At 34.7% G+C, this 72,089-nt stretch overlaps 1 long non-coding RNA gene across 1 annotated transcript; it reads right to left on the bottom strand.

Annotated features, from left to right (window-relative positions):
* Window positions 1-27,550: 27,550 nt before the first annotated feature.
* On the bottom strand, window positions 27,551-42,508 carry LOC141497318 (uncharacterized). Its single transcript, XR_012471296.1, has 3 exons — window positions 42,406-42,508; window positions 28,929-28,976; window positions 27,551-27,770 (listed from the first exon to the last, which is right to left on the bottom strand). It is a non-coding gene; the product is annotated as an uncharacterized LOC141497318 (long non-coding RNA).
* Window positions 42,509-72,089: the final 29,581 nt, after the last annotated feature.

The following is a 72,089-nucleotide window of genomic DNA, read 5'->3' as shown; positions in this document are numbered from 1 at the left end:
TAAAAGAAAAATTTACATAAATGCAATAACTTTTTTCCAATAAAAATAAAGTTCAAAACAAGGTTAGCAAAAACTAAACACAACAACTTTCTTCCAACTGTCAATGAATATAGGACAGCAACCATTTTAATGTAGTAGGTATACACAAGGTCAATCTTAAGTTGATGAGTGTCAAATCTTAATGATGTGACAGTAGTCTGCCACTGTCACCACCAATAAGCATAAGTTAATAACATTTGAATTATGCTACTTGCTACATTTAAGCATGATAAAGAAGTTAAAAGCACCATAATAGCTGTTAATATAAATCAATATCATTCATTATCATAAATAAAATATAATACGGTCTGTAAAAAAACTATAACTTTTTAAAGATTAAAGTAATTTGAGAATAGTCATAAATAATTTGAAATTTTTAACAATTAAATTAAAATGCAATTGTCTTAAAATGTTCATTAGCTCTAAGTAAAATAATGGTGATTAAGTAAAAACTGATTATTTTAAATACAGAACCAGTTTGAATAAAATAAAAATTCAGTAGGGCAACAGAAACTGTTATAACAAAGACAATAGAAAGACATATTTCATATAACAGAACTATGCAAACATAAAATTAAAGAAGCTAGATCCAGAAAACAATCCACAACATATATCATTAGAACAATAAATACCTTTATTAATGGAAAGAAAAGATTATTTCACTTTCTTATTATGGAAGCTTTAGCTATAACTAACATAGTATATAGAAATAGCATCTTGAAAGTATATATTGAGAAATGGCTAGAAAAGAGAATTTTCCCATGTCAGGTCCATATACCTGACTTGGTCATGTATTTGGTCAGTTCAGATTCAATATTGGAATGAGATGAAGTCACCAAGGAGTAGGATGTGATAGAATCACTATCTTCTAGTATTCCCTCCTCTACCTGCACTATTAATTGGGATAATTTCCCCCTAAAAATCAGCATAACTTGTCCTCGATTTGATTGACCTAGGTATCTAAGACTTATGCTGAACCTTTCTTGACACAACTTCTTGATAGACTCTAGTCATATTGTCCTGGATTCCTGATCCCCCAAGAGTCAAAAAAAAAACACAAAACCCCAAAAAACTACCCATATGGGGTAGTTTAAACTTGCTAGATGCTCTAAAACCATGGGAATTTCTACAATCTGCTCTGCTGAACAAGCATGTTTCCAGATGGAGATGAGGTAAATATTTGTCCTTCATTTTTAAAGAAGACCATGTGATCAGAGAGGTGATGCCATGTCAAGCTCATAAGTTGGATTTGAGTGAAAGGAGCTGTGCTAAGTCATCAGCCTCACTTTCTCTTCCAGAGTCAACGGGGTCCAGTGGCCAGATATAAATCAGGATAATTGGAGATGGATGGATACAAGGCAACAAGGGTTAAGTGACTTGCTCAAGGTTCACACAGCTAGTAACTGTCATATGTCTAAGGCTGCATTCAAACCCCTGTCCTCCTGACTCCAAAGTCAGTGCTCTATCCACTGCACCACATCTAAACAAACTCAGTGTTGGAGTACCCCTGTTGAATATTCTTTCTACTGTTAACATCCTTTTTAACTCTTGAATGACCTGCCCTAGCATCTAAGTTTATACTGTGTCTTTCTGCCAAATCTTTTCCTTATTTTATGTTATTTTATTTTATTTTTTCCAATTACATGCAAAGTTAGTTTTCAACATTCATTTCTCTTTAAGTTTTTGAGTTTGATATTTTTATACCCTCTCTTCCCTGCTCTCTTGCCCTTGGCAGCAAACACTCCAATATAGGCTGTATATGTACAATTGTATTTAACATATTTCCATATCAATCATGCTGTGAAAGAAGAAGCAGAACTAAAAGAGGGTAGGGAGGAATATTCAAACTCCATAGCTTTTTCTCTGTGATAATTTTTTCCTCTGGATATGGATGGCATTTTCCATCGCAGGTCTTTAAGAATTGTCTTTGATCAGGGGCGGCTAGGTGGTGCAGTGCATAGAGCACCAGCCCTTGAGTCAGGAGGACCTGAGTTCAAATCTGACCCCAGACACTTAATAATTACCTAGCTGTGTGACCTTGGGCAAGCCACTTAACCCCATCGCCTTGCAAAAAGAAGAAAAAAGAAAAAAAAGAATTGTCTTTGATCAGTGAACTGCTGAAAAGAACAAGTCCATCATAGTTGATCATCCCATGATATTGTTACTATTATGTACAAATTTCTCCTGGCTCTGCTCATTTCACTCAGCATCAGTTTACATAAGTCTTTCCAGGTTATTCTGAAGTCCAGTCATTCATGAGTTCTTACAGAACAATAGTACCACATCATATTCGTATATCATAATTTATTCAGCCATTCCCCAATTAACGCACAGTTATATTGCCCTTTGGGTATAGTTCCAAATTGCTCACCAGAATGATTGGATACTCCTTAGAGGCAGTTAGGTATCTGGATAAAATCATGGGTCAGGAGTCAGGAGGACCTGAATTCAGATTCAGCCTTCCATCTCTGGGAGATGGAAGCTAGCATCTTGAGATCAAGAAGACATTTACTAACTGTGTGACTCTGGACAAGTAACAATCTCTGTCTTAATTTCCTTAACTATAAAATAGGCATAATAATAACAAACACCAGTTTTTACTTTGTATCTCTTCTTTCCTCCTACCTGCATATACCCAATATTATTTGACTCACCCATCAAAATGTCCCAGTCCCTGAGAGTCACAATGGAGGATTCACATGAATTAAATAGATATATAGACACAGAACCTAGGATTTTAGATTAATTGGAAAATAAATGAATCTAGCTTCTATGAAAATAAATACTACATTTTGTGAACTATGATACTGAGGCAATAAATATAGCTTGCCTCTAATTAGTATTACAGTCCTTAAGATTTTCCTAAAATACATAATATTGGAAGAGCAACTTCCGTATTTTGCACAAACACCTGTGAGAGTTTAGCATTTAAATATTTCCTCATCACATTTCACATACCATGGGAGTTTTTCATATATTGACTATGACTTCAAGCTATTTCCTTAAATGATCCCAGTTCCCAGTTTTAAAAAAACTTAAAAATAGCTATCCAAGCTCTGTGCTTAAAGAAACAGTCTAAATTTGCCCAGATGATAAATAACAAGGTAAAATCCTGAAAACAACAATGCTTTGGAAATCTTTGTGGCCTCATGTTCTACCCAATAGACCATGCTACCTCCATGGGATCCGAGTCCATTTTAACCCACCAGCAATTGCCAAATATTTAACTAACAATAAAAATAGCTCTGTTTTTATCATTTGAATCAGTATTCACAGCTCTTAAGCTTTAGTTAGCCAACATGCATCACACAAGATGGTAGGCTTGTTATTTTCTTATTGTCATTGAGGCCAAGTTTGCCCTCCTCCCAAAAGCAAACCCCCTGTAGCCAGCTAAGAAATAGGGACTGACTTATCACTACCTTTGTCAATGATCCCTAACAAGTAACATACTGGACTCATTAAAGAATAGTAGAGAGGAAAACATTTTAATGGGGAAACAATGTTATTCCAGGTCTTATCATTTTTTTTAAAGTGTTCAATGCTCTCCTAACCCCACCAGTAGAGAAAGGTGAGAGTGTCTTTTTTTTTTTCAGTTAAACTGGAGGATTGCTCTTGATTTCCTCTGCCTCCTTCAGTCACTGAATTCAGGCCTTGTCTGATTAATTGAAGGGTGAAGTTTTAAGTGCTTCTATGTCATCCCACAAACCACCATTGTTCATTCACCAAAGCTGGCTCAGCTAAAACATAATTAAATGGCACATTTTTGCTTTTGCTTTTTGCATACATGCCTTTCTATGGACACCAGACTATTTTAGGTGCCTGATTTTGAGTGAAAGAAAAAAATTTGACCTTGAAATGTTTATTATTCATGCAATTTTAGAACTAAAAGATACCTTAGAGATCATCTAGTGCAGACCTAAGGAAAAATATATTTACTTGTTTTGAAAAATTAGTACTTAATAAAGATTGATGAATTAACTTGCCCAAGGTTATAGGATCAGTTAGTGATAGAGGCATAATTTAAGCTTAGGTCTACTAATACAGTTAAGTACATTTCTACCTTCGCCATGTTGCTTCTATAATAAGATCCTCTGATGACTTCTCCTAGTCATCAGGGTCACAATGTCAAAGGGGAACAACAGATAACTTGTCAAGGGAACCTCTTACTGCCTACTCTAGTGAGTAATCTTTTAAAATTACAGGTTTCTATGGTCAAAAAATATTACTGTTTATAAACTACAATATTGCTATCTCTTCCCTACCTGAGAAAGACCTTAGCTTTAAAATTCTCCCACTGTAACCAGGACCATCTCCAGTCATCCTGATCTATATCCAGATGACACTGGAGGAGAGTGAGGCTGGTGACCTTGTACAGTTCTGCATCAATTAAATTCTATTCACTTGCAAGTTAAGATATCACCTTCCTGATGTCATTGGACCTCTTCAAGAATGAAGGACAAGGGGCAGCTAGGTGGCGCAGTGGATGAAGCACCAGCCCTGGAGTCAGGAGTACCTGGGTTCAAATCCAGTCTCAGACACTTAATAATTGCCTAGCTGTGTGGCCTTGGGCAAGCCACTTAACCCCATTGCCTTGCAAAAACCTAAAAAAATAAATAAATAAAATAAAATAAATAAATAAAAGAATGAAGGACAAACAACAAAAACAGCTATAAGCTGGAAAAATTCATTTTACTTTATAGGAATATTAGTTATATTAATTATAGTATTTATTTATTTATTAAATAGCAGCAACCATAAGCACTAATGAATTGTTTTAGAAAATTGCAATTAATAAATAATAACAAGATGCCTGCAAAAATTTTTCTCTTATTTTTATTACTATTTTTATTCAAGCTATCTAAATGAGTAATAACCAAGAATATCTCTGTATTCTAAGTGTAGGGGGAGGTGTCTAAATGAAAGGATACATATTTATTTAAAATACCCTATCTTATTCTGAAAGGAATCTCAGTGGTAGATTAATCAACCAATCCCTGAGGAAGAAAGACCCATGCAACAGCAATAACATGTGGTCATCCAGACTGGATTGAGACTCCAGAGAAGAGTACACTATATCTTGAAACAGTCCATTGCACCGTTTAACATCACGCATTTTGAGAAGTTTTTCTTTACATCAAACCTAGATCTTCTCCCCTGACAAATTCTATCCATTCCTAATTCTACCCTAGGTAGCCAAATAAAATGTCTCAATTCTCATATGCATGACAATTCTTCAAATATTTGAAAATTGTTATCTTAATCCCCCCCCAAAGCTTTGTTTTTCCTTTTAAATATCTGCACTTTTTTCAAAACCAGATATCCTGTCACCATTAGCAGCACAGTGCAGAGTATATAGCAAATGCTCAAGAAATGTTTGCTGATTGATCAGAGACATATTCCAGTTCATCTATATCTGTCTTTTCTAAAATGTCTCTCAGAACCAACATTGCCCTTGACTATAATCTAACTTTGTCATCTTACAACAGAACTGTCACATCTTTCATTCTGTTCACAGTATTCTTAATGACTTTGACTTTTGTAGCTGCTTTGTTACACTAATGACTCATGCTGAACTTAAAATATACTAAGGGCCACATTTATGTTTTGAATGAATTTACATACCTGTAGTCATCCTATATCCACAATGTTGATTAATGTAAAATTAATTTAAAATTTTGCATTAATCTTTTTTAAATTTCATCTTAATTAGATTCAGCCTTTTAAGATTATTCTAGAGCCTGACTTTGCATTCCAATGTATTTTTTAATCTTAGATTTTTGGCATCTGAAAATTTGGCAAAGATGTTTCCTTTGATTCCTTCAAATCAATAAATTTAAAAAATTGATTTTTAAAAAATGTTCAACCAAACAGAATCAAGGATATATCCCTAAGATGCTTCAGTAGAGACCATCCTTCAAGATGATATCAAACCATTAGAAATTTCATTTGAAAAGTATCTGCTTCAAGTGTCTACTAAATGCTGAGCACTGATTTAGGCACTGGGAATACAAAGGCAAAAATAAAATACCTGAATGGAGGGAGCTTACATTCTACTGGCAGGAATAACAATTCTTCACATTTATATACTAATTTAATGTTTCCTATGTTTTGTTTTGTTTTTGTTTTTTTTTACATTTCTTTTCTTATTTGATTCCCACAGCTATACTATAAGATAACTGATCCTTTTTAGTCCTTTTTAATAGAGAAGAAGAAACAGACTTCATGCATTAATGATCCATTGATAAATTACTCCTTAGTTTCATTTCATTCAACTAATTTTAAATATACCTATCATCCACCCAGTAGTGTCAAACTCAAACAGAAATGGGGAACATTAATCCCCATATAAGGATTCATATGAGTCATCTATATCGACATAACTTGAAAATGTTATGTTAACTACATTTAATTGCATTTTTATTTATTTTCTTAAATACTTTCCAATACATTTTAATCTGGTTCATCTGCACTAGAGCAGTCATTTGCCACAAACTGACTGCATGCTTGAAACCTTAAATCTAGCCCACATTTCACCATTTTGTTCACAAGGAATGGAGGTAGATACTTGGTCAAAAGCTTTGCTAAAATCTAAAAACAATTTGTCTTCAGCATTCCTCTATTGTCCTACTCTAGTTATATTTTCAGCCACAGTCAGACACACTGTAATTTGTTTCTAACATAGTGACGTCATTTTGGTCTTCTTCGATAATGAAGGGAAAAAAAACAACTTACCAACTAGTTATATTCTCCAAAAAAGGAATTCAAAAGAGAGACTGATATTGCTTATCCTTCAGGGAGTCAAGACAGTTTTTAGGAATCTTTAATTCTCTTTCTAAATTCTCAATAACCAAGTCTGACCAAATTTTACCAGGAGTTTTATTCAGGTTCACTAGTCATACTTTGTTGACTTCCTAGTCTTATTACTCCCATCACTTGCTCATTTAGGACTTTATCTTGCTTTTTGAAAATGTATTCTCATGATTTCAGAAAAACCTGAGACTTAGAAAGTTGTACACAGTTGCAAAAATTCTGAACAAAGAAGAACTGTGAATGATTTTGCTATTCTCAGGAATAAAATGATCCAAGACAATCTCAGAGGACTTATGATGAAGCATACATACTATTGCCTCTGGAAAAAGAAATGATCTTACGTGAACAGACTGAAACTTGCTATTTTTCATTTTCTTTCTTTTTCTTTTATTTACTCTTCTTTTAAAAATTGGCTAATATGGAAATGCTTTACATGATTGCACGAGTATAACCTATATCTGATTGCTTTACCTTCTCAGAGAGGAGAGAGAAGATGGAGGGAGAGTTAACATTTGGAACTTAAAATTTTGTGTGCATGTGCATTTTACTGTATTTTTATTTATTTTTTCAATAAATTTATTTATTCAATTTTCCAACTACAGGCAAGGATAGTTTTCAACAATTATTTTTTGTAAAGTTTTGAGTTTCACATTTGTCTCACTCCCTTGCTTCCCTCACCTCTGCCCTGACATTGAGTGATCTAATATAGGTTATACATGTATAACTATGTTAAACATACTTCCATATTAATCATGTTGTAAAAGATGAATTACAACAAAAAGGTAGAAAAATCTTGAGGTGAAAAAAGACATAAAATACAAACAAATTTTAAAAATTGAAAATAGTATGTTTTGGTTTGCATTCAAATTCCATAGTTCCTTCTCTCAATGTGGATAGTATTTTCTATCACAAGCTTTTTAGTATTGTCTTTGATCATTGTATTCTGAGAATAGCAAGTCCAGCATAGGGAACCATTCCACAAAGTTGCCATTAGTGTGTACAATGTTTTTCTGGTTCTGCTCACTTCACTCAGCAAGTTCATGCAAGACTTTTCAGACTTTTCTGAAGTTCAGTCTTGAACTATATTTACTTGCAAAACAATAATATTCCATCATATTTATATACCAAAATTTATTTAGTCATTTCCCCAATTGAAAGGTATTCCCTCAATTTCCAAATCTTTGTCACTACAAAAAGAACTGCTATAAATATTTTTTATATGTGGGTTTTTTAATCTTTCTTATGATCTCTTTTAGATACAAACCTAGAAGTAATATTGCTGACACAATCTGTCCCTTTGGACATGGAACTCAAATCTTTTTTTTAACTTAAAAATTATTTTAACATGCAATTGGAGAAAAATATATTAATTTTTTAAATAAAAAAATTTTTAAATGTATTCTCAGTAACTTATCCTTTTTTTTTTTAGTTTTTGCAAGGCAAACGGGGTCAAGTGACTTGCCCAAGGCCACACGGCTAGGTAATTATTAAGTGTCTGAGGTTGGATTTGAACCCAGGTACTCCTGACTCCAAGGCCAGCGTTCTATTCACTGTGCCACCTAGCCGCCCCTAACTTATTCTTTCTATAGAGAAAGGAGACCTAAGAGGGATAGGAAATTTTCATGAATAAAATTCTAAACAGATAAGCAGAAATGAAGCTAAGGAGAATAAGGGAGAGCTAGCCTACACAGGGTATTCATAGAGCAACTTAGAGTTTTAAAAGATCTTTATAAAAAGTGAAAACAATATCAAGTAACAGATTAAAAAACCTTAAAGCATAACATAATCCTGTGAGAAGAATGTTAGAATGACTAAACCCAGAATTAATTTACACAGGCAATATAGTCTAAAGACTGAAATCTAAAAAATGTGGACTAGTGACCTTGTAGGAAATTCCTAGCAAAATTCACTAAAGTATAGTTAAATGAGAATTTACAAAACAGGTTACGTATGAGTTGTTCAGTGAGTATCCATTTTTGCTCAATATATTTTCCCAGGAGAAAAATATTTTTATATGATGCTATGCAAGAATTCAATAAGCCCATCATGGAACCCATCCACTCTCACTATGCCTTTTCACAGCAAAGAGATCAGGGCACAACTAATTTAGCAAAATCCAACTGCAAATATACATCTTTCACTAATGAACAGGGGCTAAACCCAAGTACCTAAAGTGTGAATACCTTTTAACCTGGCATATCTTTAAAAAGATATGTCCAAAATTATTTATAGCAGCTACTTATTGTAGTGCTAAAGAACTGAAAATTAAGTAGCATCCATCTTTTTTAAGAATAACTGAACAAATCATAGTAATGGTGTGTTTTGATGATTATGAATGTAATGGATTATTGGATCATTAGAAATGGTAAAAAAAAGACAGTTTCAGAGAAAACTTTAAAAACATGTATGAACTGACAAAATATGAAGTGATGCAAAGCAGGAGAAAAAATATATAACAATATAATGATTTTAAAAAGAAAAACAGGGGTGGCTAGATGGCACAGTGGATAAAGCACCGGCCTTGGAGTCAGGAGTACCTGGGTTCAAATCCAGTCTCAGACACTTAATAATGACCTAGCTGTGTGGCCTTGGGCAAGCCACTTAACCCCGTTTGCCTTGCAAAAACCTAAAAACACACACACACACACACACACACACACACACACACACACACACACACACACACACACACACACACACACAGAGAAAAACAAACTTTGAAAGACTTGAGAATTCTGATTGATGGATACAATGTGGAAACTTGCTTTGCTTGACTGTGAATATTTGTCACGAAGGTTTCCTTTTTGTAAAAAAATAAGAAGTTCAGTTGGGAAGGCAAGCAAGAATTTAAAAAAAAAATAAGTAGCTTTAAATAAGAAAAAGATCTAGATAGTAGTGCAGTGGAAAGCATGCCACCCTGAAGTCAGGAAGATCAGGATTCAAATCAAGCCTCAGACATTTACTAGCTGTATAACTTTGGGCAAGTTGCTTAACCCTGTTTGCTTCATTTTCCTCATCTGTAAAATGAGCTGGAGAAGAAAAACTCTAGTATCTCTGTCAAGAAAATATGAAAGGGAGTTAGAGGAGCCCGACAAACGATTAATCAGCAAAACAATTATTTCCTATTAGAACAATCAAAAGAAAAAGGCAAAGGAAGGGGGTGGGGGGGTGCTATTGCCTTGTAAAATAATGGGCAGAGATGGAGGGAAGATACAATCCTCACTAGAGGATGATCTATTGTCAAAGATACCATAGAAGGAATTCTGAATCCAAATAGTACTCTGTGACCTATGAGATCCCTTTCAACTCTGAGACTGTGATTCTGGATTTTGAGCCGCATCAGTAAATGGAGTATTCAAATCAATGAAAACTTGGATTCCCTTCAACTATTAAATTAAGAAGTGGTAGATTCCTGAATTTGTAAGCCATAGAACTATGACAGTTGTGAACATATTTCCTCCTTTCCGGGAGCCAGGGTAGCTACACATTAAATAATACTGTGCTTGAAAAATGTTCCTCCATCTCTAGAGCTCAGAAGAGACATCCATCCCTGGCACGACACTGAACCATGTGAACAGGATTTGTTCATAAATCAGGGAGTGACTGTTTAGACAGATTAGGTGAACAATAGCTACACAATCTTGTTACTTAAACTAGATACAGCCTACTCAGCAATCTGGCTGAATTAGCAGCCTGTTGTTCTAGCTGCTGGGCACATATTCCACCTCTCCTCCCCACCCCCAATCCGCCCCATTAAGTCCTGATTTGTGATCCACCACAGTCCTTTTTTCATTGACCTATAGCTGTAGACCTCAATTCCCTCTCAAAACTATCTATATCCTCTATGTCTGAGATTGATTTCAGTATTTGTGAGCACTTCAAAAACAAAGCGGAGTCACTGCAAATTAAAATGAGATCACCACAGACAAATCTCAGTACAAAGTAAAATAAGTTCAAGGTTTTACCTTATGCCAGACAAAACAGTAAAGCTGCTCAAAGAAAACTAAGAAAAAAGTTAATATTAAAGGGGCATTGAACAAAAAGCAGACTAATGCACTGTTGGTGAAACTGACTTCATTCAACCACTCTAGGAAGTAATTTGGAAGTATGTGAGAATAATGACTAAACTGTCCATACCCTTTTAATTCAATTATCCCACCCCTGGATATACATTCCCATGAAAGTCAAAGAGAGAAAGAAAAGTCCACTTAAATACTGAAGTATTCATGACAAAATTCACCTTTTGTTGTTAGTAAAGTAATGGAAACAAAGTGACTGCCCATCAATTGGAGAATGGTTGAAACATGAATTTAACAGTCTATAATTGTGCAGTAAGAGATGACGAATTTGAGGAATTCAGAGTAATGTTAGTTATGCTTACTTAACTATTTTTCTCTATTGTAATGAGAGGATTCATCTCTGGAGTGAAGAAAAATAGAAATGCAGAAATAATTGTGACACAAAAACCAAAGGACTTTTTGCTGTTGTTTTTAATACCTCTAAAAAATATTTTAAAAAATTTCATGTCAAACCAACTTATCTCCTCATATAAGTTTATTAAGTAGACTTCCACTGAAGTCTTATTCCAATGTTTTGTTGTAGTGTGAAGATGACATTGAATTTTTTAAATTTATAGAAGAGGAATGTAAATTCTGATAAGCCCTATCAAACTGCACAGGTTCTGCATGTAAGCCTCAGCCCTGTATCTCCAATTCTCCATGAAATTCCTACCTGGCTGTTTTATGGACATGTCAAACAACATATCTAAGATAGAACTTAAATTTCTCACTAAATCTACTGCTCTTCCTAATTTTGGTGTTTCTTTCAAAGATAATGCCATTCTTCCTTTTATCCAGGTTCAAAAGATAGTAGTCGCCCTTGATTCTTCATTGTTCTCACCTACCAAAGAGAAACAGTTGCAGATTTTCTGTGATATTACTACTATCTACCTACGTTAGTTTCCCTGAACCTTCTCCCATTTACAGTGGGGCTGTATGGATTACTTTTTTCTTAAGAACAACAAAGCTGTCCCCAAAACCTGATTTGTTCCAATTTCCTTTGCCTCAGTTTCATAGTAGCATTTGGTTATAATGGCTTGGCTTCCTGATCATTTAAAACAGGAAAAAAATCCATTTTAATAAATATTTTAATTTCATAAATGTGGAATCTAAGACCATACAAATTAGTTCATAACATCATGCCTGCCTTGATGAACAAGAATGGGAAGGAGAAACTATTGATAGAAGTTAAGGACCATAGTCTCCTTAGCACACCACCTTGAATCTAGTCCAATCTACCTTCACACAACTGCCCAATTAAAATCATGGACTTCTGATTAAAATGACAATTTGAAGGTTATACAAATGTGGTCAGTATCAGAAAAGAGAATCCAGCATATGGAAGAAATGTTTGAAAGGTAAAATTAGTAGAAAGAGAAGTCAAGCATGATATCTGATTTGTGAGCTGGGATGATGGGGGGAGGAAGGAGAAGTTATAAAGAGAGAAAAAAATTGGGGAGCTGGAGAGGGAAGAAATAGAATGAGTTCATTTTGGGCATGTTGAGTGGAACATTCAGACTGAAATATATAACAGGCAATTGGAAATGCAACATCAGGAAAGAGGTTAGGGTTGGACAAGTAGATCTGAAAGTCAAATGAATAGATATGATATTTGAATCCACAGGAACTAACAAGATCACCAAGTGAAATTATATTTAATTTGCTTTATCTACCTAGGTCCTAAGCTCTATGCAAGAGAACTAGTAAACTAATAAACAAAACATAGTTCATAGGCTTCTGAGATTGGATTTAGGAAGAATTCGAGCTTGAAAACTGCTTCAGACATTTTTACTAGACAATGTGACATTGGGCAAGTCACTTATCTTCTCATTGTCTCAATTTACTAATCCATATAATAAATATGATATTGGTACTACATCAAAACTGAGATAATACAGATAAAGAACTTTGCAAACCTTGAAATATATTTATTCTTGTTGTTATTATTAGGGTAGGAACTGTCAATTAAACTTTTTATACCTCTCTGTGTCTAGATGAGTGCCCTGCATTTGAAAAATAATAAATACTTTTAGAAATACTTGTGCTAAGATTACAAATAGACATATTTCAGTTTGTTAATGTTCATAACAATTAGGGCAATCCAGAAGTGAAATGATTAGTCTCTAGAAGTAGTGATTTCCCCATCTTTAACAGTTTCCAAGCCAAACCAAGGAGATTACCACTTGTAGAGATTCCTGAATGGTAAAGACTGAACTACTTGACCTCTGAGATTCCATCTAATGTTAAGATTTTATTACTCTATCCTACCATAAATATTTCCCAGCAACCCTTTATGAGTTATCTTTTCTTCAGACACTTTTTGTCTATCTAGACAAATTCTCCTAACAGATATTTCCTCCTTTTAAATCACAGAACCATCAGACAACCAAACAACTATCCTTTATTAATATTTGCTCTCTGGAATTAATAAAATGATTACTTAACCAGAATATACTTCTTGAACTTTTTATATGCCATACTAAGACATCAAGATACAAATAAAGGAGAAAGGATCTCAAGGATCTCACAGTCTAGGGGGAGTGAATGACATGTAAATAACTGTGTACAAACAAGATAATGTTTATCCTTCATTCTTGAATAAGACCACGACATCAGGAGTGATGCCAAGACAAGCATATGAAGTGGATTTGAGTGAAGGGTGTTGTGCTAAGACACCAATATCACTTTTTCCTCCAGAGACATCTGAATCCAGTAGACAGATATGAATCAGGATGACTGGGGGATGATCTTGGATGTGAAGTAATCAGGGTTAAATGACTTGCCCAAGGTCACATAGCTAGGAAGTGGGAACTCTGCCAACAGGCACTAGTTTCCCTCCTAATTTTGATCCTCACATCAAAGGAAGCTCATACCTGTAGGAAGCTGGTGATATAAAGATGGAACACTGTGCCTGAATTGGGGAGGACATGAGTTCCAATCTGACCTCAGATACTTCCTAGCTTTGTGACTCTGGGCAAGTCTCTTAACCTCAGTCTACCTCAATTTTCTTAGTTGCAAAATAGAAAAAATAGTTTCTACCTCCCAAATAGTAGTAAAAAGTGCTTAGAACTGGGCTTAGCATACAGAGGGCTATATTAACAAATATATGTATATTTTATGTTAATATATATGTTAATGTGCTATATTAACAAATATATAAATGATGTGTATATATTATATATATAGTCTACAGTTTAAAAAATAATTGTGAAACATTTATGATCTTCTTTGTTGATTCTGAAACAGGTAATAAACTGAATCAGGTAGACTGTATGGTATAGTAGGAAAAATTAGTCTCACTGCATTCAAATTGGAAGACCTGGTTTGAGATAATAGATCTACTTACTAGAAGGGTGATCTTGGGCAATTCTCTTCAGTTCTACATCTTGGGCTCCTAATGTGGAAAAGACTTGAGTTTGCTTCTTTTTCAGGTTTCTTGCAGCTCTATAAACTGTGATCTTTTAAACAAGGGCTTCTGAGAATTACTGAGGAGGGGGACAGCAAAGTTGACAGATATGATGTTCTCAATTTTTTTTTTTTTGCAAGACACTGGAAATAGGTGACACAAGGTCACACAACTAAGTAATTGTTAAGTGCCTGAGGTTGGATTTCAACACGGGTCCTCCTGACTCCAGGGCTGGTGCTGTATCCACTGCACTGCCTAGTTGCCCCTGATGTTCTCAATCTCACAGATACTGTGATTGTTTGAGGGTTACAGTGATGAGCAAGAAAAGCAGATACTTTTGCTTTTGAGATTATTTGCCTGTCATGAAATATAGCTTACACTCAGTTAATATCCTTTAGAAAAACTAAGCGAATAGTAGATACTAATCTTATGTCTTAAACGGAAAAGGAAACCTTTACAAAACTACCTTGTAGTCTTCTAATGCCTTTGATAAAGTTTAAAAAACCAAACAAACCCTAAATAAGCATCTAGGAAACTAGTTTCACTCGATTTATTGTTCATTCCTGAACTACCTTTAGAAAATATATTTTTTAAAACACCATTTCATGGGGCGGCTAGGTGGCACAGTGGATAGAGCACCAGCCCTTGAGTCAGGGGTAGCTGAGTTCAGATCTGGCCTCAGACACTTAATAATTGCCTAGCTGTGTGGCCTTGGGCAAGGCACTTAACCCCATTTGCCTTGCAAAAACCTAAAAAAAAAAAAAATACCATTTCAATTATCTTTAATAAGATCAACTTATTATCTGTCTGATACAGATGCAATATGAGAGGCAGGAAAAAAGCACTTGCACAATCAAATGAGATGCTTCCTAAAGCTTTTGTGGTATATTTTCTTAAAGTGACTTCAGGGTGCCAACTACCATTTCCACTTCTCTATATTTTCCTATGTACAAATACTTTTTTTTTGGAATTTTGATACCATGTAAAGGAGTTTACTTTTGTATTGTGAAAAGAGTGCACGATTTGGAGTCAGGAAGGCATGGGTTTGAATAAATACTTCTTAGTTGTTTGGTTCTGGAAAGGAAGGAAAGGAGAAAGGAGAAAGGATGGTAAGAAGGGAGGGAGAGGGGAAATTAAGGAATTGACTTGTCTGTGGTGCAAAATGATTGAAAAACAATATCTCCTTAAAAAGGGGGTACAGTAAAGAGATGGGAGGATGGAGGATATTGAATGGGGTAAATCACATTGCATAAAGAGGTACAAAGGACCTACTGCAATAGAGGAAAGAAGGGAGGAGGTGAAAACCGCCTAAATCTTACTTTCATTATATTTGGCTCAAAGGATTAACATACACACACACTCAGTTAAGTTAAGAAACTTATTTACCTTTCAAATATTAAAAGGGGAAAGGGGAAGGGGAAGGAAAATGGGAACTCACAGAAGGAAGGGAAGGAAGAAGGGGCAAAGAGAAAGGGGAAAGGGGGTGGATATAAGGGCAAATACAGAAGTAAAATACTAGGGAATATGGATAAGGGAAAAATACAAACAGAGGGAAGATAACATGGACGGCAAAAAAGAGTTAGTAATTATAATTCTGAATGTGAAAAACATAAGCAAACAGCAGAGTGTATTAAAAACTAGATTCCTACAATATGCTGCTTACAAGAAACTCATTAGAAACAGTGAGATACATATACAGTAAAGGTAAAAGGTTGGAGCAGAATATATTTTGAAGTGAAAAAGGTAGGGGTAGCAATCCTTATCTCAGACAAAGCAACTGCTAAAATAGATCTCATTAAAAAAGATAAGGAAGGAAACTATATCACCCTAAAAGGTACCATAGATAATGAAGCAATTTCAATATTAAATATATATGCACCAAATGATATAGCATCCAAATTATTAGAGGAGAAGTTGAATGAGTTACAGGAAGACACAAACAGCAAAACTCGACTGGTGGGAGATCTCAACCTCCCTCTCTCAAATTTAGATAAATCCAGCCATAAAATAAACAAGAAGGAAGTTAAGAAGGCAAAAAGGAAACCTAGACTTGATAGACCTTTGGAGAAGATTGAATGGGGATAGAAAGGAATATACTTTTTTCTGCAGTACATGACACATACATGAAAATTGACCATGTATTAGGGTATAAAAACCTTATAATCAAATACAGAAAGGCAAAAATAGTGAATACTTCCTTCTGAGATCATAATACAATAAAAATCATGTGCAATAATGGACCATAGAGAGACAGACCTAAAATTAATTGGAAACTAAATAATCTCATTTTAAAGAATCAAACAACAAATTATAGAGAGAATTAATGATTTCATTATTGATAATGATAATAATGAAACAACATACCAAAACTTATGGAATATAGCCAAGACAGTTATTAGGGGATATATTATATCTTTAACTGCTTACATGAATAAAACAGAGAAAGAGGAAATTAATGAACTAAGCATGAAACTAAAAAAAATTAGAGAAAGAACAAATCAAAAACTCCCAAATAAATACCAAATTAAAAATTCTAAAAATTAAAGGAGAAATTTACAAAATTGAAAACAAGAAAACTATTGAACCAATAAATAAATCCAAGAGTTGGTTTTATAAAAAAATAAAAATTATAAACCTTTGATTAATTTGATAAAAAAAGAAAACCAAATTATTAGTGTCATAAATGAAAAAGGTGAACTCAACACCAATGAGGAGGAAATTAAAATAATAATTTGCAATTTTTTACCCAACTGTATGCAAATACATTTGCTAATCTAAGTGAAATGAATGAATATTTACAAAAATATAAATTGCTCAGGTTAAATGAAGAGGAAATTAAATACCTAAATATACCTATCTCAGAAAAAGAAATTCAACAAGTTATCATTGAACTCCCTAAGAAAAAATCTCCAGGACCAAATGGATTCACAAGTGAATTCTATCAAGCATTTAAGAAACAATTGTTTCCAATTCTATATAAACTCTTTGAAAAAATAGGTAAACACAGAACTCTGCCTAAACTCCTTCTATGACATCATTATAGTGCTGATACCTAAACCAGGAAGAGTCAAAACAGAGAAAGAAAATGATAGACCAATTTCTCTAATAAATATGGATGCAAAAATCTTAAATAAAATCTTAGTAAAGCAATTACAGAGGTTATCACTAGGAGAATACACTTTGGCCAAATGGGATTTATCCCAGAAATTCAGAGTTGGTTCAATATTAGGAAAACCGTTAATATAATTGACTATATCAATAGCAAACTTAACAGAAATCATATCTTTATCTCAATAGATACTGAAAAAGACTTTGACAAAATACAGCACCCATTTCTACTAAAAACACTAGAGAGTATAGGAATAAATTGCTTGTTCCTTAGAATAATAAGCAATGGAGGCGGAGCCAAGATGGCAGGATGAAGGTATCATTTCCCAGTAACTCTTTCCCCAAAAAACTCCAAAAGCCATCAAATTATGACTCTAGACAAAATTTAGAGGGGTAGAACCAACAGAAAGACTGAGTGATACAATTTCCCAGTCCAAGATAACTTAGAAGTTTCACAGGAAAGGTCTGTTTCACTGGGTTTGGGGAAAAAACTGCAGTCGTGCAGTGCAGCCCAGGGATCATAGGAAACAGCTTCAAGGGGCAGTGAGAGAACTCTGCTGCACCAGAATGAGTGAAGAATGAGAACCACCAGCCTCAGAACAGCCTTGTGGTGAGAACTTGCAGAGGGAATCAGAAACCAGCCTGCACCTCCAGAGCACAGCCCACAGACAGTGAGGGGGTAGGGGGAGACTGCAGAAATCCTCTCTTCTCTCCCTGGGGCAGGACTCTGCTGTTTTCCTACACTCAGATACAGGTTGCAGTTTGAGCCTCCATACTAAGATAGGTGATCAGGGACCCTTCCTCCTCACAGCTCCAGGGCAGAGGGGAGTGCCTGTGGTCATCTATATGTCAAAGCACAAGCAAGAGAGCATAAGACCTTGGAGGAAAAAAAGGTCCCAGTGGGATGTCTGGAAAAACCCCCAAAGCCTTGGAAGTACAATAAATTAGTCTTGGGCTGAGAAAATGAGCAAACAAAAGAAAAAGAAGAATCTGACCATAGAAAATTACTTTGGCCTCATAGAAGTTTAAGAAGATGACAAATTCAAAGCTTCTGTATCCAAAGCCTCTAAGAGAAATAGAATATGGGCTCAGGCTATGGATGAGCTCAAAAAAGACTTTGAAAATCAATTAAGGAAGGTGGAAGAAAAATTGGGAGGAGAAATGATAGTGATGCAGTTGAATCATGTAAACCAAATCAGCCGCTTGGTAAAGAAATACAAAAAATACTGAAAAAATAATATGTTAAAAGTCAGTTTAGGTCAAATGGAAAAAGTAAAACAAAAGGTAAATGAGGAGAAGAATGTCTTAAAAAGAAGAATTGGCCAGCTGGAAAAGGAGATTTTAAAAAAAAATCTCTCTGAAGAAAATAACTCCTTCAAATGCAGAATAGAACTAAAGGAAGCTGATGAGTTTGTAAGAAATTGGGAAAAAATAAAACTCTTCCCAAAAAAGCCAAAATATTAGAAGAAAATGTGAAATATCTCATTGGAAAATCAACTGAACTTGAAAACAGATGCAGACAAAATAATTTAAATATTATTGGGCTACCTGAAAATCATAACCAGGAAAAGAGCCTAGACTTCATTTTTCAAGAAATAATGCAGCAAAATTGTCCTGAGATCCTAGAAGCAGAGGGTAAAATAGAAATTGAGGGAATCCACCAGTCCCCTCTTGAAAGAGATGCCAAAAGAAAAATGTCAAAAAAAAAAAAAAGAAAAAAGAAAAGAAAAAGAAAAATGTCCAGGAATATTATAGACAAATTCAAATCAAAGAGAAAATACTAAAAGCTGCCAGAAACCAACAATTCAACTACTGTGGCTCTAGTCAGGATTACACAGGATCTGGTAGCATCTACATTAAGGGCTCATAGGGATTGGAATAAAATATTCCAGAAGGCAAAAGATCTTGGTTTACAACTGAGAATCAACTACCCAGCAAAACTGAACATTCTCTTTCAGAGGAAAAGATGGACTTTTAATGAAACAGGGGACTTTCAAACTTTCTTTTTAAAACAATCAGAGCTGAACAGAAAGTTTAATCTTCAAGTACAGGACTCTGGTGAACCATGGAGGGGGGTGCACAAGAAGGAGACTAACTATGAGGAACTTAATGATGTTGAACTGTCTATATTCCTGCATGGGAAGAAGATACTGATAACTCATATGAATTTTCTCATTTGTGAGAGCTGTTAGAAGGAGCATATATAAACAGGGCACAAGAAAGAGTGGAATATAATAGTATAATATAGTAAAAAGATGGAGTCAATGGGGGATAAAAGAAAGTACTGGGAGGAAGAGAAAGGAGAGGAAGAAGGGGCTAAGATATTTCATATGAGTCAAACAAAAAGCTTTTTCAATGGAGTGGAATGGGGGAAGGCAAGGGGGAATAAGTGAGCCTTCATTCTTATCAGAAATGACTCAGAGAGGAAATAACATATACACTTAATAGGGTATAGAAATCTTTCTTACCCTAGAGAAAAATGAGAAGAAATGGATGGGATAAGGGGGAATGGGGGTAGGGAAAGGGAAAGGGGAATAGGTGATAGAAGACAGGGAAGATTGTGGGAGAGGGTACTCAGATACAACACACTTTTGGACAGGGACAGAATGAAAGAAGAGAGAGAATAGAATAAATGAGGGTGGGGAGCAATAGAGTGGAAGGAAATACAGATAAAAGAAGGCAACTCATCCAAGAGACAGAGCCATTGGAATCTAAACACAGACTGAAGTACATTTTTTCCTCTCTCACTATTCTTGAGGTTTTTCATCTTCTTGAGGAGGGAGGGGTTTATGTTTACTCTTTTAACAAGATTATTGCATTAATATAAAATAAATGAGCTAAAAAAAAGACTTTAAAAAAGAATAATAAGCAGTATCTATCTGAAACCATCAACAAGCATTATATACAATGGGGAATAGGCTAGAGGCATTCCCAATAAGATCAGGGCCGAAACAGGGATGCCATTATCATTACTACTATTCAATATTGTATTAGAAATGTTAGCTGCAGCAATATCAGAAAAAAAAAGAATTGAAGGAATTAGAACTGGGAAAGAAGACACAAAATTCTCACTTTTTGCAGATGACATGATGGTATACCTAGAAAATCCTAAAAAAATCATCTAAAAAACTACTAGAAAAATAGTAACTTTAACAAAGTTGCAGGATATAAAATAAACTCTCATAAATACTCAGCATTTATATATATGTATGTATATATATATATATATACATATATATTAATAGCAAGATAGAGCAGCAAGAACTAGAAAGAGAAATTCCATTTAAAGTAACTTCAGACAATATAAAATACTTGGTAGTATACCTGCCAAGGCAGACTCAGAAACTATGAAAACAACTATAAAACACTCTTCACACAAATAAAATCAGATTTAAATAACTGGGCAAATATCAGCTGCTCATGGCTAGGCCAAGTTAATATAATAAAAATGACAATTCTACCTAAATTAATCTACTTATATAGTGCCTTAACAATCAAACTTCCAGAAAATTACTTTAATGAGCTAGAATAAATTTTAACTTAATTCAAATGGAGAAACAAAAAGTCAAGAATATCCAGGATTTAAGGGGAAAAAGTGCAGGGGGGTGCAGCTAGGTGGCATAGTGGACAGACAACTGGGCCTGGAGTCAGGAGGACCTGAGTTCAAATCTAGCCTCAGACATTTAACTGCCTAGCTGTGTGACCTTGAACAAGTCACTTAATCCCATTGCCCCTTAAATTAAAAAAGAAAAAAGTACATAAGAAGGTGGCTTAGCCTTATCAGATCTAAAATTATATTATAAAGCATTAGTCTTCAAAATAGTCTGGTATTGGCTAAGAAATAGAGTGGTGGATCAGTGGAATAGATTAGGTGCAAAAGAGACAGCAGGAGACAATTATAGTAATCTGATGTTTGATAAACCCAAAGAGTCCAACTTCTGGAATAAGAACTCTCTCTTTGATAAAAACTGTTGGAAAAATTTAAAGTTAGTTTGGCAGAAATTTGGATTAGATCGACATCTAATACCCTATACCAAGATAAGATCAAAACGGGTACAAGATTTAGACATAAAGGACAATATTATAAGCAAACTAGGAGATCAAGGAAAAGTTTACTTGTCAAATCTATGGAAAGGGAAGTAGTTGATGACAAAGGAAGAGATGGAGAACATCCTTAAAAACAAATTAGATAATTTTGATTGCATTAAATTAAAAAGGCTTTTGCACAAATAAAATCACTGTAACCAAGATCAAAAGAAATGTAGTATATTGGGAAGCAATTTTTACAGCTAGTATTTTTGACAAAGGACTAATTTCTAAAATATATAGAGAACTGAGTCAAATTTATAAAAAAGCAAGTCATTCCCCAATTGACAAATGGTCAAAGGATATGCAAAAGCAATTTACAGATGAGAAAATCAAAGCTATCCACAGTTATATGAAAAATCATTACTGATTAGAGAAATTCAAATTAAAGCATCTTCTTACACCTATCAGATTGGCCAATATGACCAGAAAGGAAAATGTTCGATGTTGGAAGGGATGTGGGAAATCTGGGTCTTTAATACATTATTGGTAGAGTTGTGAACTCATCTAACCTCTCTGGAGGGCAATCTGGAATAATGCCCAAAAGGCAATAAAATTGTGCATACCCTTTAATCCAGCAATACTACTACTAGGACTGGGTCTACACCCTGAAGAGATCATGCAAAAAGCTAAAAGTATCACTTGTACAAAAATATTCATAGCAGCCCTGTTTGTGGTTAGCAAAGAACTGGAAATCAAGTGAATGTCCATCTGTTGGAGAATGAACAAACTGTGGTATATACATGTTATGGACTAATTTCTTACAAATTATTCCTCCACCCTAACTCACCCACACATAAATATCTTTGATCTTGTCATCACCCACAAATACACATCTCCAAGTTCAAGAATTCCAAAATTCCTTTATCTGATCATAATCTATCAGTTTTTCACCTCTCCCTCTGCCTTCCCTTACAAATCTCCACTCTTCAACAGCACTGTAATTTCTAATCCCTTGACCCATCCCAAGTGATCTCCCCTACTCTAGCTACTCTTCCCATTTTTCCCCAACTTGACCCTTTGTTGAGCCAATTCAACTCTATATTGTCCTGGAATCTCTAGACCCCTTGTCATTTCTTCAATTATGCCCTGTTAAGCTTTTGCTCCTAAAAAATATACTTTTGAATGAAGGTGGAGGGAAAAAACATACAAATATTCAATGATCAATACAAATTCATTAGACAATCTCTAATTGGACAATTTATTAGGAAATCCTTCTCCTACTCTTCACAGTGGGTCTCCCAAACCTTTTCATCCTTTCTCAACCCTGCCTGGATCATCCTCCCCACACTACCCCCATCCTCTCATCTGAGATTATTGCTTAAGATTTTACAGGTAAAAATTAAGGTCATTCATCAAGAATTCCTTCTTTTCTTCTTTTCTCCATCTCCTATTATTTAGATATCTTTTGCCATTTTCTTTTCTTTCACTCCTATCTTACATAAGGAAAGGCAGCCTTATTCCTTACCAAGACTGCTCAATGATTCCATTCCATTTTATCTCCTCCAACAGATTGCCTTTTTTGCCATCCCCACTCTATCACTTATTTTAAATATCTCCCTATCAAATGGCTCATTATCTATTGCCCACAAATGTTCCCAAGTTTCCTTCATCCTGAAAAACCCTCATTAGATTTTATTCTTGCTAACTATCATATCTTTTCTACTCTTTGTATCTAAACTCCTTAAAAAAGGCTATCTACCATACTATATCCAGCCTCAGACACTTAACTGCCTAGCTGTGTGACCTTGAACAAGTCACTTAACCCCATTGCCCCTTAAATTAAAAAAGAAAAAAGTACAGAAGGTGGCTTAGCCTTACCAGATCTAAAATTATATTATAGAGCATTAGTCTTCAATGCAGTCACCTTCCCTTTCATGTAATTCTTAGCCCCTTACAATACAGTTTACCACCCCATCATTTCACCAGAACTGCTCTCTCCAAAATTACCAATGACATCTTAGTTGCCAAATACAGTGATCTTTTCTCAATTCATTCTCTTGACCTCTCTGCAGTCTTTGAGATTTTTGATTATCCTTTCCTCCTTGATACATTCTTCTATCTAGGTTTTCAGGATACCAGTCTCTCCTAGTTCTACTCCTATCTAATTTCTCCTACCCCTTCTTTGCTGGATCCTGAACCAAATCATATTCTATAAATAAAAGTGTCTCTTAGAATTCTGTCCTAGGACCTCTTCTCTTCTTCCTTCTATACTACCTCATTTGATCTCATCAGTTCTAATGGATTTAATTACCTCTCTATGCCAACAATACACAAATCTACCTATTGTGTCCCAATTTCTCTGAGCTCCAACTGTCTTTCAGATATCTCAGACTGAATGTGAATAAATATCTTAAACTCAAAATGTACAGAACTGAAGTCATCTCCCCCCTAAACCTCCTCTCCATTTACCTTCTCTAATATTATGAGGGCAGCAGCATCTCCCAGGCCCTCAAGTTTATAACCTCAACTCTTCACTATCTCTCCCCCCATATCTAATCTTTGCTGAGACTAGTAATTTAACTTTTGCAATATCACTAGAAAATACTGCCTTCTTTCCTCTGACATTGCCATTCTGATACAGGCCTTCAATTACCAAAAGTTCAGACTATTGCAATAATCTCTTTGTAGGTCCTCTTGCCTCAACTCTCTCCCACTCCAAATTATCTTGTAGTCACCAAAGTGATTTTCCTGAAACTTAGGTCTGATCACATTTTATTCTCTCTCTCTCTCTCTCTCTCTCTCTCTCTCTCTCACACACACACACACACACACACACACACACACACACACACACACACACACACACACACATTTAAGAAAAAACTCGAGTGATTCCCTATTGCCTCTGGATCAAATGAAAAGTTCTCTGTTTGGTATTTTAAACCCTTCATACCCTATCCCACTCTGACCTTTCCAATCTTCTTACACCTTATTCCCTGCCGTACTCTTTGATCCAGGGACACTGGCCTTCTGACTATTTCATTAATAAAACTTTACATCTATCAGCTCTGGGCATCTATCTGGCTGTCCCCCATGCCTAGAACAATCTCCCTCCCTAATGTCATCTACTGACTTCCCTGACTGTTTTAAGTCTCAGCTAAAATTCTGTATTCTAATATCTTCTTTCTGTTAATTATTTACTCTTTATATTGTATATAACTTGTTTGTATATACCTGTTTATATGTTGTTTTCCCCCTTAGACTGTAAGCTCCTTGAGGACAGGGACTGCCTTTTGCCTTTTAGTATGTTTCTAGTGCTTAATATAGTTCCTGAAACATAGTTTAGGTACTTAATAAATTTTGACTCTGAGAGTTGCCTGTGTTGAGTTTGAATGATGCAAGGTGGTTTCCCTGACAAAATAGGCAAGGCACAGGAGACTTCTATTGTTAAATGGAAATAATACTTTCAAAGTCACACTTGCCTGGATCTCCCAATATTATTGCACTTCACAAATGGGTGGTGATTATGCCAGAGACAGAGGCCTCTACTCCAGAAGTCAGAACTTTGCCTCTTTGCATATCCCAAGGGACCTTCACCTATTAATCAAGAAGAATGCTATTTTACCTGGTTTGACAATGGCTTATCTACCACAAGAGCATTTAAGAATATTTAAGTAGACTATAGTTGTCACTAGTTTTTAGCAGGACTCTATAAATGAAAGTGTCTCTTAGAATTCTGTCCTAGGACCACTTCTCTTCTTCCTTCTATACTACCTCATTTGATCTCATCAGTTCCAATGGATTTAATTAACTCCCTATGCTGACAATACGCAAATCTGCCTATCCTTGTCCCAATTTCTCTGATGAGCTCCAACTGTCTTTCAGATATCTCAGACTGAATGTACATAAATATCTTAAACTCAAAATGTACAGAACTGAAGTCCTGGCAAGCTCTCCCCATGGAATGAGTTGTAGTCTGGTTATCATGGGGATTTGAGGGAAAGGACAGAAAAGACCATGTACACTGATTCCTAGATGGTGACCATGGGGTTGACCAAGTGACTGAGGCTAGAAAAATAAAATGGCCAAAGACTTTCCTTTATGAAGTCAAGACTAATCGCTTATGCATCTCTATGTTTACAATTGTATGTGAAGTATATAAATGCCCATTAGAAATGCCATACCCAAGACAACCAGATTGAAGCTGTTATAAGAACAGCAGAGAATGGGAAATGAGTACTTTGCCAATATGGAAATTGGAGTGGTGATGTTGTGATGGGCCCAGAACCACATGATTTCTCTAATTAAGGACAGTTGGGCTCCAGAGTACCTACCTAACCCAACATGTACTAACAGGCAAAATTGTACTCTTTCATATCAGGGCAAGAAGTTTAAGTTTGCCCTAATAATTATGTATAGATTATCTGTTTTTTTATCTGTACGTGGTTAAATAAATCACCAAAAATACAAACAATGCCTCAAGGCTTCAGGACTGCCTTTTCAAGGCAATTGTTTCATAATGTGAAGCCCTCTAGATAGAAATGTCAATAATTAGACCCTCTTGGTCAGATGACCAGCCTCCAAGAAGCCATGTCTGTGATGAATCAATACCACATTAGGAAGGGAAAGGACTCTGATCCGGTGACTTTTTTGGATCCAGTCTCCAAGATTTAACTGACAAGAATGAACTGTTTGGGGACATAGTTTTAACTGACCTTCTGCATTTCTTTCTTATTCCTTTGTTTGCACAGAGTCAATCTGACCTCAAGGCTCTTGTCCCTTCAGAGGTTCTCCATTCACCATATACAAATAGTTCAGATTTCTCTTAATTAGGAAGTGTTCTTTCCTCTGATATGACTGTCAAAATGTCAACATTTGCCCTGATGTTCCTGGAGCTGTTCTGCTTACATATTCATCATAAGGCTCATTGTGAACTGCAAATAATTGACATCACTTACTACATTGACCAGATTGCTGAAATCTGAGATTCATTCTTTTTTAAAGAGGGAGGAAAAGTCTAGCAATTCCAGGTTTTGTTCTTCACACTTTTTTCTTTTTCTTTTTTCTACTTTTTTTCTGTGATGAGTTTTTGGAGAAGCTATATTTTTTCCCTTCCCCCTTCTTAAAACTGGAGTTATTTAGTATAAAAAAAAACCCTAAGACACTGAAATGATGGAAAATCTTCTGATAGGATCAATATTTACCAAAGGTTTCCCCCTCTCTGCCCTCAAATCCCACAATATGAATTAGGTTGATTTTCCCTCAAAGGTGACAAAGCTTCACTGGATCAGGGAATGGGGAAAAATTCATTCCTGGTCTCTTGCTACAAATCTCTGATAACCTCTGGTCATGTTGTAGCTTCCTTAGATATGGTCTCTTTTTTGGAACTTGATGATCACCTCTAGTCATATTGTTATGATCAACTAAGGGAATAAAGAAGTTTTATCCATTTGAGATCTGTGACCTTCAGATCTGATGTGTATTCTAAGGCATTATGGGTCATCCATCACTACTTCCCTAGTGACTAAATATGATTCATTTTGCAGATTAAGGTCATATTTACTGAACTAAATGCTATTGAATCCTTATTTAAAATCTTTACTATATCAGCCCTAAATAAACTTCCTTTTGTTATCTCTGCAATGACCTAGGAATGCCTCAAATATCAAACCTGTTCTAATGGGGTCCTAGTATCAGGTCTTCCCTTAACATATTATACAAAAATATAACATGCTAAAAAGTAATATAGCTATGTAAAAATATAACATGTAGCTCTCATCTGTAATCCCAGAATACAACCTATCTATAATTTATTTCTAAATCTGGAAGAGCCCTCAAATAATATGAGTCACTCTCATTTTTTAAATTTTCTTCATTTACTGTGAAAAATACATTAAAAAGAACAAGAGACTTTGTGTGACAAACTGTGAGCTTTTTTAAAAAAATTGATAAAAAAAATAGATATGCACACACACAAAACAGAAACAATTTACTTTATTTGTATTCGTTTCTTTGATGCAGATATCAGCAAATTTCTGACAGCAGCTCTCAACAGAAGCAAGCCATTTTTAGCAGAGCCAATTTTCAGTAAAGTGCAATTTGAAACTTCATTCCTCTTTATTTCTATTACTTAACAAAGGTCTCATTTCTCTATCAAGCCTTGAATCTTTAGGATCATTGGCTGTGCAGGATACCCATTTCTGAGATGATGGATAGTCTCTCTGAACTCATGATTCATCTTCATGGCAGCTTGGCCTAAGTACTCTTTTAACACCCCCGAGATCCACAGTATCTGGATATGAACCTTATCCTAGGCAGGTCTAAACCCAAAAGAATGTTACTAATTATCCAAAGAATGACCTTGGAAGAAGCTACTGTCATAATAGTGTGGAAATTCTCACAAAAGTTATTAAGAATCCTAGGGAAAATGTTGAATTTTTAAAAGGCCATTTGAGAAGTTTTATGTGGTTGTGATCTACTCTAAAGCTATTACCCAACATTCATTCAGAAAAGGGAAAGAAAATTATACTGAATTAAATTGCTCAATTGAGAGACAAAATCTTATCAAATGTTAACTAAATTAGTAGTTCCAACATGGATCCAATCTCACATAGTGGGGATTGGTTTCTTATTCAACCTTACTTCTACAGACAGAATTTCATAGATCATTAGTACTTCAAATGTTTACTTCTCATTTATTCTGTGTCTATCTTATATTACAAAGCTATATGCAAACACTATGATTTTTGCCTTTTCTTGTATCTCCATCACTGACTGAAGTCAGTGACACAGCAGTCACATAAGGCCAACTAAAAGGTAATTCAAAAGAGTACACTAGATGGGTTTATAAATAATTCTGGGAACAAAAATATTTGTGGAAAAAGTAAGCTTTGGGTTTAGTAGTAAAGTCTTTTTGCTTATATTTATCTAGAGTTCTGACTTACGAGTTGATCAAGCTTACAATGAAAATGTTTCTTGTTGTCTTTGGATATACATTGAACCTATACATGCCAAGATCTTAGTTTGCTTTTCCAAGAAAGAGTCTATAAGTGGACCTCATACTTAGGGTCAATTTCTTTCTATCGTCTGGTTTAATTTATCATGAGAATGTCAATATTGAGATGATTCAGTTCTTCTATATGTATACTTGTTTGCTATTTGTTGGATCAGAATTTCACAATATAACAATTACATTGATATTTGTAATCTTACATGATATGATCTTCATCTCTGTCTCTCTCTGCCTCTTTTCTATGTCTTTTCTCTTATTCTGTCACCATCCCTATAGAAACAGTAAAGGGCTGGCTGGGACTGAGAACTTTTTCTTGTTTCATGACCATAGCCAAAAAGTAAACAAAATCACCTTAGTGGGGATGGTTTTTCCTCTTTCTCTAGTTGGCAGCTAAACAATACAATGGATATAACACTGGGTGTGAATTCATAAAGACCTGAGTTCAAATTCAGGTTCAGATACTTACTAGTCATGCAATCCTGGACACTTGAACTGCTTGCTTCAGTTTCCTAAACTGTAAAAAAAGAATAATAAGAGACTTTTGTTACAAAGCAGTTGTGAAGATTAAATGAGATAATATTTATAAAGTACTTAGCACAGTGCTTGTTCCCTTCCACTTCCATTCCTCTGTGAACTGTGAAGCTGATCTTGAGACAACAAAGTCAAAGTAAAACAGCAACTATATTTTACTCATACCTACAAATTTTCTTTCCATCTTGGTTTCCATGCTTGATCTTCAAAGATTTATTTTTATTCTTGGCTGCATCTGTAACATATGTGTAGATTATCTATTTTTTTATCTGTAAGTGGTTAAATCAACCACCAAAAATACAAACAGTGCCTCAAGGTTTCAGGACTGCCTTTTCAGGGCAATTGTTTCATAATGTGAAGCCCTCTAGATAGAAATATCAATAATTAGACCTTCTCGAAGATAAACTTGTCTTATTCAGTCTTTAAAAATAAAATAAAAGCACAAGGTATTGTAGCAGATGTTTTGAGAGCTGGTCTTGAGAATCAATAGAATAAGCAACTGCCTACCTGGGGTGACTGGAGAAATTCTGTCCTATCACACACAGTCTTCCATGCAAATAGGTAGGAAGAGGAAAAAATACCAAAGGTAATTGTTTTTCTTGTTTACCATGTGTGTATACAGACACTATATTATATATGAGTGTGTATTGTGTACGTGTATGCATTATATGAACATATTGTTAAGTGCCAACTATTATATATATATATATATATGTCATGATGCAAAAATGTGTATATATTATATACCATATTGCATATGCATATGCACATTGAGTGTGTGTGTGTGTGTGTGTGTGTGTGTATTGTCAAAAGTGAATAAGGTAAAAACATATTTCTGGAAATTCCTCAATTCATAAAGCCTCCATTTGATAAAATTAAAAACCAGAGAGGAGTGAATAAGGTCCAATCAAAAATATCAAAGTTCCTCCTGGTAATCAAGCCAATTAACATTTTTAAAGGGTGCTTAAAGAAAACATCCCTAATAGTAGAAGACAAAGGCTCACCTTTTAATCCTATTAGAAGACCCTCTAGGTATATATCTGTCTTAAAGGTCTTCTCCTTTTGTAGGAATGGTTTCCCCTTCCCTCTTCCCCATCACCCCCTGTCTTTTCCTGGGTTCTCTCTGCCTCTTCTGCACCTTGGACCCCACCCCCATCCTACATTGGGAGCCCTACCCTTCTTTTATTGAACAAATCAGAGATAATGTTTCAAATCACAACTACTGATGGACAATACTATTTCAGAATGAATAGCCAGGGGCAGCTAGGTGGCAGGGGTTGGCTAGGTGGTGCAGTGAATAAGCCCTGGAGTCAGGAGCACCTGGGTTCAAATCCGGTCTCAGACACTTAATAATTACCTAGCTGTGTGGCCTTGGGCAAGCCAATTAATCCCATTTACCTTGCAAAAACCTAAAAAAAAAGAATGAATAGCCATCCATTGGTGGGGGGTGGGGGGGTCTGGTCCTTGGGCTAGACTCCCCTAAATATGTATACTACTAGAAGGTCATGACTTAGAAATATCAACAAATGTGTTGGTTAACCTAATTCTGTTTTTTCCCTTCTCTTATATTTGTCCCTAAGACAAAATTTTGAAGGTTAACATATATTTATTCCAACAAACTGCTAGTGAGGACCCCTTTTGATTGAAGGGTTTATTTGAAAGGTCAAAAGTAGGGGTCAGACCCTTTGAATGCTCTGGGAGGTCAATAGAGAACACATGCTGGCCACATACGGTGTGGCAGAAGCCAGGATTTCATGCCTGTTGGATTTCTTCTTGGCTTATTATCATACCTGTCTATGCTAACTCTTATCAAGAAAAGCAGATCCAGGGAAAGCCTCTCTTCTCTTGTTCAATGTAAACAGTATTATTTTTGCACTGGGTTTAATCATGTTTAATTAAGGGAAAAAATAGAAATTCTAAAATACTTTTGGTTACGTGCAGCTCAGCTTTAATTAGCCTGGGCAGTACATGCCATGATATGCTCTATTATATAGAACATTATTTCTTTTATTGATCAGAGACAAAAATTACTAAAAGTTAAAATAATGAAATAGAAATTGTTAAAAACTAGTTTGTGCATGAGTATTATGTCTATTAAGTTATGGTCAGAATTTATTAGGAGCTATTCATGAGAAATACAGTCTGAAAAGTAGGGGACATTGAAAAAAAAGTAGGGGGTCAGAAAGTCTTCAGTTAAAGAAGGATAGCAATGGGGAGAAATAGAATGTAAAGCTGTAAAGGAAGGAATAGTGGACTCCAGCAGTAGGTAGTGGGGAGAGCATGACTCTAATAGGGTATGGGATATAGGAAGCAGGGTGGTGTGATTTCCATAAAGACTGAGAGTCATTTGGGGTCTCCATGAAGGACATGCTTTGTTTGGGGTGATCAAGGTGAGACTGGGAGATGTTTGGAGTTTCTATGGAGTTTTCTCAGGAAAAGATATTAAACAGGGCTCATAAGGACAAGAATGAAAGCTAGATCTGAATCCAACACTCCAGTCTTTTGTTTTAATTTTTGTAATTTAATTTTTTTGGATTAATTAGGGGTTAGAGTTGGATAGGTGGGAGAGTAACTGTACTTGTCCACATAGATAATGGAAGATTAATTAAACTGTAGTCCCTGGACAATGAGAGGACAAGGTGTTGCTAACTTCATATCTTGCTTAGAGAGCATCTGGTTACTGTTTCTAACAATACACCACGAAGAGGAGATGGGGGTGCTGTAAAGGATGTGGGGCAGGGGGATGCTTCATGGGAATTGGGACAATAGTCCAGTCTTCAGTGGCTGCTTCCCGCTGAAGAGGAGTGCTGTAGGGCACATGGGAAGGTCAGTGGTGGCTTCAGTGGGGAACAGAAGGAGGTGGCAACCTGATCTAGGGAAACAGTGTGTGGAACAGCGATTAGCACTTTGATATGAGACAATTGTTTTGAGCAATATTGTATGGAAGGGCCTAAAGAACCTTTGGAAAGTCAGGAGTAACTGGGAGAACATGACCAAGAGATATCCACAAGAGTCACATATATCAATGGTTTTGAAGAACAAAGTAGATGACAAACAATTGGACTAGCAAAAACAGAAGCACTGGGGATACTTAGCAGAGGTCATCAAAGATAGGCATTTTTCTTTTGAAGGTCTTCAACCTGTGGCCTTTTCCATACATTCAGTCCAGAGTTCAACCATATGTAAGTTGATAATATGAATACAGCAATAATAAAAAGGAAGAACAATAACAATACAGAGAAGTATGGAGATAGTAACAAGATAGCATTCCAGGGGCGGCTAGGTGGCGCAGTGGATAAAGCACCAGCCCCGGAGTCAGGAGTACCTGGGTTCAAATCCAGTCTCAGACACTTAATAATTACCTAGCTGTGTGGCCTTGGGCAAGCCACTTAACCCTGTTTGCCTTACCAAAAAACCCTAAAAAAAAAAGAAGATAGTATTCCATTATTTGAAGTAAAAATATCTAGTATGTATTATATAATAGTTTCCCAATCCAGGTAGCATTGGTCTTATCATAATGTAGGGGAATACTACATAGTATCAGGGTATATTGTGCATGTGCCCTTGTCTTTCATTGACTACTTGCTCTGATTGTGGAAATCTGTTAAAGAGAGGAAAAATCTGGGACATGATTAAAACAAAACCAAATTAACAACACCTATTCAACAGGATCAAACATCCTTAACTCTGTTTGACTTTAGGTAGGTGTCACAGTTAATAATCAACCATGAAGTCATGGCTCAGGAATAACCAGGTAGGAGCACAATGGAGAAATTGATCTAGAAGGAGACTGTCTTGGACTGAGACTAAAGATTGTCTATTCTTTTTCTTAACACCTCCATCTATGACAGTTTAGGTTCACATTTCCTCTGAGTAGCTTGTGACCTAAACTTCTGAATGGTAGATTATTGATTTAATAATCCATCAAGGGGCAGCTAGGTGGCACAGTGGATAGAGCACTGACCTTGGAATCAGGAGTACCTGAGTTTAAATCTGGCCTCAGACACTTAATAATTACCTAGCTCTGTGGCCTTGGGCAAGCCACTTAACCCTATTACCTTGCAAAAACTAAAAAAAAAAAAAAAAAAAAAAAAAAAATCCATCAAACAACAATGTCTAATGTCAAACCTTGGAATATAATATATCATAGTCCCAAAATCTTTTATCTCAAATAGCAAACTCTACCAGTTACAGCTTAAAGCTAGATATAGTTGTTTTCTCTCATGGGTTGCTATAAGCAATAAAAATCTACTGGTTCAAACATACACAAGAGATTTAATTTGAAATTTGTCATTTGTTTTTGGTTTTTTCTTCTGCAGTTTTAATTTGTCCTGGTGCAAAGACAAAATCATTTTTTAAAAATTCTGTATTAGGCAGGAATTTGCAGGTTTATAACAAGCCAGGTTCACTGTTTAGAAATTGCATGACTAAAGTTGGCTTATTTCTCAGAGCTAGTTAACCTTTTCCACATTGAATCAACAGGAATCTCTGAGAAAAGAGCGGGGTTTATTGTCTCTCACTACCCATACATCTATTCCATGGTGGGCTATACTTTTTAACTTTTAGGTTTCAAAATCATAATATGAGGCCAAACAATTTACTTTTTCATAGGTGATAAACATCAGTTGTAGATATAACTTCCAAGGACAGCTAGGTGGTACAGTGGATAGAGCACTGGCTTTGGAGTCAGGAGGACAGGAGTTCCAACCCAGCTTCAGACACTTGATTCTTACTAACTGTGTGACCTTGGGCAAGTCACTTATCCCTGATTGCCTTGCAGCCAGAGACATCTCCAGTCATTCTGATTCATATATGGTCACTGAACCTAGATGACTCTGGAGAAGAAAGTGAGGCTGGTGACTTAGCACAGACCTCTCATTCAAATCCAATTCACATGGTTGTCATGGCTTCACCTCCCTAATGTTGTGGTCTTCTTTGAAAATGAAGAACAAACACTATTTTTATTATTATATATAACTTCCTCTTAATTTTGCATAAGCAAAGGTAGAAAAATATCTAGACTGTTATAAAACAAAGACTGATAAATAGCATTGCTGATTTTAAAATATTTCTCCACTGATTTTTTTTATTTAGTGTCTTTAAACAAGAATAACAGCCAACAAATTTCAAATCCATTTGCCTTTACCTTTATCATTAGGAATAATGTCAAATTAGATCTCCAAACTGAAAACTTTTGATGCAGATCTATGACTAGATATTTCTAAAATTTCATTTTCCCTTTCAAGATTTTCTTTGCAACCCAGTTAACAATCCTATGACAAATTTTTAAATTTCTTAACTTATTCTTCTTATTTTCATTAATGCAATTCTAATTTCTCTGTTTTCAAGTTCATGAAAAAATATCCTTATTTGTAATCATAACTGATAAAAACTTGCTTAACCCTTTCTTTTCTAACTATATTGTATAGTTACATAGTGACTGTATTGTTAATACATGACTTCACTCTTGAAAGATTTCTGATGGCATAATTCCCAGCATGAGGCAGATCTTAGATTACACAGGAGTTGAACCATATTTGATAGCAATTTTTCTCTGACAAAAACCTTAAAAGAAAAAGGAAAGAGGAAGAATTGAGTATAGAAAAATTTCCAGAATAGGATCCAAACTAGAACAAGGAATGAGAGAGTAGACTATCCTCTTTAAAGGGGACAATTTCCAGATAAATTTTACCTTCTGGTGCCAAGCCACTTTAGTCAAGGATGAGTGATCCCTGTTCCCTAACTGTAGAGCAGTGGAAAGGAGGCAACAAAAAGAAAGTTAAGAGCAGGGGGAATTCTCAAAGGGAGGAGGCTTTTCACACAGAGGAAGTTTTGTCTAATTGAAGGATGGCATGTTTGATTTATTTAGCTATTCAAGATTCATTTCTCCTTACTTTTTATATTGAATTGGGGCCAGGAGGTATTAAAAAGAAAAGCATGTTTCTCCCTCAAATCCTGTCTCACAAATTTTTCCCAGTTCTTTAAGAGACAACCCTAGAGGTTCAGGATTGGTGCAGTTCAGCAAAGGGTAAGCCAGAGCAAGGGTATGGTCCAGATATTGGGAGTTCAGGAGTTGGAGGATTGTAGAGACAGAGGGGGAGGTCTGATGTAATTCAGGATTTGGATATTTTGGGAGGGTTGAGCTGATGGAGGAGAAGAATTTGAGAAGCAGAGCAGGAGTCGCAAAGGGAGGGGCATTGCCTTAGTTAAAAAAATAGTTGGGATTTCATTTCATTTGCTTTACTTCTGACAAAATTGTTCAGGTTAGCAAGGGTGTTAGGGAATTTTTGGAATTTGAGGTCCTCATGAAGAAGAATATTATGAAAGGTAAGGATCCACAGAGTAGCCCAGTGGCTATAACTAAGACCCACATGGTGGTGGTGGGTGGGGGGAATCCACACCTACTGAGTTTTTTAGAGTCAGTTTAAACAGAGAAAGAAAGAGGTGTCCAATTCTGTTTTTCTGTTTTGAGACAGTTCCAGTGGTGGAATTCAAATAAATTAACAACTAGTTTGCCAAACTTAACATAAAATTAGGTATCAGTTCTGCCAAATCAGCACAATTCAGCTGAATCCCACCGCTGGGCAGTTCACCACTTACCTAGGATTTTGGAAAGGAACACCCCAGGTGTCCTGGCAAGGGAGAAGGGGAGTACCCAGAATAAGTCTTATCTTTTTGAATTAGTCCTGTCTTCTGAAGTGGTCAAAATGTAGTAATCCTTAAATACCAGGGACTTGAGGTTCCAGGAGAGGGTTCCTTCTTCAAGGGCTCCTTCTGTAAGGTCAGGGAGTTAACCCTGGCACGCTTCCACAGTTCACTCATTTCCCAGTTGTGTGTTTTCAGGATTCCTTGTTATATCTCTCCCAGTTTCCACATTTCAGGCACCAAATGAAAGGTCAAAAGGCCAGGTCAGAAAAGTCCATGGTTTAAGAAGAATAGCAATGGAGACAAATGAAATGTAAAGCTACTTATTGAAGGAAGGAATGGCAGGCTGGATCCGAACAGACTCCAGCAGTGGGTAGTGGAAAGAGCATGCTTTTTATAGGGTATGGGATATAGGAAGCAGGGTGACATGGTTTCCATAAGGACCAAAAATTGTTTGGCCACTCCTGTCTTTCTCTATCCCTTATCCTGTCTCTGTCTCTCTCTCAGTCTCTCCATATATATATTATATATATATGTGCATATGTTAATGTACATTTATATGTGTATGTACATATATATGTGTGTGTATGTATATGTAATAATATGTGTATATCTCTCATAGATCTTTTCAGGATCCTGTCAGTTGATTGTATGAACTTTCTTTCCCTCAATTCCTAGATATCCTCTGTGGTTTTATTCACCTTTCCCTTACTGCTGAGGTTTTTACAACTACCTACTTGCTTTCCTTCCCCCTTCTTCCTTTCTTCTCAATAAAAATTTCTCAACACTTTTATAATATTTGTATGAGTAAGAAAATATATTCTTTCCATATTGATCTATTTTGGGGTTTTTTTAATGGTTGTCATTGTCACAATTCCATTTTATTTCTTTTTTTCAATTTATGTTTTATTTTTCCAATTATGTTATAAAAGTTTTTCAACATTCATTCACACGCATATGCATAATTTCCTTCTACTTTCCCATCCCCCCTCCCCTCAGCAGGGAACAGTCAGGTAAATTTTGTACATACACATGTGTGTTTAACATGTTTACAGATTTGTCATTTTCTATATGAGGAATTAGTATTAAGGGAAAAAGAAAGAAAAACATGATATAGGAAGGAAAAGCAAGAAAATTTTTTTAAAAGTGAATGCAATGTTCATTCAGAGTCTGTAGGGTTTTTGTTTTGTTTTGTTTTGTTTTTCTTCCTCCAGATGAGGATAATATTGTCCATAGCTGGCTCCTAGGGTCATCCTAACTCTCTGAGCTGTTGGAAAGGAGCTGCATCCATCAAGGTTGATCAATTCACAATGTTGTTTTTAATGTGAACAATGTTCTCCTGCTTCTGCTCCCTTTGCTCAGCATCAGTTCCTGTAATTCATTGCATCCTTCTCTAGAGTCTGACCTTTTTTTTTTTCCCGGCAGCCCATCCAGGAGAGAAGAAAGAAGGCTCCCACACTAGTGGATTTTTTGCTGCTTAAATGCATTTCTATGGTGAGTGGGACAAGAGTGGTGTTTGAGAAGTAGTTTATCACCTGTCTTCAGGTATTCTCTAATGTGTATGCCACAAGGGAAGTCCCCAAGCAGTAGCTAAAACAGCACCCGTTGCAAATGAGTGGTATGCTATGTACTATATTCCATGTGCCATGCCTTCTTCTGCCCCAAAGGGCATAACCAAAAGTATAATGTGGTTTAGGAAGTGAAGATAGCAAAGAGTTAATACAAAATGGAAAATACGGAGAATGTCCTTCACAGTACAGAAATGTTTGAAAAAGTTTACAACATTTTCTCTATGCCCAGAATTCCCCTGCTTCACCTTAAGTGTGCAGACCCACTATAATATTCTATTATATCTTACTACTAATAAAAAGGAAGGTGTCACACACATATATCATCTTTTCCTTTCTCAATTTCTTTCATTTCCCTCTTCCCATCCTTTCAGATGTTCAAAAGCTTGATAAGAAGACAATTGATTAAAATGAACTGGCTAGCCTGAATTGAAGGAACTGATTTGAATTAAGAGAAGCTGGAGCTTATAGTCATTCAAAACCATGACCTTTGGCACACTGGCTTAACAAATTTTTAGAAAAAATTCTAAAATTTGTCATCCTCCATCTCCCTTTCTTAGTTCCTTTCTTTTCCACTGACTTTACATACCTGACCTGCAGATAACTAATGACTTAATATTGTCCAAAGTCCCCCATTCTCATTCTATCTAGGCTGTCTTCTCATTCAAAATCATTATTCCTCTATCTTTTTCCTATTCCCTGAGGCTGATTGCAGTTGGTTATTGAACTCATTATCTCAAATTCCACCTCCACCTTCTGAACTTATCCAAAGGCAGCTATGGGGTAGTTTACTTTTGCCATTTGATAAAATCCTAATAAGAATCTGGTAATGGCCAATAGTTGAATATTGTATAATTCACATCACAGTGTGAGTAAGGTCTAAATTTTCCATTTGCATTTTAAAGAAAATTATGTTTGTCCAAATAAATCCCTAAGTAATAGGATAGTTTAAGGAAGATATTTTTGAACAAAAGATTCACCACCCCACTACTACCCTACACACACACACACACACACACACATACACACACACAGTTGAAGAATGTTCCAGTACTCAGAAGTAACCCACACTAATCTACTGAAAAGTAAAATTCATCATATTTGTATGTCATCACCCACACCACAAACTTTGTAAGTAGGGTTCAATAGAAAAAAAGAATCATTCCTTAAGGACAGAGAATGGGCTAATGTAATATCATCATTTAAATAATCCTTTAAGATTTTCAAAGAACTTTACATACTTACATGTTTAAAATGTTAAGTAAGCTGATCTTCACAACAGCCTGTGAGTTTCAATGCTATTATTCCTATTTTATAGATAAGGCAATCAAGTCTGAAAAAAGCTTAAGTGACTTTCCCAGGGTTTAAAGCAGAATTTGAATTCAGGTCTTCCTAATCCACGATGTTATTTCATTGTGACAAGATCACAAATTGCCAATCTCCCATTATTGATGTCTCCTATACTGGTATTTCAGGATTACTCATTGATGCAATAGCTGCCTTTAAACAAGTTCATATTGGGGAGGTGGGAGGAGAAACCAGATGTGGAGCTTTTTCTTTTTTTTTTTCAGATTCCAAATCTAACATCAAATGATTTTTTTTATTTTTTTGATTAGATAATATAATTTGATTTATTTTTAAAATATTTTTTTCCCAGTGTTTTTCAAGCTGATATGTGAAATTCAGGTATGTACTGTGTGAGTAGTTAACTATTTCCTGCTCCTTTTGTCAGGTATTTTATATAGGTAGCAAAACAATATTGACTCTCAAAGTTGATAAGTGATTTTTTTGCTATTGATTTCAAAGGCAGATAGATACTTGTGTTCTTGTCTTGGAAATGTCTAATGAAAGACAGACCTGGTTGCACAATCATAGTAATAGGGATCTAGCACATGCTGTAGGTTTCTACATATGTCCAGGACTGACTGTTACCAGATGTGAAAGGAAAGAGATATCTGACAGATGAACCATCTGGACTTGTTTTATTTTACTCTGTTATACATTTGTGATATATTATTTTTCCTTCTTTGGCTAGAGAAAAAAATGCTCAGCAGAACGGCAGAGATATGCAAAAGTGCTGTAGGGAACTAATTTCAGTTTTAAAAAATTCACCTAGCAGTTCAAAGTAATTTTTTTTTACCCTCTTAAAAAAATAATAGTTTGAGTTAGGGATGGGGAGAGGATCAGAATGGGAGGTGACATACCCTATTATTTCTAAACAAGCTTTACTGTAAAATAGGGCTTTTCCGCCCAACAATTGGAACCCTTTCCCTCCAAAACAAATCTGTCATGTGACTGATCATATAGTATGATTATAACCAAATAACCTATTTAGTTTTGTTTGGGGTTTGAAAAGAAAAAATGTTCCAAATTTTCAACCCACATTCCACACTTCACATGATCTTAAAATTTCATACAGCAGAAAAGAAAAAAAAATATATATATATATATATATATTTTCCCCCTTACTCATCAGGAGATTCTAGGGGTAGTAACCCTCCGAATTAAAAATGACAATATATTTACCCAAGAAAGACATGGGAGTGGTTGGGAGGGTAGTTGCAAGGAAAGAAATACAAACATACAATTTAATTTATGAGTAAGAAAATATGCATTTATATACAATTCAGTTCTTAATTCTACTTTGTTATTATTTTCCATCACTTGAGTTGTCAATTTCCATTCTCTATTTCACTAGCTCCCATCTCCCCTTTCCTGAAAATAACATTATATTTTCTTTCTGCATGACTGCTTGACCTTGGTGTTTTTCAAATCCATCACTATCTACCCCACTTACACATGAGTTCCTGAAGATAATATCCAGTGCCTCTGAAATCAGGGAGCTTGGGGAAAGGGAAATAATATGTGGTACAGGCATTAAAAGAAAAATCGAGTTCAGAATAATAACTGAGTAGGGAGAAATTAAATTTGTTTTACCTGATACATTAAAGCCTGGGCTGAGTACAAAGTAAAGCCATCAGCCAGCCTTTGCAGAAATCACATTGCCTATTGGAAAAACTCATCAAGAGAAATAATTATCATGGTTATGGCTTTTGAAGCAGCCCTATGTAAAGAGCCTTCACCTGTCACCAAAATTCATTTATGACAGCTTAGGTGAGGGTTAGGGCTACTAAAAATAAATGAACTGTGAAAGTCAGTTGGCTTTTTCATTTCAACCAAGGCTGTTCCTTTGAATACTTCTCATACTCCAAGTTTTTTTTTTCATTATAAGGTTTTTAAAATGGAGAAAGAGATGTGACTAGTATAAGCAGGTATCATAAGCATGGGAGTTTCATTTTCTGTAATAAAAAATAATTGAGAATGACCTTCCCACAAGTTTCCCATTGAATGATGGAAAAACTGAGAGAGCACATGTTTCATGGTCAAATACAGATTGAGAGATAAGACTACAAAATATTTCATCCATTTTATTTTTAGAGTTAAAAATCCAAATTTATTACAAACATGAAAGACTTTATTCAAAAGAAAGAAGATCACAATTGCCAGTTCATAGGAATACAGAAATATATCTTCAAAACCCTCCAGATTCAACCTCTAAAGAAATAATATTATACAAAGGACTGTGTGCAGTTCCAAATACAGACAGAAGACCTTAAGCACCAATAGGATCAACACTCAATAAGTGACATAAAACAGAACCATTATGGAATATCTATTTTTCCAAGCTACATGAGGAACTCCTTTGTAAATAACTTTATGTAGACACATTGAGAGAGCCCAGCTGTTAATAAAACTTTTTGAAAAGGAGTAAAAGCTGCCTTACTCTGAAATCTTACTCCATATTGATAAAGACAACAAGAGTTGATCTTCAGATCAGTTTGCCATCATCAGGTAATCTATTCCATGCCATCATTAGAGGAGCAAAAAAGAGTACTTTATTTGACTTCTATCTAACTCAGGGATGGGATACAGAACACTACTTCTTTAAAAAGGCATCATCATATACTGAGAGCTAGAAGGAACCTTGGGGAACTTCTAGGCCAGCTCCCACATTTTACTGATGAGGAAATGAGGGCCAGAGAAGTTTAGTGATTTTTCCAAAGATCACACATATGGGAACAGCCAACACTCAAACCCGAATCCTCTAACTCTAAATGCAGAGGTTTTTCAATTATGCCGTGTAGGTTTACGTGATTTCTGCAAAGGTAGATTTTTCCTAGAAAATAGCAATTAAGACATATCCAGAATCCCTTCTTATCCATTCCTGATTAGAGCCCAGGGTGATTCTGTTCTCAGAAAAATACTATAATTTTTTTCAATAAAACCCAGACAAGGGAATGATCCTAATAATAATTTTACCCATAGCCTCCTCCTCCCTATTTTTATTATTAGTGTCAATTAAACTGTTCTTCCTTTTGCTAAGTCTCTCCTCTCCAGTTCTCATTTCTATTATATTATCTTTTTTAATACAGCATATCTTCAAAGAATTTTAATTATTCTTATGTAAAGATTGATTTTTTTTTTCTCTAAGGTTTAATTATTGGTATTCTTGACTTACTCTCCTCTTCTGGATTTTTGTCTTGGTTATACCTCATATCATAAAAGTGATTTTTTTTCTTTGTTTACTCAGGGTTTTTTTGGGGGGTGGGGGGGTTTGGGGGGGTTGTTATTTTGCTGGGGCCTCAGATATCAAGTCCTAAGTCTTCTCTTCTCTGGGCATCAGATCAAATTGAGGACCTTTCCTTTGATTCAATGGTCTTTCTTTAAGTCAAGTCTTCCACAGCTCAGAGTAAAATTAGGGTGTCAGCCTGCACTCTTTCTTTTATCACAGACTCTAGCATTGCCCTCTCCTACCTCTTCAACCTTAATTGAAGTATTTTCCTCAGGATGAATGGGGGGTGGGGAGAAGGTCTTTCTTTAGTTCCCGATTATATCTGAGATTGTCCTTCTCTGGAGGAATCAAGTTTTTGAGGCCTTTTCCTTGAGGGTAAAGGATAGGGAAGTGGGACTTTTTATTTTTATTTACCCCACTATATTATGGTCCTTAGAGAGTTGTGGAAATTGCCTACTATTTGATGTGACTTTTTCTGTCATGTAAACCAAAAGATATTTTTTTCCTTTCTTCTTCACTCTACTATTGTCCCTTTTTTTCTTATGAATGCAAAACAATCAATTAGTGTTTGAAAGGGGGGTAATAATATGTTTCCTTACTGAAGTGATTCAACTCTTATTGAGTACCTTGTGATGAGTTCTAAATATCCCATCCTCTTCCTCTTCTTCCATCTGGCCTCATTACTTCATCTTTTCTCTCATTTTTCATCATTAAAGGGGTTCAAATAGGCTCTTGGAGACAGCAAGCTGAATGAGAACAGGTCAGAGGTTAGAAAATCTTGGAGATTCCCTACCCACCCAATCCATACCCCCCAACTTTTGATCAATAAAATTAGTTTTTATTAGAAACTAGTATTTGCAGAACACCTATACCCTATTACTGTGCCAGGTGTTTCAAGGGACATAAAGATGAATAAGACATAATGGCTAACTGAAGGACTTTAAAGTCTAATAGCAAAGATGTCAGGTCCACTAATCACAGTAACAGAGAATGCAACAAAATACTGGGGCAGCTCAGCTAAGGAAGAAATTGCTTTTGGCTAGGTATAGAAAGTAGTTGAAAATAGAAAAAAGAGAAAAGAGAAAGAGAAACATTGTTTTATAACTCAATTCAATGTTTGTAATATACTGGTAAACTGTCTATATATTTTACTAAAGATTATTGTGTCATCCACATTATGACAATGAATCAAGGAATTGGGGGTCAGGAATAGGGAGAAAAGTGGGGAGCAAAGGAAAGCATCAGAAAATGCAGGGGCAAGAGTCATTTTTAAGAAATACAAAAGTTTTAGCAGACATTTTACAGACCAGTAAAAAGTTACCATGGACTAACATGGTGTATTAGAAAAAGTAATCATTTTTTTTAAAGGAGGATGCTTCAAAACTCCTGGTTACATATTCCTTCATTATTTGCTACCAGCATGATTTGTTTTCCTATGGAGAAAGTGGAAGGATTCCTTCCAGCTTGAAATCCTATGATATATATACTCCAATTGAATCTAACTCGACGGCTTTACAAATGAGAAAACAAAAACTCAGAGAAGTTGAGGAAGTTTAACAAGATCACAACCCAACCAAATGGCACAGTACAGACTAGAATCCATGGCTCTGTGTCCCAATCCAATGCCCTTTGTCTACTTTCATCAATAGAAGGAAATCAAGTATGTTTTTTTCCCCTCTTCTAGAGAATGAGAAGATACTGTTCTAATTCTGAACACACTTTTAGTGCCTGGAGAAAATGTCACCAGCTCAGAGGACATGAGTGTGTATGCCATTGACATCAACCCCCAACTCATTGAACATGACACCATTTCCCCTCTGGACTTCAAGTCTGCCAGCTGGCAGCAATTTTCTACAAATATTCCCAAAAAAATGAGACTAGATAAATAGGAGCTCAACTTCAGCAGCCCAACATGTGGAAGAGGAAGCAGAGCTCCTGAAAATTACACACAAAACAAATTTGCTTTTTCTGGTTGCAGATCTATGCAGATTTATGAATAAAATCTATGAATCAAATACACTCTAGAAGCCAAGATACTTTGGTTGTTTTCATGACTTTCAGTGAGTCACTGACTTGGTGATTCTGATTAAACTTTAAAGCCTTCTTAATTAGGAAGGTCTGATTTAGTCTACAAAATCTAATTCCTCTGTAATATTAATAAAGTGACCTTAAAAGAAAAAAGTAATCATTTTATTTTGATCAAAGGTATAATTTTATAGGTGTAGGGAACTGTCATGAAAGAAATGACTCTCCAATGTAGGCTAGACCCTTTCCTATAGCTAAAAGTCTGAATTACCTGGGGCACTGAGATGTTAAGCAAGATTATATAGTTAGTATGCGACAGATGTAGGCAGGAAAATTTGGGCCCAGATTTTCTGGACCCAGAAGTCAGCTCTCCATTCACTACAGCATATTACCTCCAAATCAAAGAAAAGAGAAGAATAAAATCAATCATCAGAGTCCAATTCTGATACCTTTAACATGTGACCCTATGAAATTTGAATGCAGGTCTTTGACTAAACATGTTTAGTGTTCTAGCTATTGGGTCACCTAGATGCTGCTAAATGACTCTCATTCCTTCTGCTTCTGCAAGGAGAGATAGAAATTGTGCTAAGAACAAAGATGAGAAAATCAGTTGAAAAGACAAACTGTGCATATCATATTGCAAGTCACACAATCAGGGGAACATTGAAGAATTATCACCAGGCACACAAAAGAGGGGAAAGGTATGAAACATGGGGGAAAAAACTCAGGTCTTATTAATACCAGAAAAAAGTACAACCAAGGTGACATCAGCAGCCACCAACCTACATGTCTACTTTCCCAAGCTATAAAAATTTTAAAGGGAGAATCACCTGCCCGCAAATTGAAGTCATCTTCAAAGTGGGGTTCAGTTAGGGATACCTACATTCATCTTTAAAAACCTCCTTTTAGGGGCAGCCAGGGGACACAGTGAATACAGCATAGGCCCTGGAGTCAGGAGGATCTGAGTTCAGATTCAACCTCAGACACAATAATTACCTAGCTGTGGGACCTTTGGGCAAGTCACTTAAACTCCATTGCCTTGCCAAAAAAAAAAAAAAACCTACCTCCTTTTATAGAGAATTTATTATAATCCCATCTTTGTTTCCAGGAAGCAAATTCCATTCTTTGATCAGCTCTAATTCTTCAGAAATTTTTCCTTATGCTAAAACAAAATTCACTTCCCTATAATTGCCACCACTTGGTCCTATTTCCACCTTCCAGGACACTCCTTCGAATAATTTCCTTCAAGACACTCCTTCAAACAATTTAAGCTTAAATACCCTGTCCTATCCCATATACTCCCTACATATCAGGTTCTCTTCTCCAAGCTAACAAAAAATGATAACCATAATAGCAAATGTATGTAGTGCTTTAAGGTTTGTAAAGTACTTTACAAATATTACCTCATTATAATCTCACAAAAAACTGAAGGAGGTAAATGCTATTATTATGCTCATCTTATTGGTAGGGAAACTGAGACAAATTAAGTGAATTGCTCAAGGTCACAGAGCTGTAAGTATTTAAGGCAGGATTTGAACTTAAGTCTTGCTAACTCCAACTTCAGTATTCTATTCCCTGAAGTATCTGGCTGCCTCCATTAACAGCCATAGTAATATGATAATCATTATACAACATGATCTATAAACCATTATCATCCTATAAACCAACCATCCTGGCTGCTTTCCAGTTTTCTCAAATATGAACTCTAGTAGTATACATAATTCTAGACACTAAGAGTACAATGGGACTGTAACCTCCCTTGCAATATGTACTATATATTAATGTATTCTATGATTGTATTAGCTTTTTTGGCTCCCATATGACCCTGCTGACTCATACCTATCCTATAGTCCACTAAATCTTTTCCATACAGACTTTCTAGCTATATCCTATACTTATACAGTTAATATTTTTTTGACCCAAATATTGAACTTTACATTTGTTTCCATTGTTTCATTTTCTTAAGCAGCCAAATCCTGGCAAAATGAATGATTTTGAATATATTAAATTTAAAAAGTTTTTGCACTAATAAAATCAAAACTGCCAAAATTGGAAAGAAAGCAGAAAGCTGGAAAACAATCTTCACAACTAGGAATTCTGATAAAGGTCTCATTACTAAAATGTATAGAGAATTGCATTAAATTTATAAGGTTACAAGTCATTCTCCAATTGGAAATGGTCAAAGGATAGGAATTTTTCAAATGAAGAAATTAAAGCTATAAATAATCATATGAAAAATGTTCCAAATCATTATTGATTAGAGAAATGAAAATTAAAACAACTACTAATCAGATTGGCTAAGATGACAAAAGGGGAAAATGATCAATATTGGAGAGGTTGTGGGAGGAATTGGGACATTACTGTATTGCTGGTGGAGTTGTGAACAGATCCAACCATTCTGAAAAGCAATATGCCCAAAGAGCAATAAAAATGTCCAATCCTTTGATCCAGTAATTCCAATTCTAGGTCTATATCCAAAAGAAATCATAAAAAAAATGGAAAAAGTCCCACATGTTCCAAAATATTCATAGTAGCTCTTTTTGTAGTGGCAAAGAGTTGGAAATTGTGGGGATACCTATCAATTGGGGAATGGTTGAACAAGTTATGGTACGTGAATATTATGGATTACTATTGTTCTCTAAGAAACCATAAATGGTCCGACTCTAAGAGAAACAGGATCTGATATTGAGTGAAGGGAGCAGAACCAAAAGAACATTCTACACTTTAACAACAACATTGTAAGATGATCAATCTTAACAGATGCAGCTCTTCTCAGTCATTTAGAGAATTAGGACAACCCTATTAGATTGGCTATGGACAATGTTATCCCCATCCAGAGGAAGAAAACAAAACAAAATATCAGAATATGATGAACACTACATTCACTTTTTAAAAATATTCCTTTTGTATTTCTTTCCCTTAATTCTAATTCCTCATGCCAAAAATGATTACTCTATATACATGTTTAACACAAATGTGTATGTACAATATTAATCTGACTGACACTCAGGGGAGGGGGGGGGTGGAAGGGAAAGTGAAAGGAAATTTTGTAACTTAAAAATATTCATATGATATGGATGAATTTTGTAAAAGTGTCATAACATGTGTTTGAAAAAAATAAAATACCAATAAAAAAATTCCAAGTTGTGAAATCTAATGTATATCATGTATCCCCCCAGGTTTGGTGGTATCCACAAAATTGATCACTATGCCATCCTTTGCCTTCATGCCATTCATTGATTTTTTTTAATTGACTAGAAATGGCCAAAGCTCTATGATACTGAAAATAAGTTTTCTTCCTAGGTTGCCATTGATCCTTCTTTGCTATTAAACCAACCTTTTAGGTCCATTCAAAAAACGACCAGTTCCAAATTGGATTAAATGTGCTATCATCCAGTCTCCATCTCTCTAACTTGTTCTCAAGAATACCATGAAAGATTCTGTCAAATATCTTAAAGATACCCACATATATTGTTTATGACATATTTATCTCAGACAGGAGCTACCAATGGTCAGTAAGCTAGATACAGAATTGAAGAGGAGAATATACAATTGGATTGTATTTGTGAAATTATATAAGATTTTAGTGATCCTCTCTGATACAAAAGCTCTCTTAAACATCCAGCATCCTTCCAAAAGGTCTTTATAACTGCAAATTTTGGAATATTATGATCTCTGAAGAATCAAAATTTCAAAGAAAAATTAGAGATAAGAAGCAGGAATTAGGAGATATAGTTTATTACCAGTGGTGACTGGCACAGATTAAGGAAATATAAAGAAAAATATAATCAATATTATATGATTGGGGGCGACTAGGTGGCGCAGTGGATAGAGCACCAGTCCTGGAGTCAGGAGTACCTAAGTTCAAATCTGACCTGAGACACTTGATAATTACCTAGCTGTGTGGCCTTGGGCAAGCCACTTAACCCCATTTGCCTTACCTAAAAAAAAAAAAAAAAAGAATATATGATTAGAAAAAAGGTAGGTCAATCATGTAGTCAAAACTGGGGACAAAAAAGAGAAAGGTCAGTTATTGCAATGACATATATAAAAGGTTTTTAAAAATTACCCATTTGTGGAGGCTTTATGGGAGGACATAGATAAGAAAAATGCATGATAACATTTGGATTAGTTATGAACTGATCTTTGGGAGGGATTTCCCAGTTGGTTCTGCTCCAATCAAACCATATCTAGATTTTCAGGTTCCTCTCCAGAAACTACATTTTTTTTAGGTTTTTGCAAGGCAATGGGGTTAAGTGGCTTGCCCAAGGTCACATAGCTTAGTAATTATTACGTGTCTGAGGATGGATTTGAACTCAGGTCCTCCTGACTCCAGGGCCGGTGCTCTATCCACTGTGTCACCTAGTTGCCCCCAAAAACTGCATTCTAAGAAAGGCTTTGATAAACTGGAAAGCTTTCAGAGGAGGGCAGTTCTTATGAAAATTATTTGCTATATAAAATTAGATTAAAAGTACTGGAGTTATTTAATCTGATGAAAAGGAGGCTCTCTGGAGGCAGGGAGTGGGGAATGGGAGGGTGGGCAAGAAATACTATTTTTAAGATTTCAATTTGCAGGAAAATGATTTGATTTTTTCTGCTTGCATCCAGAAAAGTAGTGGGTGGAGGTAGTAAGGAAGATCTCAACTAATATAAAATAATCAGAGTTATCCAAAGTAAATAGAGAAAAGATTACTTGTTCAGGTATAGGTCAACCTAGAAAAAGACTTTAATTTCTTTATGCCATTCAATACTTTCATTCCATTTATTGGTTTATTTTTAATCGACTAGAAGAGGGCAAGTACTTAATTTAGGTTTATGTGCAAAAAAGAAGAGTAAAATAATGGTCAAATAATACAAGTTGACATTCAAATAGAGCTTTAAAGATTTCAAAGAATTTTATATACACATATCACATTTCATCTTCTCAACAACCCTGTGAGGTAAATAGAACAGTTATTATATATCATTGTCATAACCCGGGTAGGGTAAATAGGACTTTATCCTAGGGAACCAAATTTCAGAAAACATTAATAGCACTTAAATTCCTTCAGCAGTATAGAAACAACAATTCTTATTAACTTAGCAGAAGTTAATAAGAATATTTCAATTCCTTATTCTTATCCTGGCAGTCACATTCCAGGAAAGTTACTCCCAGGCTTAGCTCAATTTTCATAGCACAGTGAAAGCTTCACAGTGTCCCAAGTATCTCTGCTCAGTAAGGAGTGACCCAGGTTTCTCCCTCTCACCAACTGAATTGTCTTTAAAAGTTAATGCTGTTTGACTCTTCACGTTTTGTAAATTTTACTCCAGTTGCCAAAATTGCTATTTAAAATAATGTATTATCTTCATTTTAAAGATGAGAAAACTGAAAATAAAATAGATTTAATATCTTATCACACAACTAGTAAGTGTCAGAGGTAATATGGAAGTCATTTTCACCTTGATTCAGTTAACAGACAATCCAAAATGTGGAGAATATAGGGTGTTTGGATATAAGAATATAAGAGGAAAGATATAAGGATATAAGGATCTTTCCTATTCAAAAGCCACATTACAAAGACTGGGGTCTGTCTGTGACTTTTGAATAGGAAAGACATCAGCCTATGTGCAGGTATGTGAGAGTAAGACAAAAGAGATAAAGGAATTGACCCTACCAAACAACAAACTGTGAGGGGTCTTCCAACCTGATTAGATGTGAGATCAGACTGAAGATTGCTCTAACTAGTCCTGGGTTGACCTAGAGTCTCTGACTTCTGCAAGTGTGTTTGTTTAATGAGATCCATATATATAATTACACACTCCCCTTTGATGATTGAGGCTCATCAGAATAACATGCATTGTATTACCAGGGTGGAGAAAACATCAGAGAGTGGTTGAAGTGGGCATATAGACTAGAATGTACCCCTGACAACATGGGGGTGATGATCAACCTTGATGGACTTGCTTATTCCATCAGTGCAACAATCAGGAATGATTTTGGGCTATCTGTGATGGAGAATACCATCTGTATCCAGAGAAAGAATTGTGGAGTTTGAACAAAGATCAAAGACTATTATCTTCAATTTAGAAAAAAAAAGTTATCTTATTATGTAATTTTGCTATTTCTTATACTTTATTTTTCTTCCTTAAGGATATGATTTCTCTCACATCACATTCAACTTAGATTAATGTGTACCATGGAAACAATGTAAAGACTAACAAACTGCCTTCTTTTGGGGGTGGAGGGTGAGGGGAGGGAAGCAAGAATAGGGGGAAAATTGTAAAACTCAAAATAAATAAAACATTTCTTAAAAAAAAAAAAAAGGATGTACCCCTGACTATTCAGACCAATGACTGGCTCAGAAGGGAGGGGTAAGCCTTTCAAATTGTATATAAGACTAGGCATTGTCACAATTCAGGGCTTTTTCCCGGTAGGGGAGATAGCCCTTTTCTGCAAAAAAAAGTTAATACAACTTAATATAATCCACTTTTATAATTATGAGACATTTGTAACACAAAAGATACTGCCTCTATCTCAAAGGATACTGAATCTCCTCATTAGAATCAAAGAAAGGGAATAAAAGCATGCCCTCTAAGATAAAAAAAAAATGTAGACTATTTTATTCATTATCCTTTCCTATTTTTCCAAGAGAAACCTCTGTTCAGCAATCAAAATGATGATGATGATGATAGTAAAACTAATAACTAACGTTCATTGTTGTTATTGAGTCACATCTGACTCTTCATGATCCCATTTAAGTTTTGTTTTGTTTTGTTTTGTTTTGTTTTGTTTTGGCAAGAATACTGTAGTGATTTGCCATTTCCTTCTCCAATTCATTTTACAGATAAGGAAATGGAGGCAAACTGGATTAAGAGACTTGCCCAGGGTTACACAGCTGGTAGGGGTCTGAGAGTCAACTTTAAACTCACTTCTTCCTAACTCCAGGTCCATAACTCTATCCAACTGTGCTATCTCCTTTCAGAAGCATGTAAGCTATATAAAATTTATATGTTTCAGTCACTGGATTAAGAACTTTACAAATACTCTCTCATTTGATCCTCATTACCCAAGAGATAAATACACTATTATTCCCATTTTATATATGAGGGAACTTAGGCAAATAAATAGAAATTTAGTGAATTATCCAGAGTCACATAATGTCTAAGCCTAGATCTGAATTTGTCTTCCTAATTCCAATCTGTTAAATAAAAAGTTCTGTAACTTTCAATGTATTATATACTTTCCATTTATAGGATTTTAACTTAAAGAAATCTCAGAGCCCAGAAACAATAGGTACACTGTATTAAGTGTTGGGAATACAAAGAAAGGCAAAAACATAATATCTATTCTCAAGGAGCTCATACATTCTCATACAGAAAACAATATGCAAATAATTATGAACATACAAGATAAAAACATTGTAAATAAGAGATAATCTCAGAGTAAAGGAAGTAGGAGTGAGAGGAGATACAGAAAAGTCTCCTCTAGAAAGCAGGATTTGAGCTCGAGCTTAAAGAAAATGAGGAAAGTCAGAAGACAAAGGGGAGAATAGAGAGAAATAACTGATAACTAGAATAATTTTGCATACATGTATATATAGGTATACATATATATATGTATATACATGTTTACATATACCTTCTTGAGCTGGTATCCTTCTCTAAAGGGGAGGGGAGGTGAGGAAGGAGAAAAACAAGAAATTTATACATTTTGTGTATATTTGAAAGGAATGGCAAATTGTACATAATAGAGTTGCAATTTCATGTACTATCATCTTTTTATTGTACTATCTTATTAAAATGTTTGTTTTATTCCAAAAATTAAAAATAAAATTTTAAAAACATTAAAAAAGAAAGTTAGAGAGTATTCAAGGCAAACAGTCAATACAAATGCAGTAAAACAGGAGATGTAATATCTTGTGTGAGGAATAGTATCTAGGTCAGTACCAATGATTGGTAGAGTGTTAGAAAGATGGGAAAGGCATGGATGAAGCAGGCTAATGAAAGATTTTAAACTTATACAGAAGTTTTTATATTTTATCTTGAGGATAAAAAAAGACACTATTGAGAAGTGGGAAGCATATTCAAACCTTCACCTTAAAATGATCAGCTGAGTAGGGGGTAGATTACAATGGAGAAAGAAGTAAGAAATAAAGACCAACCAAAAGCTGTCACAAAAATATAAGCCAGAGGTGATGAGGGCTTGAACAAGAGTCATGGCTGTGTGATCTAAGGGAACATATATGAAAGATGTGAGAGTAAAAAGAACAAGATTTGGCACAAATTGAATATAAGAGGTGGTTGCAAAATGTTCACAATGAAGAGGTTTATAAACCTGGGTAACTGGGAAGATGACAGTGCCTTTGGCATTAATAGGGAAACTGAAAAGAGTAAAAGGTCTTCAGAAAAAGATAATGATTTCTTTTCTGGGATATATTGAGTTTTAAATTCCTCCAAAATATCTAATTCAAGATATCCAAGAGGTGGCAAATTTTGAGAGCCTGTAACTCATTTAAGAAATTAAATAGGGGTGGCTAGGTGGCAAAGTGGATAGAGCACCAGCCCTAGAGTCAGGAGTACCTGAGTTCAAATCCGGCCTCAGACACTTAATAATTACCTAGCTGTGTGGCCTTGGGCAAGCCACTTGACCCCATTTGCCTTGGGAAAAAAAATCTAAAAAAAAATTAAATAAATAGATCTGAAAATTAATCTGAAAATGAAGACAATTGAACATATATATATATATACATATATATATAATATATATATATGATGCCTTTTTTCTTTTCCTTGGAATTTTTTTGTCTGTTTTTTCCCATAGCATGACTTCATGGAGATGTGTTTGTATGATTACACATGTAAAACCTATGTAAAATTGCTTGCCTTTCAGTGATGAGGGAAAGGAGGAACAGAGAATTTAAAATGAAAATTTTTAGGAAAAAAGTATTAAAACTGTTTTTCCATGTGATTGGGATAAAAATAAAATAAATTATTTTTAAAAGAAATGAAAATTTGGAAGGCAATTTCAAACTCTTAATGTGACTTTTGGTTTCTGTGAGAATGGAAACTTTTAAAATTCTGAGATTTTATCTCACATTCAACAACAAAGATGATTAAAAAAAGAATAGTTAATGTTGAAAGGACTGTAGAAAGACAGACGTACACTATTGGTGGAGTTGTGGCTTTACCCTATTATATTAGTAAATGATTTAGAATTTTGTAAGAAATATCCCTATATTATTCATTCTCATTAGCCAGAAGATCCTACTCTGGATCATGAAACTCTATAGACATAAAAGGTAGAGAGAAAGATCCAATATATACCAAAATAATAGCACTTTTGTGATAGAAAAACTATAAAAAGTGAACTTTTTTAATTGGTATTTTATTTTTCCAAATACATATTATGAAAGTCTTTTCAACATTCATCCATATGCATATGTATATTTTTAAGTTACAAAATTTACTTCCACCCTTCCTTCCCACCTCCCTCCCCTCAGCTGCAAACAGTCAAGTTAACATTGTACATACATATTTTTGATAAACATGTTTACAGATTAATCACTTTCAGTAAAAAGAATTTGGATTACAGGAAAGAGAAACATAAGAGAAAATTTTTATAAAGTGTGCATCAGATTCTGAAGGGGATTTTTGTTTTGTTTTTGTTTTTCTTCCTCTGGCTGGAGATAACATTCAGTTGTCCAAGCTCTCTGAACTGCTGAGAGGAGCTGCTTCCATAAAGGTTCTCACAATGTTGTTAATCTGTAAATAGTTCTCTTGATTCTGCTCCCTTCACTCAGCATCAGATCCTGTAATTCATTCCATGCTTCTCTACAGTCCAACCATTTATGGTTTTTTTTTATTGAACAATAATATTCCATAGCATTCATGTACCATAATTTGTTTAGCCATTCCTCAATTGATGGGTATCCCTTCAATTCCCAATTCTTTGCCACTACAGAAAGAGCTGCTGTGAATATTTTGGACTTTTCCCATTTTTTATGATTTCTTCTGGATGTAGACCTAGAATTGGAATTGCTAGGTCAAAGGGAATGAATATTTTTATTGCTCTTTGGGCATAGTTCATTTCTCTCCAGAATGGTTGTATTCAAAAAATGGACATTTTTAAATCGGGAAATGATAAAACTAAGTGTGGTACAGGTACATGACAGAAGATTATTGTGTCATTAAAAAAATGAACAGGACAGATTAAGAGAAACATGGGAAGGTGTGAATGAATTGTTGCAAGGAAGTAAGCAAAATAAGAATAGCATGTAATTGCTATAATAATATAAGTTTAACACTAGAAATATTGAGTAATTAAAATAATATGGCCCCAGTGAACAAATAATGAAATAAACTTTCCTTCTTATGGAAGACATGGAGAATAATATGTAATTGTAAATTTTTATATATATATTGACAGATATCAGTTCTTTTTGTGTGATGTTTCCCTTGGTGGAGAAGGCTCATTATGAAGTGGGGCAAAGCATAATCCAAAAATGACATAAAAATAAAACATATCGGGGCAGCTAGGTGGCGCAGTGGATAGAGCACCAGCCCTGGAGTCAGGAGTACTTGAGTTCAAATCCGGCCTCAGACACATAATAATTACCTAGCTGTGTGACCTTGGGCAAGCCACTTAACCTCATTGCCTTGCAAAAACTAAAATAACAATAACAACAATAATAATAACAATAATAATAATAATAACATATCCATTATTTTTTCCAAAAAAAATTATTAGATTCAAATAATCCAGAAAAAAGCAGAATGAATTGGAAAGCAAAACCAATATAAGAAAAACACTTAAAATGCAAAGATTCATCAAGTATTAAAATGAAAGATTAGAGTCTACTTGCCCCAGCTGAATCTAAAAAAAAAGAATTGCAATCATTATTTCAAAAAAGAAGTCCAAGATTTGAATTCAGACACTTAATTACAAATCCAGCCCTCCTTCCATTATCTATTACAGACATTAACCTGTCTTTCCAATCTTCTTTATTTCATACTACAGCCACTGAAAATAAAAAAAGAATTGATGTAGGCAATAAGTTGCCTTACTAAAGGAATAGAATATCAAATAACTCAGGAAAAAACTTCCATTTCATCCAAGAGGAAGTGAGAAAAAGAAGAATTTTGCATACAAATATTAACCTGGGAAGACTGAGATATGTGAAGAAGGGGCAGCTAAATGACTCAGTGGATAGATCACAGAGAGAGAGAGAGAGAAAGAGAGAGAGAGAGAGAGAGAGAGATTTTCACACAGAATTTGTAATTAGATACATGATAAAAAATAAAATAGATGATCTCTATTTGCATAAAGTGAAGAAAAGTTTTGCCCATAAAAATAAACATCATTAAAAGCAAAAATAATTATGTGAATGAGAAGGCATTAAATTTCTCTAATAAAGTCCAGTATCTGAAGTCTCCAGGCAATTAAGACAAAAATATAAAATTAAGAATCATTCCACAATAGATAAGTGCCAAATGAACATGAATAAATAGTTTTCAAAAAAAGATATAAAAATCACCAATGGGGTCAGCTAGGTGGCGCAATGGAAAGAGCATTGGTCCTGGAGTCAGGAGAACCTGAGTTCAAAACCAGCCTCAGACACTTAATAATTACCTAGCTGTGTGGCCTTGGGCAAGCCACTTAACCCCATTGCCTTGCAAAAAACTTTTTAAAAAGTCTAAAAATCACCAATAACCAACTAAAACATATAAAATCATTTATATTCAGAGAAATTCACTTAAATAAACTTTGAAATATCAACTCATATTGATGAAACTAGCAAAGATGCTTACAAGATGGCAAAACAGCATTACAAGATCCATGGGGAAAATAGACAGCTGTGAATTTCTCCAATTGGAAAACAATTTACAACCACACAAGAAAAAGTTACTAAATTATTCAGACTTTTGAATAAAGATATTCCCAAACTTATGCTATAACCTAAGAAGTCTATTTAGAGAAATAAAAGACTCACATATAAAAGGAAAAAAGTATAACAGCATTTTCAGTGATAATGGAAAATCAGAAACAAAATGTGTGCCCAGAGCATTGCTGGAGAAAATATATAATATTAATATTAATGGTACTATTATACTGTAAGACACTTCAAATATGAAGGATTCAAAGAAAAATATAAATACTTTATAATGTGATAAAGAGTGAAGAAAGCGGAGTCAAAATAATACTATAAAAAAAGAAGAAAGAAAGCTACTACAGTTCAATTAAATCAAGAGGGAGAGGCAACAAATCCTGGTCAAATGGAATGGTCAGTACCATACTTCAAAAGTCTTTCTGTTAGCAATCAATAAATTATATCTGTATTTAATTCCTAAATGGAAATGCTTAGGGAGTTTGGAAGTATCTAATGTGTCAAAAATGCATCAATACCTTTATTTTTTTTTCAGTTAAAGGGTATTAGGGGGGTGATGGACTTTACTGGATAGTGTTGAGATAGTGCAATCAGATTCAATGTGTTGCTTGCCAATGGGCATAGGGTTTAACCTCTCTTGTTATACTGTATACCACTCTATATAGTCTATGATACAATAACAATGTCTTTCTTGCTGTTCCTCACACAGAACACTCCATCTTCAAACTCAGCAGCTGAGTTTTGAACACCTCCCAATCTTCTCTTACTGGCTTTCCTGACTTCCTTCAAGAATAAAGTAAAATCTTTGGTTCTATAAAGAATTCTTTGCCAATATTTCTCTTTCTCCTCCTCCCCCATGGTTACTGTTTTCCCAGTAAGTTACTTTCTACTTTTATATACATAATTTATATCATGCCTATCCCATTAAAAAGTGAGCTCTTTGAGGTCATGGTCCATATTTTAGCCTTTCTTTTATTCCTGAAACTTAGCACACTGCCTAGAAATAATAAACAATAAATGAATTTGACCAATTATTCTATCTCTCCTCAAGGAGCTTACATTCACCAGGGAGGGAAACATATAAAGTCAGAGGTATAAATAAAAGGAAATAAAACACATACAAACAGAAAAGGAAAAGAGTATTAGTTAATTAGGAGATGATTCATGTAATGGGAACTTAAGCCCAGACATAAAGAAAACTAGTGGGAAGAGGGTGGTCCAGACCCAGACAACAGAAGAAGCAAACAAACATAGGTCATTGGAATCAAATGTATACATAAGGAGTCAAATCAAAAGGACCTTATGGTATATGAAAGCAAGTAATTAGGAAAGGAGGGTGGAGCCAGTTGATGAAGGCTTTAAATATCAAATATATTTGCTCCTAGATTTGAAAGGGATCCTACTATACTCCACTGAGCAGGGAAGAAGCAAGACAGGTGCTTTTGGAAACATGTTGGGGGGGGGGGGGTTAGGGTTTTTTGCAAGGCATTGGGGTTAAGTGACTTGCCCATGATCACACAGCTGGGTAATTATTAAGTGTCTAAAGTTGGATTTGAACTCGGGAACTCCTGACTCCAGGGCCACTGCTCTATCCACTGTGCCACCTCACTGCCCCTGAAATCATGTTTTAAAGAAATGTTATTTTACCTTACTGCGAAGTATATGCTTAAATTCAATTGAATTGAGGAAATTCAAAGGAAAATGGGGTACTCAGAACTGTGATTTTGAATACATAGTAGATCTAATACATAGATCTAAATACATAGTAGACCTAAAGTGATTCTAGAACAGAAAATATGTGAAAAGAAGTAATGCTTAACATTGGCAAGATAAGTTGGATAAAGACTCATAGGAGCTATTTTTTAAATTTTATATTTTTTACAATCAGCTTTTTCTTCCACCCACCACAAATTCCATGAAATTGAGAATGAAACCAATTCAAACTCCTGTTAAAAAGGAAAAAAAATGTGTACAGTCAAAGCAAATTTCCACATTGGACAAGTCCAAATATGAACGTTTCATTCTGGAATCTGAGTTCTACTCTCTATCAGTAAGTAGCATGTTTCATCATTAGACCTCTGGAACTATGGTTGATCATCACATTGACCAGAGTCTTGAATTTTTGGGGGGTTTTTTTTATCCTCATCATATTGTAATCATCATATAAATTGTTTCCTGGTTCTGTTCACCTTGTTCTGTGTCTTTCTAGGTTTTTCTGAAACCATTGCCTTTATCATTTTTTGCAGAAGAGGCATCAAACATGGACTGCTGGCCACAAGAAACAACATTCCTGAGTACATTTCAAACCAGACTCAATATAAATGTAAATATTTAATAAAATAAATAAAAAATACAATAAAACATAGATAATAATAACATGTAGTTTTCTAAGTCAATATGCAGCTGGCAAAACTCCTTATATATGAGTAAGTGGCTCCCATTTCCATTTGAGATTGACAAAATTTTTTAAAACCTGATTGCATTCCATAGTATTTGTAAACTACAACTGATTAGTCATTTCCCAATTTATTGATACCTCAGATTCCCATTCTTTTTCACTTCAAAAAGCACTATATTTCTTTTTCTTGTTTTTTTAAAACATGACTAATACAGAAATATGTTCTGTGTGACTTAGGGAATATAATGAATATTATATTTCTTGCCTTCTTGGGAAAGAAAAAATTTAGGATTGAAAATAAAATAAAAGTGATTTTTTTAAAAAAGAGTTAAAATATTTTCAAATATCTTGAGTTAGATTTTATTTTGCTTAAGACTAACCCCCTCCTTAATTTGCCTTTCTTAATCTATCTCCTTTTCCCCTTTCACTCCTATTTATCTGTTGATTGACATATATTTCTCTATCTGATGATATCTGTATCTAAATGAAGCTCAAGTGGCAACCACTTCTCTCCCGTTTCTTTTCCTATGTATAAATATCTATCTGTATAATTTGGTTATATGAAATGATTTTCCTGAACTTCCTTTCCCCCTTATTTCCCCTAGTGTATTCCTCTTTCACTCTTTTTTTTTCCTTTCTTCTTTTAATATCATCAAGATTTAAGAGAACTACTCTCAGACCTTGTCTCAACTCCCCATGTCATCCATGATGCTGAGAGAGTTCAGAGAGGACAAATGTAAAATTTCCCCTTAATTGAATTTTCCCTCATTAGTATTCATTATATTTACCTTTATGTTCTTCTAACTCTTGTGTTCCTGATAGGTTAAAAGAAAAATTAGAATTATGAGAGCAGAATTTGTGTTTTATATAGCAAAAAAAAAATAGAATAGAAAAACTTGAATCTGTGATGACAAGTCTTGCAAAAGAAGCAGAAGAGAGAACAATAGATTGGAAATCAAAATACATAGATGTGAAAGAAAACCTAGAAGAAAAGGAGAAAACAAGAAATTCAAAATAGACTCACTCTACAAAAAAACATATTGATCTCTAATACAGGATGCATAGAGACAATCTAAAATCACAGTTCTTCTAGAAAAAGTTTAAAGGTTAAACAAAAGGTTAAAAAAGAATACCTAACTCCACAATGAAGGAAATAATAGAAAGGAACTTCCCACAATTTTTGAACTTAAAAAATAAAATTCCTATGGAAAGAATTCACAGATCACCTTCAGGAAAAAAAAAAGCCCAAGTTTGAAAACTCCAACAAACACAAAAAACTGAATTTAGCAATCCAATTCAGAAACAAGTTCTGTAAGCCCTCAGGAGAAATGCCTTCAAATAAGAGGAAATAGAATAAAAAGGAAAGTGGAAGCAATATTTGTAGATAACTTTTTCAAGAATTTAGTCAAAAAAGAGATATAGAAGGATAGCAGGGATAGGTAAATCAGGAGAGTTGTTTTTAAGGTTGAAGAAAACATGGAGATGTTTATAGGCTGAAGGGAAGCAGCAAGTATATAGAGAAAGCCTGTGATATTGAGGATTATAGAGGAGCAGTCTTCTAGAGAAGACAGGATATGGAGCTGACAAAAGAGTGAGCTAAAATTATATCTACTTCTCTGATCATTACCCCTTAATGTGCATTAAGCTATATATTCAAAGTCTGATTCTTTTTCCCACTAAATTCTAGTTCCACAATGAACATACATAGGAAATAACAAATAAACCCATTTATTCAGAGAGCAAATAGAAATCAGAGAAAGTATATGTGCGTATGAGAATATATTTGAAATAATACACAAAGTACTGAGGTCTCCTAATGGGAATGAAATAACTTAGCTCTCACCCCAAGGGAAATGCCCTGAAATCTCTAAGGCAATAAGCTAGGAACAGTGTCATGATTCAAATGCGGTTCCTCTACATGTTGGCTTCTTCTCAGATTCATTCTATTACTTTAGGGACCTGAAAAAAGTTGATTCCATATGTCCCCTTTCCAAAGTTGGAAGCCAGAAGACTAGGATCTTTTTCTCCAAATCTCAATTCTCAAAGCTCACCAAGTAAGTAAAAAGGACTGAGTAATCAGTATCTACCCATAAAGACAGTCTTATGCAATTAGCCCTTACAGCCAAGAGTTACACTAACATATATTATTCAATATATTTAAAGCAAAATTCATTATAGCTACTGGTCTCTGTTCTATCTTTCCCTTGTTTTAGTACTAGAAGCATGTTTGTCATATAAAATTTTGAAACCTTTCTCTATTTTTGCAAACAATTTATATAATAATGGAGTTTATTGTTCTCTAAATATTTGATAAAATTGAATATTTAAAGCAAGCTGAGTCTGATTTTTTTCTTTGGAAATTCACTTATGGTTCATCATTTTCTTTTTCTGAAATTTCCATTTCTTTTTCTTTAATCTTTGCATATTATATATTTTAAGTATTTATCAACTTCATTAATCAAACAATTTTATTGATATGTAATTGGGCAAAATTGTTTCCAAAAAATTTTCCTCAACTATTGTGAATTTCCCTTTCTGATTTTAGTAATTTTTTTCTTCTATTTTAATCAAATTAGGTGGGGGGTTACATATTTTATTATCCAAATTTTAAAAAACAGTTCTTGATTTTATTTATCATCTCAATGACTTATCTTCAATTTTGTTTCCAGAATTTCTTTTTTTCTGGTTTTTTAGACTTTTTGATGTGACATTTTTGATATGTCAGTTTTATTTTCATTTATATGCCCAATTTACTGAACTCTTCTTTTCTCTCTTTTGATGATGAAAATATTTAGAGATAAATTTTTCCCTAAGGATTACTTTGGCTACATCCCCAAAAATTTGGTATGTTAGCTGTGCAGAGCATTTTCTACAACCCTGACTGAGAAAGGTAGAAAAGATACAGGATAAGCTTTAGGAAAAATTACAGCTTTAAGAAATTAGAAGGATAAATGATTGTTTTTGGAAGAATAATATATATAGAAATTTAATAATCATAAAAGAAAATATACTCTAAAAATAGAACAGACAAAATAAGGAAGGTGAGTGAGACTATAACTGAGTGAAGCCTCCCTCAAGATTTTGATGACCTTCCCTTTTACCCAAGACCATGTCAGCAGAAATTGCTTTCCACTTCCCTAAGGTCAGGTAGTAATAAAGATTATACAGCACTGTGATGACTGACCCCATATATGGAAAGATACAGAATTATCACTAAAACTGGATCTGAATAATTATTCAAATAGGGATTGAAATGCTTTGCTTTGATTAGCTAAATACTAGCAGAAAGATTGTGAGCCCAGCTATCTAGCCAATAGATAACGGACCAGAGGGATAGGACTGCAGTAGGGATTACAATAAAAGGGGTCTGGCAAACCTCCATACTTTGCACTCCTCCTAGAGCTGTAATTCATGTTATGGAGGTTGTGCCCTCTTCTTGAAGAGTAAATAAACTGCTTTTTTGTTCTCTGATTATTCTGTTTAAGAACCAATGCCAACACAGGGTTCTGATCCCACACAAAGGGACATCATAAGAGGAATCAGAATCCTGCTAATTCTACATATATATAAAATTATGTCCTTTATAATGAAGTCTTAATATTTTCACTTTGGTTATTATAAATTCATGGCAAAATAATTTACTGTTAAAAAAAATAGAAAATGGCATAGTAACAATTCATTAAAACAGAAGGCATCCCAATTACATTAAATTCTCCTTAGAAACAAGGAAATTCAGAAGTGGTCTGACAAGGTTTGCTTACATGAATTTACATCATGGGGTCATAACTGATCCTTTTCTTTTTTAACCAGAGCAACAGGCAACTGAAAAATTGGTTTTCTCTAGTCAAAGGATCTGTTGCAGTTAAACTGAGCATAAAAGAGTGTGCACATTCTCAGAGGCAAATGGTGAGACTTACAATGTAAACTTCATGGTAGATGGCCCCAGTAGGCCAAAGTCTCAAACAGGTTGCTCTGACCTAACATCTAGTTTTACTTTTGAAAGGTGTTTGGGATAGGTAACATTTTCTATTTCAGAAATCTTTTTGTTTTAGAAAATTAATTTTTAAATAACTTCACCACCTTCAGGCTACTGCAGTTTCCCAACTTGGGAAATTTTCTATAGATATTGGAATTGCTGATTAATCATTATTATAGTTTTCCCTAGCTGTATGCTCTCCGACTTTAATAAAAATGCTTGGATTCAGATAGCAATCTTGGTTGTCTTTCTGTGTGTATGCATTTTTACAAGATGTCATAAAACTTCCACTATAGTTTTAGAAAAAATGTCATGGAATCCTTTCTCCACAGTGCTCACTGTCCCTCCATTTGGAGTTCTAACAGGGACTGAAGCAGCTCTCTTCTCTACAGACTTGAATTTTACCACTAATTAGCATCACAAAGATACAATACTAGCACTTTGACAGAACCTGAAAAAAACCCACTTGCTCAGAGATTCTTCATCTTTTTTATGTCATGGACCTATTTGATTGTCTGGGGAAAACTATGATCCTCCACAGAGCGTTTCTAAATATGAAAAAGATAAAATTAGATTGCAAAGTAATCTACAGGAGATTACAAATGGTTAATAAAATCATTTTAAAAGAAATCTCCAGATTAAGAACTTCTGAACTGACTGGCTCATCAAAAGATGATCTTTCTAAATTGCTTTCTCACTCTGTAAGCCTATGGGATAAATAATAATATCAACACCATAAAGGCTTAAAGGTGTATAAAACACTATAAAATCATAAGATTTAAAGTAAGAAGGACCTGGGAGATATCACTAATGTATTATCTTCATTTTTTAAGTGAGAGAATTAGGGTCCCAGAGAGGTAAAGTCTAACAAGGACACACAAAATTAATTAGTAAATTGTAGAGTGAAGATTTGTGTCATCCAGGTCCTTTGACTCCAGATAGTTAATTAGGGACAGAAGAAAATCTCTCATCATGTGAACTACATGAAACTGATAACATATACAAATATCTTGCTTTTTTTTAAAGTCATTTCATCATTTAACAATTCACAATTTCATCAGCTGAATTCCTACCCCTTCCATCCATCCAAATCACACCCCATCCATGCTCTCTTATGTGTAATTCGATGTTCTCCCAGACAGGCTCTCCTGCATACATTAGAAACTTTCCTCTAAATCTTTTTATAAGCCAAAGGAAACAGTAGCATACTTGAGTCTAAATTATCCTTTGCTCTAACCTTCAATCCTCTCCAGGTTTCACTTCTGCCTTCCAATTTTGTCTACCATCTAGAACAGTAGTCTCCTCCCACTAGAAGTTCACCCTGTCTAGTACTAGAGGTACACTCCTTCATTGTGGCTGCTTCCTTTGACTGGAAGTTCCTAAAAGAAACTCTATTTAAAAGAAAACACTCAAATCACCCAAGTCTATATTCCTCTCCAGTGTCGATTCCTGACTATCAGATCTTTCTCTACCTCACCCCTGTAGGTACCTTCTGCTCCCCCCTCAACTCCTCACCTCAACTTTCCAGCTTCCTTTTATGAATTGTCTTCCTCTATTAAAATGTAAGTACCTTGAGGGCAGAGTATATATTTTGGCAATGATCACAGTGCCTGGGACACATTGCATTTATATCTTATATGTACATAGTTATTTTCATTTTTCCTCCTCATTTAGTATGTGAGCTTTTTGTTAGCAGGAATTGTTTTTTGCCTTTCTTTGTATCCCCCAGAATGAGTACATTTCTTCATGCAAAATAAAACTGGATGGTCACCTAGTAAGGTAATCTCTTTATTTTGAATATTGTTCTGTAAATTCTCTTCAGGCAGCCTGGAGTGCAAGGTTTAGTTGAGACTCATGTACTCTCCATGTCAAGATATCTATGAAGGAATACAAACTAGGCAGTTACAAGTAGGTCTGACAAGGGCAGAAGACTGGATAGAGTTAAATCCCATATATTCGAGGATATAGCTGGGGGAAAGGAAAACATGAAAAATCTTAGAGCTTAGATGCAGAGCCTAAGAGACTATAATATACATGAGCATGCAAAATCCATAAATTTAGTTACTTACATTCCATAAATATTGAAATTCATTGGTATTTCTCTGTCTCCTCCTGGGAAGTAGATAAATCCATGATGAACTCACAGTATAACAAATAGACTCTATCTGGATCTAAATTATTGCCATTTTGCATACCAACTGTTATAGAGAATCCACAGATTGGATTAACACTTATAGGAACAATATCTATTCCATGTAAACTAGGTAGTTTTTCCTCACAGAGGCAACAAAATTATCCTCAAGACATAATTTTATACAAGATTACCTGGACTCCTTGTTACAAAAGTATAAAAATTTAATACACAAGACTGGATTTTTCAGGTTTAACACATCCTAATGATGTGTCCCATTGTGATAGAAAATGAGAAAGTAGTCATGTCTGACCCCATTTGGTGTTTTCTTAACAATGATACTGGAGTCATTTGCCATTTCTTTTCCCTAGCTCATTTTACAAATGAGGAAACCAAGGCAAACAGGGTTAAGAGATTTGTCCAAGGTATAAGTATGTGATGGAGCATTATTATTCTATTAGAAACCAGGAGGGATAGGAATTCAGGGAAGCCTGGGAATATTTGCATGAACTGATGCTGAGCAAGATGAGCAGAACCAGAAGAACATTGTACACCCTAACAACAACATGGGAATGATGATCAACCTTAATGGACTTGCTCATTCCATCAGTGCAACAATCAGGCACAATTTTGGGCTGTCTGTGATAGAGAATACCATCTGTATACAGAGAAAGAATTGTGGAGTTTGAACAAAGACCAAAGAATATTACCTTAATTTAAAAAAAAAACATTATCTTATTATGTAATTTTTCTAGCTCTTATACTTTATTTTTCTTCCTTAAGGATATGATTTCTCTTTTATCACATTCAAGTTTAGATCGATGTATACCATGGAAACAACATAAAGACTGACAGACTACCTTCTGGGGGGGGGGGAAGCAAGATTAGGGGAAAATTGTAAAATTCAAAATAATTAAAATATTTCTAAAAGGAGTGAGAGAATTGCCCAAGGTCACAGCTAGTAAGTATTTGAAGGTGGACATGAATTCAAATCTTCTTGATTTAAAATTCAGAGTTCTACCTTCTGTGCTACCTCACTGTCTCTGAATGTCCTTTCCATGCTATTTCTAAATAATTTTTTTAGAAATTACAAGATGGTCTACAAATAATTCATTTCATTCTAATCCAGTCTGATCCACAGGATTGATATGAATCAAGCCTGCACCAGAATACTATTGATCATGATTTTCCCTTGAGTCCCACAATGAAAAAAAAAGAGGAGATCCCATGCCAAGGTTCTTGGGTCTTGCATTATTTTTATGGGGGTTTTTTTCATTTTTGTTAAACATTTCTCAATTAATTTTGCTCTTTTTTTCTTATTTAATGTATTATTTTTCCCCAATGACATGTTTTAAAAAACTTTCTTTTGTCTTAAATTCCAACATTTTCCCCCTTTAACTGCCCTGAATCAGCAAGCAATCAGATAGTTTATTTATATGCAATCATGTAAAACATTTCCATATTAGTCATTTTGTACCAGAAGACTCAAAAGCCAAAGAATGAAAGTAAAAAACAGCATGCTTCAGTCTATATTCAAACAAATCAGTTCTTTCTCTAGAGGCAGATAGTATGTTTTATCATTAATCTTTTGGGATTGTTTTAGGCCTTTGCATTACTGAGAATAGCTACATAATTCATAGTCCATCATTGTACGATATTGTTCTTACTGCGTATAACTTTCTCCTAGTTCTATGTACTTTACTTTGCAAGAGTTCATGTAAGCCTTTCTAGGTTTTTCTGAAATCATCCTGCTTATCATTTCTTATAGCATAATAACATTCCAGCACAATCAGATGCCACAGTTTGTTTGGCCATTCCTCAATTCATGGATATACCTTCAGTTTCTGATTCTTGGTCACCACAAAAAAGAGCTATTCTGAATATTTTTGTACAAATAGATTCTTTTCACTTTTTTTTATATTCTTGGTATTGGTGGATCAAAGGCTCTGCACAGTTTGAATGTCCTTTGGATATGATTCCAAATTGTTTATATTGAGTATCCCATTTTTTCTACAATCCCTCCAACATCCATCATTCTCCATTTTTCTCATATTAACCAATCTGATAGGTGTGGTGTGAATTCTCAGAATTGCTTTAATTTGCATTTCTCTCATCAGTAGTGATTTAGAGCACTTTTTCATATAATTTTAAATAGCTTTGATTTCCTTGTCTAAAAAAAAAGTGCCTACACATATCCTTTGTCTGCTTATAGATTGGGAAATGATTTATATTTTTATAAATTGGACTCCGCTCTCTATATTTTGATAAAATGTTTTTATCAGAGATACTTGTTGTAACAATTGCCAATTCTCTGCTTTCCTTTTAATTTTATAGGCAATGGTTTTATTTGTGCAAAAACTTTTTAATTTTATATAATCAAAATTATCTATTACATATGCTTTCTATATTTTCTTTTCTATATTCTTTTCTATATTCACTTATCCATAGATCTAGCAAAAAACTATACTTTGCTCTCCTATTTACTTATGGTATCATCCTTCCTTCATGGGTAAATCACATACCTTATTTTGTTAAATGTGGTGAGATATTCTATACCTATTTTGTACAGTACTTTTTCACATCATTCCTGGATTTGTATTGGCCAATAGACTCCCAAATATTTTACATTGTCTACAGTTATTTTGAATGGAAGGAAGGAATAAGAAAAAGGATCTATTTGCACAAAAATATTTATAGTGGCTCTTGCTATAAAGTGACAAAGAATTAGAAATTGAGGGGATTGCCTCAGGAGGAGAAGACCAACTCAGATAAGAAAAATGGAGCTGGTTAAAGCTCCTATGCCAATCACCATTAGGATCAGACCTAACAACAGCCCCTGAACTTCCAGTCTAGGTGAGATAAAAAAATCCCCCCGCCCAAATTAATGAATCATTCCAGTTTCCTTGAAAGAGAAGCAATGAAGATAACTTTTTTCAATGACCCTCTGAAGACTCATATCAAGTAAGGCATATCACAAGAAGACACAAACTTATAGCAGAGCATTCATTCTATTATGGACAAGAGGGAGAGATGTGCAATGTAAACACACACAGTTACATAAAATCTGAATTAGTTAAATCCCAGGAATCACACTATTGTAACTAATGATTCAAAGTCAATTTAGAGAGAGCTTTCTAATCTGAGTTAGATTTGGGGGAAAGGAAGGCTCAGTCTCACTTTATAACTGTACAATTAATTTTTTTACCAATGACTTGAATGAAGGTATTTATGGAATACTTATCAAATTTTCAGTGATTCAAAGCTAGGACAGATAATTAACATATTGGATAACAAAATCAGACTCTAAAGTCAAAAAGCCTCCATTTCCTTATCTGTATAATGGATATAATGGTACTTGCTATATTGTCAAAGGATTTTTGTTAGAATGAAATGAGATAATCCATGTAGTGTTATAGTAAACTTTAAAACTCAAAAGAAAATATCATTTGCTATCTGAAATTTTCTATACTGTCCAGTATCTTATTTCAGGTATCCTTACTTCATGTCATATACTGCCCTTTGACATACATAACAGAAGTTACCTTTGATCAATTCAGTCTTCGGTAATCAGATTTTTTATATTAATAATATTTAAGGAAAGTATACAATGCACAAGAAAAACTTTTTCTTGAGGGACAAGATCTTAATTTATGAAATTTTATTAAATTTGTGATAAAATTTTATTTTATTTTGTATTATGAAACTTTTCATTTCCATCAAAACAAGTTACAGTTGTGGGGGGCTTCTGTTGACTTCATTGCTCAGTCAAGCAAAATTAAATAGCTATTTAAAAAAAATAATGTTACTTTTCTAAGTTGAAGATAGATCTTTGCTTAATGCATGTAATAATATTGCTATTTCAGTGATGGATTTCACATAACAAAGTGTTCTCCTCCAAAACTTAATTATTTCAAGATAACACTACCACAGTATAATTTCTTTTACATTAACCTTTTGTCCTCAACTTCCTTGGTAACTGGCTTTGAAAAAGTCATTTATGAAAATAACCCTAGAACTATTTTTTAATATTTCCCTGGGCCTTTAAAACCAAATAGTAATGTTTAAAGATAAATTAGTTAGATGAGCCTATAAATCAATCAATAGTCAATCAATAAGTATTAAGTGCCTACTGTTTGAAAAATAATCTCTGTTCTCAAGGAGCTCAATGATAAGTAATGATTTACAAATAAGATATATCTGAGATAAAACCAAGATAATCAATTGAGAAAGCATTAGTTTTAAGGGGCTTCAAGGGCAGGGGAGGGGAGGGGAGGGGAGGGGAGGGGAGGGGAGGGGAGGGGAGGGGATAAACATTTTCACAGCTTCAACTATCTATTAGTCATTGAGCTTAAGAGCTTTGGAAAGTTTAGCTTCTGATCTTCTCAACAACCCTGAGAGGTAGGTTCTGTTATTACCCCCAAATTAAGAAAATTGAGAAACTGAGATAACAGAAACAAAAAGAAGTTGTGACTTGCCCAGCTACAAAGTATCTGAAGTTTTAGAAAGTTTAACTTTTGATCCTCTCAGCAACTCTGAGAGATAGGTTCTGTTATTACCCCCATTTCATAATTGAGAAAAAAGAGACAGAGAAGTTAAGGTCACACAGCTGGTATCTGAGGCTGGATATGAACTCAGGTCCTCTTGAGTTCAGGCCCACTGTGCCATCAGTCACCTCCTTCTTCTAAACTAAAAGATGAGATTTTAGCTGGTATTTGAAGGAAAACTAGGAAATAGAAATGAGGTGTGTAGGAAACCAGAAAAAAATATACAGAGTAAGGAGATGGAATGACTTATGAAAGAAAAAGTAAGGAAGTCAGTATCATTAGATCTTGGAGACAAGGTGGGGAGTAAGGTGTAAAAAAAACTAGCAAAACAGGACAGGGTCAGGTAATTGAATGGAAAGGAGAGGGAAGTAACATGATCAGATCTGAGCTTTAGGAAGATCAGTTTAATAGCTGAATATAAGATGAATTAGAGTGTACTAATATGAGACTAATTAAAAAGCTATTTTAATAATCCAGGCTTGAGGTGAAAAGGACCTATACAGGGCAGTGGCAGTGTCAGAGAGGAGAATGGAGAATATATACAATATATAGTAGAATTGTCAACAGATTGAATGTGGGAGATGAAAATGAGTATTCAAGGAAGACACTTAACTTAAAAGACATCAAGAATGGGAGTGCCTTACCTATTGATCTAACAAAACCACTATGAGGTCTGTATCCCAAAGAGATCATAAAAAAGGGGGAAAGACTTGCATTTATGAAAATATTTATAGTAACTTTTTGTGGTGGCAAAAAATTGGAAATTGAGGGAATGTTCATCAATGGGGAATGAATGAACAAGTTGTGGTATATGAATGTAACAGAATACTAATGTGCAATTTTAAAACAGGTAGATTTCAGAAAAATCTGGAAAGACTTGAATGCACTGATATGAATTAAAACGAGCAGAATCAGGAAAATATTGTAAACAGTAATAGCAATACTGTGTTTTGATCAGCTCTGAATTACTTAGCTCTTTTCAAAAGAGAATCACAAGGACTCATAATGGAAAATGTAGTCCATATCCAGGTAAAGAACTGATAGTCTCTAAATGAAGATCAAAGCAAACAATTTTCATTTACTTTCTTTCATGATATTTTTTACTTTGGTCTGTTTCTTCTTTCACAACTGTGATTAATGTGGAAATATGCTTTATATAATTACATATATATATATTTATACATATATATAGCCTATATCAAATTGCTTATCATTTTAAGAAAGTGGGGAGGGAAGGAAGAAGGGAGGGAAAAATGTTAGAGCCCAAAATCTTATAAAAAATGAATGCTAAACATTGTCTTTACATATAATTAGGAGAAAAATAAAATTCAATTTTAAAAAGTGAGAGTGTCTTCTAAAGAAAAACAGGAAAGCAATTGCAGCTGTATCCTGATTTCCAGAAAAGGATAAAAGAAAATATAACTTCAATTATCTTCTATGCTAACCTAGGCTTGAGGTCTAAGTTTTGTTCTAAATCTATCTTCTAATTTCTTTCTATTTTCTAATCTATCTTCTAATTATATCAAGGCCCTGGAATTGCATTTGGTATAAGATCATGCCCAACTGAGGCAGATTGCAAACCTTTCACAATTAGTAGGTAATGTCCACAAGTTACTGCTTTGTTTTGTTGTGTTTTTTTTTAAATAATGATCTGGTGATCAACTTTCTGGTGATAAATTTTGAAATTTAGTTGGGTTAGTCCTTGAACCACTGACCAATCCTTCTTCTATCTTTTTCTCCTCTCTGTCTGAAGTGGAATGATTAATTTCCCCTAAAATTTCCATTACTTATTCTCCAACTAACTGACTTTCTGGCTTTCCTCATATTAAAATGATGATTGGATGAATGGACAAACAGGCAGATATTAATAATAAAAATAATAATTATAACAATTATAATGTTTGTCCTTCATTCTCAAAGAAGACCATGACATCAGAGAGGAGATACCATGACAAGCCCATGAATTGAATTTGAGGGAAGAAGATGCTATGCTGTCAATTTCTCCTCCAGTGGGTCCAGTGGCCAGATATGAATCAGGACAATGGGAAATGACCCTGAATAAGGGATAATCAGGATTAAGCAATTTGCCCAAGGTAACACAGCTAATACCTATTAAGTGTCTGGGGCCAGATTCAAACTCCCATCCTCTTGCTCTGTCCTCTGTGCTGCCTAGCTGCCTACTGTCTATACTTTTGAAAGTTTCTGTATAAACCTCTGAGGCCATCTGAGGGATTTATTGCCATTATTGGTTTAAGTTTCCTGCGAATTTATGAGGTTCTCTATTTTTTGTCATCTTAAACTTTTGCTAATGGTATTTTATCTAGTGCTGTAGATAAACATAAGCAGTTTTCTCCTTGCCCTCTTCATTTCAATTCAGTCTTTTTTTATTTGATTTGCAATGCTCTGGCAAAGGCATTCTAGTCAATTCTTCTCAAGAGAAATTCTAAAAATTAAAGGAGAAATTAATAAAATAAAAATAAAAAACTATTTAATTAATAAATAAAACCAAAAGTTGGTATTATGAAAAAATCAATATAATTGATAAACCTCTGGTCAATTTGATTTAAAAAAAAAGAAAGAAGAAAAATAAATTGCTTGTATCATAAATGAAAAAGGTGAAATCACCACCAATGAGGAGGAAATTAAAGTAAGAATTCAAAAGTATTTTGCCCAACTCTATGCCAATAAATTTGATAATCTAAGCAAAATGGATGAATATTTACAAAAATATAAGTTGCCCAGGTTAAATGAAGAAGAGATTAAATACCTAAACAACCCTATCTCAGAAAAAAGAAATTCAACAAACCATCATTGAACTCCCTAAGAAAAAAATCTCCAGAGCCTGATGGATTCACAAGTGAATTCTACCAAACATTTAAGGAACAATTGGTTCCAATTCTATATAAACTCTTTGGAAAAATAGGGAAAGATGGAACTCTGCCTAACTCTTTCTATGAAACCAATATGATGCTGTTACCTAAACCAGGAAGAGTTAAAACAGAGAAAGAAAATTATAGACCTATCTCCCTGATGAATATAGATGCAAAAATCTTAAATAAAATCTTAGCAAAATGATTACAAGAAGTTATCACTAGGATAATACATTATGATCAAGTAGGATTTATCCCAGGAATGCAGGGTTGGTTCAATATTAGGAAAACTGTCAGTATAATTAATTATATCAATAACAAACCTATCAAAAATTATATGATCATATCAATAGATGCTGAAAAACCTTTTGACAAAATACAGCATCCATTCCTACTAAAAACACTAGAGAGTGTAGGAATAAATGGACTGTTCCTTAGAATAATTAGCAGTATCTATTTGAAACCATCAACAAGCATTATATTCAATGGGGAGAGGCTAGAG

Source organism: Macrotis lagotis, chromosome X (genome assembly GCF_037893015.1).
Source record: "Macrotis lagotis isolate mMagLag1 chromosome X, bilby.v1.9.chrom.fasta, whole genome shotgun sequence".
Taxonomy (NCBI): Eukaryota; Metazoa; Chordata; class Mammalia; order Peramelemorphia; family Peramelidae; genus Macrotis; species Macrotis lagotis.
Note: the sequence above shows the minus strand (reverse complement) of the source record. Positions and strands in the feature narration are given on the sequence as shown.